This window comes from Phalangium opilio, unplaced genomic scaffold (assembly GCF_054372755.1).
Source record: "Phalangium opilio isolate 3A_F unplaced genomic scaffold, DU_Popi_V2 ptg000013l_1, whole genome shotgun sequence".
Lineage (NCBI taxonomy): Eukaryota > Metazoa > Arthropoda > Arachnida > Opiliones > Phalangiidae > Phalangium > Phalangium opilio.
The window spans coordinates 10000059-10071999 of NW_028324148.1; the positions used below are offsets into that span (position 1 = coordinate 10000059).

The window sequence follows — 71941 nt, forward strand, 5'->3', positions numbered from 1 at the left end:
TGTAAAGTGCTACGCTTGAAGTTAATTGAATTGGCCAAAAACGTTAGTAATCGCAATTATGAAATAAAATGAATGTTTGTTAAACTTACTTTGCTTGGGCAAAATTAATGCAAAGTTAAGACCATAACAAAACAAGTCATTATCGTCATTATTTACATTTGTGGGAGCTAAATTGACTCCAAGAGCCGCTCTTTACAAAGACTACCCTCCTCATCCTGCAATTAACAGCAAACGTTCACAGAAAAATGATCCTTCAAACAAATTAGCTATTAGAAAACTGTTAGTCTTTTATTAAAAAAAAAGACATTAAATTGCAAAAACGCAAGGGCAGGTATTTTCCAAGCAATTCATCATCGCTCGGTCTACCAATAATTTAAACCATTTTTCATAACGTCAGGATTAAAAATAATAAATGTAAATCCTTTATTGTTTAGTAATAAATAATGTGTACGTGGTAGGAAATATACATATAACACAAATATTCACCTTTTCATTATGATTTGAACTAACACCAATGATCTATAACTAAGCATTTTAAATTTCGCGCCAAAAAGTAGATTTATTCGCCATCTACGGGTTGCTGTTGGAAGTAAAACATCCAGTGGTTATCGCGCATGTCAATGGGCGGGGCTTTACATTTCCTCACTCGAACTACTTTCGGTGATGTAATTGCTTTGAAGCACGATTGGCTGCTCTAAACGGAGGGAAGTTCGAATACAACCAATCTGGTTTGACTTCATCTTTTACGCGTCGTCTGCTCAAGAGTTTTCTTTAAAACCACAGGAAAAGGCGCTACAGAATTAGATTTCTACACTTTCTGTACGTAGTAGCCTATTCACTTTTGGTTATTGTGATTACGCATTTTAGTGATTATCCCTCGAATTACCTTTAGCAATGCTAAAATGATCAAACGCATAACGCTCATTTAACACTATGTTAGCTCTATCTAAACCCACATTTGAATTAACCGCCAAAACGTTCCAGTCAAACATAACATAGATGACGATAGCTACCGAACGAGAACGAAACACATGAGGAGCGCGGTAGGAAACGGGGAAAATCGTTATCTATTTAATTAGCACATAAATAAAAAGAAAATAAATATAAAAACCCCAAACATACAAATTCAAAAGTATCCGACCCCACAGATAAAAATTCAAAAGTATCCGACCCCACAGATTAAGAGGTACCCCACCCCACATCACCCCGACATTTTAGAGATAAAAATAAATGATAAAAAACTCGGGGTTTCTATCAAGTATCTATGGTTCAGAGGTAGAATGTCTGTCTACTGCGCCAGCGACCCGGGTACGATTCCCGGGTCTGACCTGAAAAAATTTTAATTAAAATTAAATCTCTAACCGAGCCCAGTTACCCCTATGGGTGGGTTGTGGTAATATAAAGTTCCTTTTAAGCTAAAATCTGACGATAACGAAAGCGACAACCCCGGCCACTACTACTACTACTACTACGGCTCGGGTCAAACTAAGAGACGATATGGCTAAAAACTGAAATTACACAGAAATAAGAACAACTATAACTCTGCTCCGAAAATATAATATAAAAGAAAACGCTTTAATGAAAGGACCACCACTTTCTGATTTAATTTTATTTAAATACAAATTTAAAACCTAATCAGAACTGGAAAGATATTAGACTCAATTACGGTTTTTAAACACTGTGACGCGATTTAGCGATTTATTCGGCATCGTCGTTTTGCCATCACGTGACAGTCTAACTCATTAATGTAATATTTTCTTGATAGATAACTGACGCTGTTGTATATACATATTACGCTGCTCCGGGAGATTTTCCATTGTATCACGTATCATCCCCAGCTGGAATTACAGGCTTTTGTATAATGACAACCGTGAATGCTGATAAGAACCTCGATGTTGCTCGCTTAATGGTACAAGGCTTCGATACAACTGTTTGGCTCTTTGCAATCGCTTCTATCGTCGCAGTGGCATACGCCGCCTTTCTTGAAGAGAACGTCAAAACAAGAGTCCGTTCCCAATTGAAACTCTTCTACGAAAATCTCTGGGAGTTCACGTCTTGCTTCTTCGAAAACTGTTAAGTCAATTATTCAGCACTGTTTTCTCTTTACTTACAAAAAAGTGGTGATTCGGCTAAAAAAGTCAAAATTATAACTATCCGGCCAACTTGGAAAGTTTACAAAAGTCAATTCCTATGAGATTTAAGCATTTTGTATTTGCGATTGTACCGTTCTAATTTGCCTTATCTACCGCCTCTCAGTCTCTTAGTGGGGGAAATTTATTTTATTCATAGAAATAGGGAGTAACGCAATCAAATTAGAATTTTATACATTGGGGTAATAATATTATATTATACCAAATAATGTAATTACACAAAAATGAGTTTGGCTTCGCAGTCCTTCAAAACTGCATTTATGATCAATCCTTGGGAAATCAAGGACCCTGTTTTGAACCGGCAAAGGGCCTAAAATTTAAAATGCAGATCTAGTTCAAACCCATTTTTGGTCTAATTGCAATGGACTATAGAGAGTTCCTAAGCTAAAATCTTTACAGATTTTCCTTAAATTGATGTAGTTCAAAGCCATTTTTGGTCTCATTGCACCTGGCTATAAAGGATTACTAAGTTTAAATTTTTACAGATTCAAAGAAATTCGAAAAGCGATCCATCTTTTTGCGTTGTGGTTGGCTATTCCTTTCGTTCGTTTTTTTAAAATGCTACTCTTCGTTACTCAAGAGCGAAATGGTAATCGTAAATTCGAAATACATCGACAATATCGATGACCTTTTGAAACAACGTCAAATGAAGCCAATGACCCGAAAACACGAAAAATTGGACCTTTCAATTAAAGTGCGTTTTTTGTTAAAACCTATTAGGCCCTAAAGTTATGAATATATTGTATGCAAGAAATTTTGCTCAGGGAGATAGGTTGCAATATATCGACGTTGAAACCAAAAGGTCTTTATTTTTGAGTATCCACGGCAAGTGCGTATCTCTATAGTCTCTTACTCTTTCTGCTAAAGTAGTATGAGACATAATCTGGGCACATTGATCCTTAAAGGGTTCTTCGTAGGAAAATACAAGGGCGAAGATACACGCCGCGCTTTAGCTTCTGCTATAGACCTGCAGTTCGATGTAACTATGAGGCAAAAACACGGGAGCAGAAATTTCCCTTCCACCTCGCTTTTTTTTTTGGCGACGGCGCTGTAGTCATTTTGTATCACGAGTGTGTAGGGACTGCAATGTATCAACCCTCTTAAATTTTCTCATACTGAGGGTTGCCGACCCCTATTTTTAAGTAGAAAACGTCTACTCTTCTTTTCTTGACCTAACCCTAACCCGTTAGAGACCAATCATAAGGTATTATAGGGGGAGGGGCTAAAGACCTAATGATGGACTCTTAAGGTGGATGATTCTTTTATGCTTTGAATAAAGTGTTTTTTTTCGTTCCATCACTTGCACTTTAAACCCCTTTCTCTTGTTTTTTATGGGTCATACCAATTTATTTTATTTTTCAAGAATTCTACGCACTCATATGGTTCTGTATTGAATGTGTTCAAGACGTTTCTGAACCTACCTTACACTTTTAGCACATTAACTTCTACAAAAAAATTGTTATTTGTTCATTTAAGGAAAAGAGTAATACGGAATATATACGGCTTTCAAATCGATTGAAACAAAACGGAATTAACTTCGATGAGTATACCAGTGACATTGTCGATATCTTCTTCAAAGGACATGGAGCGTTGTTTATGCAAAGGAAAGGCAGTCTTTTCATTCTGCTGCAGAACAATGTCGAAAATAAAGTCAATAAACTAAATCGAAAAGTATACTATGGTAAAGAGATTTATGAAAGCACATGGATACATTTTTATTTTAACAAACGACTTCCACGCAACGTTCTTGAACAAGTGGATTACTTGTGAGTAGAATCAAAAACGGATTTATCCGTTTTTGGTAGAATAAAAACCTGCACACTACCCTTTACGCTGGGTGTTTTTGAATGGTCTAAGAAATTATGGGGCGGGGGCGTCTTTTGGCTCTTTTGGGTCGAAAAAGATCTATTTGTGGTACCGTAAAAAGTAAAGATTGGAGTTTTTTTACTGCTGACCCCTCAAATTTAAATAAGAGACTGAAAGACATAAATTTCAGGGATCATTCGTAAGGTACTCCAATCATATCTTATTTATTTATTTATTTATACAAGACAAATGCCCACAGAGCCAGCTGAGTGGCTTAAGCGTGAGCAGCGATAAGAACATGCGTTTCCTATGAGAGATAACAGAATATATATATACATTTTTAAAGAGAACAATTAAGTTAAGATACAATTGGAATGGAGGGGTCTGCTATAGGGGGAGGCAAGTATGGCGAACTAAGCTAAGGTAAAGACTTAAAATACTCGGATAATTTACGGCGAAATTGGGACTTATTGGTAATAGTAACGAGATCAGGGGGTAAAGAGTTCCAGTCATCAATGACGGCAGTAGTAAAATGAGTTTGACGATAGGTAGTAAGAGCCCTAGGCTTAAATAATTTGTGAGAGTGACCACGGGTGCGAGTGCTTGAATTACGGGTAAAATAGTCGGAGAAGGCGGAGGCAAGGTGACCATGAATAAAGTCGTGAACGAGGCAGAGATTATTAATTTTGAGGCGGGTGGGGACAGGGTCAAGGTGTAGTAATGAGAGCCTGAACGGGGCTGGACGATTGCAGATTTGATTGGGGAGCTTCGAGTACGCATTTTGAGCCAATTGTAGTGTGTGAAGGTCAGTGGAGAGGTGGGGTGACCAAATTGGGGAGCAAAAGTCAAATATAGGGAGAACAAGGGAAGAATAAAGCGTTTGTATTTGGGGTAAGGAGCGGAAATGAAGATTGCGTCGTATCATGCCCGTGATGCTCCGCACCCGTTTAGCTACCTTTGAGCAGTGGGCTGACATTTTAAGTAGGGGGTCTATAAGGACGCCCAGATCACGTTCGCAGGTGGACATAGATAGAGCCTCATTATTTATCGTGTAATCAAATAGTGGATTTTACGGCCAAGGTGGAGAATCTTGCATTTCGCAATATTAAATGTTAGCCCGTGAACCCTACCCCAATGGACAACCGCGTCGAGGTCGCGTTGGAGGGCTGCGCTGTCTGCTGAATTATCGATGAGATGGTAGAGTTTGGCATCGTCAGCAAATAGGACTAAGGAAGAGCTAGCAACAACTGAGGGCATTGAGTTAATAAGCACATTGAAAAGTAGTGGTCCTAAAATGGAGCCCTGTGGGACCCCTTTTTCAATGCACTGCCAATCAGTCGTGAATCCGTGGAGAACTACGCGCTGCTTGCGGCCAGTGAGGTATTGGGAAAGCCACTCGAGAGCACCGCCCACGACACCAGCATCGTAGAGGGCCGATAGGAGGGCGCTATGGGGAATATAATCGAAGGCTTTACTGAAGTCTAAGTAAAGAACGTCGACTGAGTGGCCCGCATCGAGCCATTGCGTCCAGTCGTTAGTGGCGTGGAGCAGGTTCGTTAAGCACGAGCGATGAGGAAGGGAACCATGCTGGGCGTGTGAGAAGAAATTTTTTCCAACGAGGTAGGAACGGAGCTGTTCGTGGACGAGAAAAAATGTCATGGAACATTTTCGACTCGAAATTTCCCAAAGAGCGCCTCATTATTTCCTACAGACATTACAGAAACACTCTGTATAAAAACTCTCGCCTCTTGTTTGAAGAATATAAACAGAAAAAGCCCGAAATAATCAAACACGTCGAAACTATTTTTATGTAATTTTTTTACATTCTGAGGAATAGGAAACAAATCACTCAAATAAAATTATAGTTTATATAAAACGAAATTCTACAATTATCTCAAGCAAAAAATTATTCTCTTTTCTAAAACACGAACATTTACCTTTGTGTGCATATTTCCTTCACTACTTTTGAAAAATTTATTTCGTTCAGTTTTTAGTGTTTAATCTTTTAAAATATTTCAAAGCGCGAGTCACAAAATCTAAATCACGAAAGGCAATAATCTTGATTGAGCTTAAGAACCCTACATTCCCCATCCTTGCTGATTGGAATCTCTGTCCCATTTTCCAAAACTGAACTGATATCATATCACAATATTTTTACCCCTCGAAATAACGATGACGTCACGGAGAGGTATTACACTGGAGGTAGGTGTGTGTCTGTCGCCGCGTTTGCAGTTGGCAAATGGGAGCAAACGTGTTCGCAGAAAGCAATTTTTGGCTTCTACCCCCATCGTTAGGATTAAGAAGTACGCGGCGATCGACTAGGGCTATTAAACGTCTAGCCTTCCAATGGCAGGGCTTCCACCAAAGGTTCACGCAATTGCGGGTTCTCTTACCACTTGTTGTAAATCAATCGCCTTATATACCCTAAATTTCCAAAAAATTGTTAAAGAGGCACACGCTTGAATTCAAATTTCAAAAATAGCTATGTTTAAATTGATTTTTGGAACAAAGTTTCTTAAAACGATTTAACTAGAATCAAGGTAAATTAATGACGATTAAAATAATTAATACTATTTACATTTATTAAATTATTTAAGATAAACCTCTTAATTGCGTTCGACTCGGAGAGGTTATTTTGGTTTCCCAACTTGTTTCTATTATTTCAGAACTTTAAAGTTTGCGGAGACCGGTCTGTTCCAACCAAGGGATCGACTTGAAGCTGTTTATAGCAAGTTGTTTACGGTTACCGAAACGTCTCACGTTCAGGAGATTGGACCATTGTCGGTTGGATTTCTATCTAGAGTTTTTCTGATCTTGGTATGCGGACTATCATTATCATCAATCATGGCTTTTTTTGAAGTGATCATCAACTTTGTCTGATCGTCGAAGCTGAATTAGATCACAGGACGCATTTTCACTCGTTGACTAAACGTACACCCGTGTTTTGTTCCGGACTTCAAAGGGACTCTTCAAGTGATTTGAAAATAAATCGAGTACTCCGGAGCGATTGATTATACTTCATGTTGAATTTTCTCATGTCGCTTAGTATTTCGGTAATTTCTATCATGAACTTTCAATTTGAACATTCTCACACTATAATTGCAATTTAAATGTTTATCTATGTAAATATTTTATGTATATTTGACTATACTAATTGCAAGTTACACACAGTTCACTTTAGTCAATGCTATTTGTGTCGAAGGTGAAAAAGGATCAACAAACGTGATTTCGATAATTGATAACATTTTGAGTTACGTTTTTCACGAAATTCACTGAGTGATTTCTCAATTAATGGAGTTTCCTGTGGAAAACTCGAGCATTCATTTTTCAATCTGGAGTTTATATTTCAAATAATGTTTTACAATTCTTGAGTGATTTCTTTAAAAGTTTTCGCAATATCTCTTGCGAACCTGAAGTTTGAATATTCTCTCTCTCTCTGTCTATAGAGTTATGCTTCACGGTAGTTATTGCATCAGATTTTATCATAACTAACACTACAAGTTATTATTGAGGAAAATTTCATTTTGACGGTTGTTTTAAAGAACATGAATGGCTAGTGCGATTTGCCAAGTTAACATGGTCGAGGAAAATACAAATTTGGCTTCAATTTCTGGCAAAACTTGTTACATTCATACGACTGTAAATTTTAAGGTTGTTATTGCTTGGTTACGGTAATTTTTTAAAGTGTATTGTAACAACAGTTACTTTAATTTAATCGCCGGTGTACTGCGCATCTTAAATGTAATTTACAAGACAACGTCTCAAATTGAAATGGAGATAATTGTCCAAGATGATTCCTTTTACCTATGGTTAGGGTATCAAGATATTTTTTTTTTCATAATGGAATGTAATGGGGCGAATCGAATGTATCAGAGAGACCCTGTTTAGATAACGTGGTAGAGTAGCTTGTTGTAAAAAATACTTCAAAAATAATAGATAATTACTATTGAAATAGGCCTTGTAAGAAAGATCCAGCTACCCTGGGGACAAATAAGTCCTAAAGGTTAAGTGTACACAATTCAATTTCTCTCTGGCAGATAAATAAGAAATAGGCTTCGGTTATTGCTGCCTTAAAAACTAGTCGTTGCTTAGAATTAAGAAAAAGGAGTTGGAAAAGATGTAGCTTTGATAGCCACGTGATCTATCGGATCGCGTTAGATTTGTCACGTGACCGTAAATTCAGCTGGATCGTTATTCAAGACGTGTCGGCTCGATTGACATGATCGCTTTCATACCCTTTCTAAATTTTCTCTGCTTAAGCGGAACTTAAGAAATAGATTTTAGTCTATTTATCCGAAGACAAAAAATACTTACTAACGTCGTGCCAGCTTCTGTGACTGTGAGCGTGATTTATAATAAAATATAATCTAAAACTTTTTTCGTCTAAGCCATAAAATAATTGACTTCGAAAGGATAAAATGAATTTTAATAGGTTCTTGCGTAAAAGGTCTTTTTAGAAATATCATATTTTTTTTTTTCGTAAAATGTTGCTTAATTCACTATCAGGGCAAGTGAGTTTATTGCAAAATCGTATAGGATAAGAAACGTCTGCATTTAATAGTGACAATTGAAGCTATCACGCGAAGAACTAATTGAATGACTTGTGAGTTGTGACTTTTACATTTTCCGCTCGGGGTACGGATATTGGTGTTTTTTTTGTTTTATTTTTATTTGTTTTTCATTTAAAAAGTCATATTTTAAGAGTAAAATATTAATTTTGTGATAAAATCTTCACAAAAATCACAATGGAATTCAGGATTCTGCATTGTGAAGTAATTAAGTACACAACGTGTTGTATTTTACATATAGTTATGTGGCACTTAATTTCACTGATTTTGGTAATGTACTATGAGCTTGGCCGCTAGCTCTTAAAAAAGTTGAATAAAATGTTTGGCTTGGCTCAGGCTCGTGAGTTTTTCAATTCAACCTCAAGATCACCAAAATGAGGTGACCGCGGACAACTATGCTGCTAGTTGACGATAGTCTTGTTAAGAAGTGTAAAATGATACAAAATATTTTTCGGAAAATAGGTTAAAGGGTTCTCAATTAATTTAGGTTGCTCTGTTCCCTTAAACTTTTATCAAATCAATGTCGTAGAATCAGAATGGGTTTTTTTCTCTTAGAATTGCTGTTGAATGAACGTTTCGTTTCTTATAAAAAGATTGTATCGGTAACTAAGTAATGTATTTCTATTGTTCATTGTCCCATTATCCTAATGTGAATCAAAGTTAAGTATCTAGATATAACCGTAAGTAACATAAAAGCAATCAATATAACGCTCTGCATTCATATTTGTTAATGAAAGTGCAATTATGAATAAAACATTGTTTGCGCCGCCCAATTTGTTATTTGTGATTTGTGAAAACGTTCATTGAGGCAGAGTTGATCGCTATATAGGTTTAGAGTTTGTATGAACTTCTTTGCAGTGAGAGTTATTGAGTAGGGCTTCGAGTGTAACGAAAAGTCACTAGTGATCGCTTAAACAAATTACTTTAATTTAAACTAAGTCAATTACTAAACTTAAAAATTTATGTTTTTTATTTATAACTATTATTTAAAATAACTGTTTGTTTAACTAATGTGAAATTTTCTACAGAAAAATGGAAGTCAAGTTTACGCTTGTACCAGTAAGTAACATTTAAAATCAAATAAACAGTTTATTGTTGTGCATCTTTGTATCTTTACTATAAGATAACTTGTTATTGTTAAGAACAGTTAGTTTGTCCCATCCAGGTGTTGCTGTTTGTGTTTTCGTCTTAACTATGCTTTTTAAAATATTTTTAATTCAGGTCCTAACTAGAAAATTAAATCTTTTTATTTTCTTTTATTCAAAGTATCGGCGTAGGCTATTTGAAATGAGGTTTAAATGAATAATTGAATCATTACAATGCTATCTGAAAGAACAAATCTGGGAACAAATCCTTCTGCGTAGAGTTTGCAAGTTCTCTCCCCACTTGTTAAAAGGAGTTTTCCTCCGCGGTCTAACCCGGTTTCTCCTTTCCATCAAAACTTGCTGAGGTTAACGGTAATAGTTAGTATAGGGCGCTGTAGGTTAGCTGTGGCATAGGGGCTAGCCACCACCCCTCTATGCAATATAAAGGGACCCACCTGTAAATAAGTCGCGAGTTGACTTAGTGTGGACATCCCTTCCTAGACCAAGCTTAGATTATTATTATTATTATTTATTAACATTATTTATTCAGAATATACATTTGTATAATGCATTCCAATTTTAAAAATTTCACTTTCAAGTACGCGAACCTTTACTAACTATACAATCAGTTAAATTTTGCTGTCGCCTATTGACGTCGTGATCGAGATCGTGAGCACGAGGCTAACTCAGACATAATTTTAAAATCATGATACGGAACTTAGGGCTTGCAATGATCATTGCCACTGACGTTTTCATTTAAATAAAACTTGTTCAGGAATATCCCTCTACCTACCTTTATTTTCTTATTCCTTATACGCTCTAGAATTCAGTACACTAAAAAATCATTTGTAACAATTATGTTTTTATTGAATAGGTCGATGAGCTTTACTTACCGGTTATTATAAACGGAAACATTTCCCAGTATGGTCATAACGTTTTTGTTATATCTTCGTACGTTTTTAGCAGCCTTAAAAACGTCACGTAAGTTCCACATCAATATCAAATATCATTAAAGGAATAGTTCAGGTAACATAACATTATACTTTAAAAGAACGGTCTTTTTCTAAATATAAAAGGAAAAAGTAAATAAATGATCTCTTATAACAAAATAATTAGCATTTAATTGGTCTTATTGTGCTGACATTGTTTTAGTGTCGTCTGTTAAACCGAACCTATAACCAGGGCCGGAAATAAGCACAGGACACAGAGCATTGTCCAATAAAATTTTAAAATGTCCCATAATTTTTTTAAGAACTAAGGGGGTCAATGGATATTTTGAGCAATAAATTTTACGAAGTTTTGATAGCTCGACTACGGAGAAGCGACACCATTTTTGCACACTCCAGTGGACAATTTCCTATAAATTTTCCAGTCAAACAGGGGTTACATTGGACACATGTCCTATAACAAATTTTTCTTATTTCCGACCCTGCCTATAACCCTTTGCCTCTCTCAGCTTGTGAGAATTCAACCAATCCCACATGAGTATGAGGTTAAGTAAACGTCACTAAACAAATGGCGGCGCGGTACGGCGCGCTAGTCCTCGTTTTTAAAACTAATTCTAGAAAACAAGATATGTTATGTTAAAATGATAAAGTGAAATCAAACCGGTTTATAATATTTATCTGTGAATTATTGTTGTGCAAACTAGGTTTTGGAAATTATGAAATTCGGTGCGGATTTCATCCCTGATAATTGTATGCCAATTTATTATATTTGCAGCTTAAAACTAATGAAATATGGAGATGCGAGATCAATTTTACAAACGAAATATGGGCGAAATCCAATATATCCGGGCCACGTTCTTGCCCGAGCGTTACAATATGGGGTAATTGATTTATCTTTATTTTGATTATTCCAGGAACAAGCTGTAGTTTAGGATTTGTCGTACACTAATGTAGGAGTGTGCTGTGGTTTCACATTATTTTATTTGATTTTTACGGTAAATTTTAATTAGGAAGTGAAAACTAACAGCTCACTCTTTTGTAACAATCTAAAACCTATAATTTAAGATAAATTAATAGAAATTGATGAATATTTTTAATCTTTCCGATAAAGTGTTTTATTTTATTAAGTCTCAATTTTGCCCATTTAAATTAATTCAAATTACGATGGTAAATTAACCGGACATATTAGAAATCCCCCCGCTTGTGAAAAGACAAACTATTCTTCCAAACCTTTTAAAGTAAATGTTTATTCACATTCTCCTCAGAAGATTCTGTTCTCTTTGAAAGTATCTTCCTACAATTGCTCTTCGTTTTGTGCCATTCATAAAATCAGATGTGAGATGAGACTAGAAGTGAAGGGCTCTAGCATTGGCATAAGGACATTATATCTCTCTAAGGACCCAAGATTCTATGTTACGGTTGAAATGTATGTATGTCCGATTTGGTCAGCCATCCGTCTCATCTCAAGTGGTATAATAATTGTATGGCCTAAACAGAGGCCGAGCGCATTCGCTGCAGAGTAACCCGGCATTGAACATTTTTCCCTCCTTCAAAGATTTATATTATACTTTAAAAAATTAAAGACGAATTATTATTATTATTTTTTCGCTACGATTTTCGTATATTTTACGGGTAGTCGCAAAGATTTTTGAACCAACTTGGTCCTTTCCTTAAAGTAATGGCAAATGGTTTGAATGAAAATTATCTTATAAGTCGTTTACTTTGTTTAAAAACTGTCTTAATATAATTCAACAAAGTGAAGAACAATGTTTTCCATTTACACGATTCTAGGTTATTTCGCTTTAGATTGTTGTAACCTTCTTAAAAGAACTATAAGTGAGCACTAACATCATAAGCCTATTAAGCTTGGTTTGCTACCACTTATCGGTCCCGAATAGTGCTTCTGTTTAATGTAACAAATGATGAAATAATTTTTCTTGATAGATAACTGACGCTGTCGTATATACATATCACGCTGCTCCGAGAGACTTTCCATTGTATCACATATCATCTCCATCTGGACTTGTAGATCATTGTTTACTGACGACAGTGAATGCCGTCAGGAACCTCGATGTTACTCGCTTAATGATACAAGGCTTTGATACAACTGTTTGGCTCTTAGCAATCGCTTCTATCGTCGCAGTAGCGTTCGCCTCCTTTCTTGAAGAGAACGTCAAAACAACAGTGCGTTCAAAATTGCGACTCTTCTACGAGAAACTGTGGGAGTTCACGTCTTGCTTCTTCGAAAACTGTTAAGTCCATTGTTCAGCACTGTTTACTCTTTACTTACGAATTTGTTACCCGAAAAAGGTGGTGTTTCGACTGAAATATTCAAAACCATCACTACCCGCTAGGGAAGTTTAGAAAAATTCGATGCTTTGGGATTTTAGCATATTCTATTTGCGATTGCACAGTTAAAAGTTGCCAAGAGCTCGGAATTTTCTATCCATTATCCATAAAATAATGGATAACCGATTATTTATAACGAAGATGTGGATATAATACGATTTAGCATGCAAGTTCTGTGCATAATTTTGGAGTATGTATAGAGATATAATGACGTGGGCAATGGATAGATAATGCCAAACTCTAAAGGTGCCTTATCTACCGCCTCTCAGTGGTACTGTTAATAAATCTCATAGTGGGGGAAATTTAAATGCTTCATAAGTTAACTGAAAAATAAGTCGCAATCAAATTAGAATTGTTATACTTTAGGGTAATAATATTGGTCAACACTTCATTTTAACTGTACAAAAACGAGTTTTGCTTCGCAGTCTTTCCAAACTACATTTATGCTCAATCCCTTGCAAGACAAGAACTCTCTTTCAAAACCGCAAAGGGGCAAAAACATTTATGTAATTGCAATTGCAATTGGAAATTAGGTTTCATCTCTATCATCCATAGTACAGTTCTTGTTTTTGGTATATTTTCCACAAACGACAAACAAAAAACTACACTTTCAAAGCCACCTAGTTCTCAATCCTCCATTCTACGTCACACGTAGAAAAAAATCACTGAAGTCAAAACTACAAAATGGCAAATCAGTAAAATTGGTCTATCTTTCGCACGGTACTGATTCAAATTGCGTTAGGGTTTTTATTTATCCTGTCCATTTTATACTAGAGGGTTTTTATTTATCCTGTCCATTTTATACTAGAGGGTTTTTATTTATCCTGTCCATTAGAATAGAGTTGTAAATGTGAGCTAGGATTTTGGCGTTAAACCCCCAAAAAAACAGAACATTTCAAAATGACGGGCATTTTTGGTGGATTCTTTTTTCGCTTCGCAAAAATGACTAGGACTTTGTATTTCCGTTGTTATTTGATTCTCCTTAATCTGATCTAGTTCAAAGTCATTTTTTAGTTTTAATTGCAATGGGCTATAGAAAGCTTTTAAGTTCAAATCTTTACAGATTCAAAGAACTTTGGAAAGCGATCCATCTTTTTGCGTTGTGGTAGGTTATTCCTTTCGATCGTTTTTCTAAAATTTTATTCTTCAATGCTCAAGAACGAAATGGTGATTGTAAATTCGAAATACATCGACAATATCGATGACCTTTTGAGAGACCGTCAAATGAAGCCAATGATCCGAAAGCACAGTAAATTGGACCTTTCAATTAAAGTGGGTTATTTTTTATAACGTTTTAGGCCCTATACTTATGAATAAATTGTATTTAAGAAATTTTGCTCAGGGAGTATGTTGCAATACGTCGCCGTTAAAACCATAATGTCTTTATTTTTGAGCATCCAAGTGAAGTGCCTATCCTTTAAGTCTCCTATACTCTTTTGAGTATGGGCTCATGGATCCTTAAAGGGTGCTTCGTAGGAAAAGACTAAGCGCGAAGGAACACATCCGCGCTTTAGCTTCTACATAGTAGCTGACCAACGGAACGACCTATAGACCATTTCGATGTAACACGGGGGTATAACTTTGCATTCCACCTCGCTTTTTGGCGTCTGCGCTGTAGCTCTTTTGTATCATGAGAATGTGCAGAGACGGCAATAGGTGATTTCGCAAACTATGTCAGTACCCTCCAGCTTGTTTTAGCGTTTGTGTGACGTCACTACTACGTCATAGGTTTAGCATCATTCAGGATGAAAAAATCTATATTTTCAAGACAATAGGGTCACAGGATTAAGCTGTCTCCTTGTTCAAATATTACATTTGAGTTAGTGAGTATGAATTTATCAGCTAAACGGTTTGTTTCCTGTTTAATAATAATAACATTAATATTTATTTCTCAACCAAAGTAATGAAGCAAATAATAAACACGTTTGTAAGCCTTAACTAGCAGCATAGCCTAATTGTAGCAGACTACACATAGCAATCACCCTCTAGAAATACGGCCGACCAAACCTATTTTTTTTATAGCGGTAGGAATTTGTGTGACGTCTCAAGAAACAGTTGCAAGTGACCAGCCCGACTTTGCGAAATCACCTTCTTATCAACCCCCTTGATTGTCCCGATACTGAGGTTTCACTACCCCCTTTCATACGTAGAAAAAGTCCATTCCTCTTTCCCTTGCCTAAGCCGTTAGAATCCATTCCATAGGCTATTATAAATTATGGGATGTCAGCATATAAGTGGTTTGCGTATCCGATAATTAACCTTTTTACACTTTAATAAAAGTGTAATTTGTTCTTTTAAGGAAAAGAGTAACACGAAATATTCCCGGTTTTCAAATCGAATGAAACAGAACGGAATTTACTTGGATTATTATATCAATGGCTCTGTCGATATCTTCATCAAAGGACATGGAGCTTTTTTTATGGAAAGGAAAGCCATTCTTTTAGTTCTGCAGCAGCACAATGTCGAACTTAAAGTCGATAAACTAAATCGAAAAGTATATTTTGGTAAAGAGATTTATGAGAGCGCGTGGATACATTTTTATTTCAACAAACGACTTCCTCGACGCGTTCTCGAACAAGTGGATTACTTGTGAGTAGAATAAAAGAGAGAAGAGGGTGTTTCTGAGAGGTTAGTAAGAAACTACAAGGTTTCTTTTGGGTCGAAAATGCTCCATAGCGTTTTGTCGCCGGGCGGCCGGGGAAAAGTTTACAAGCAAAGATTGGAGTCTTTACTGGTAATCCCTCAAATTGAAATTAAAAACTGAAAGAAAATTCTAAATAAATTTCAGGGATCATCCGAAAAGTTCTAAAATCATAACTTTAATCGGACGGAAAAATCGCATGGAAATTTTTGTACTCGAAATTGCCCAAAAAACACCCCTTAATTTCTTACTGATTGTTCAGAAACACTCTGTATAAAAACTCTGGTCTCTTTATATTAACAGTAAAAGCCCTAAATGACCAAACGCTCCAGAAATATTTTTATGAAATTTTTCTCGTTGTGAGGGAAAAGGAACATATTTTAATGGTTCAATCACTCAAAGAAAATTATAGCTCATATCAAAAACGGATTTATGTACTAAGAACGTCGGATCGTAGCTTTAGCCTCTAGTACCATCCTCGCATACTTTATTGAGAAACTTCGTCTGCTTATAGTTTGACTCCACCCACAAATTCGATCTCTAGAAGTAGCTATATACAGAATTTGTGGGTGGAGTCAAAATATAAGCAGACGAAGTTTCTCAATAAAGTATGCGAGGATGGGTAGTGAATTTGCTACGTTCAACGTTCTTCTTACATAAATCCGTTTTTGCTCATATTTAAAATTATATTAAATAATTATCTCAAATACGAAATTATTCTCTATTCTATAATTTTAACATTCCTCTTTTGCGTGGAGGAAATATTGTGCCTATTGCTTTCTTTCATCGGATTTTTAGTGCTTAATTTGTAAAAAATATTTAAATGAACTTTACTAAAAGCACAAGTCTCAAAATCCATATCACGAAGGACATTTTTATTCTGTTGATTGAACTTAAGAACCCAACCATCAAATTTACAATATCTTTATTGACTTGAATCTCAGGCCTATTTTCCAAAACAGGCGTGATGTCACATCAAATGTTTTACCTATTATTTCAGAATTTTAAAGTTTGCAGAGAGCGGTCTGTTCGAACCAAGGGCTCGACTTGAAGCTTATTTTTACAGGACACTTATGGTTACCGAAACGTCTCAAGTTCAGGAGATTGGACCATTGTCGGTTGGATTTCTATCTAGAGTTTTTCTGATCTTGGCATGCGGTCTCTCGCTATCATCGGTTGTGGCATTTTTCGAAGTCATCACAGACTTCATTTGATCGTCAAAGCCGAAACAGAGCACTGGACGCATTTTCGCTCGTTGACCCATGTTTTTTGTTCCAGAATTTCTAAGGAACTATTCAGATGATTTGACATTAAATGGAGTTTTCTCACGCTTGATCGGAGAGAATTTACGCCTCGTTGGATTTTCTTATTACCTCTCCGAGTGACGTATGTCACGGAGAGGTTCTAATTTCGACGTGTCTGTCTGTCATTGTGTCTGTGTGTGTGTCAGTCTGTTGTTATTGACTTACACCCCAGGGGACCGCGTTCGCAATTTTCAAATCGGAGCAAACGTTTTCCCAAATTCCGGACCGCATTTACAGTTCCCGGAAATTTGGAAAATTGTATTCCACTTACAATGGCTATTATCCATCGCCTATCTAACACCACTATCCTCAGGACATTTGTCCATCTTACTGACTTCTATAATCCACCTTCATCTGCTCTTTGTCCATCCCACATGGACACCAGTCTGTACACACTGGCTTCTACACACCACCATTTTCTGGTCTTTGTCCATCCCACTAGGACACCAGTCTGTACACACTGGCTTCTACACACCACCATCTTCTAGTCTTCGTCCATCCCACATGGAACACCAGTCTGTAAACACTGGCTTCAAATCCCCACCATCTTCTAGTCTTTGTCCATCCCACATGGACACTAGTCTGTACACACTGGTTTGTACACACTGGTTTCTACACACCACCATCTTCTGGTCATTGATTTTGTCCATCCCACATGGACACCAGTCTGCACACCTGGCTTCTACTCCATCATCATGCTTAAGGTTAAGACATACGCGGCGATCGGCCAGGGTTACGAGAAACGTCCGGCCTCCCTAAGGTGGGGCTTCCACCAAAGGTTCACGCAATTGCGCTGTTCTTATCCATAGCTGCGATTCGAAACCCTTATATACTACCTATTTTAGTAAGGCGAAGCAACCGGCGTATGCTTCATTTCAAACGCCAATATTAGTCAAGTCTCTCAAGAATGTTTAATTGTTCTTTTTTAAAGCGATGCAACGTTCAATAAGGCGAATAACTAACGAAGAAAATATTAAATATTAATTATAATTATTTTAATATTTAAGATAATCTTGTTTCTCAATTCAAAATTAATACGGAAAGAGTTAAAAAGCAGTCTATGTTATTGTCTGTGTGTGTCTGTCCGTTATTACACTAGTGCCGCAGTGCGCTGCGTTAGAAGTTCGTTTTGTTTTGATGTGTAAAGAAATCCTACAGAACCATAATATTCCCTTTATCCTTAATATAAAGTGAATATGATGAAATATTTTTCGTAATTATGATGCATTTAGTGCTTTTGTAGCTTTAAAGTTCTGTTTCATTTTGATATTTTTTTTAATATTATTATTGAAATGGCTATTTATATATTACTTAAGCTATACTACATCTGTATATAGAATAATCCTTGGTTTAGTAATTTCATGAAAAGAGCTAAGATCTAAACTCCGGCGGGTATATCTAGTATTACTTGCAATACGCTTAGTGAAATATAGAGTAAATAATTGAGGCCTGAGGTGAAGTAAACTTTGGGTTTTGATTTTCGTGTCTGAAATGAAGAGACATCAACGGTTCAGAGTGAGCCGAAAGTTAAATACACTCTTAAATAATCAGGTTAAGATTTTATAATAGAAGAAAAGATCATGGTGGCAGTTAGATTAGTAGGGCTAAGCTACAGAGTTTTTATTCTCTTTATGGTGCGCATTGACTATCAGTGCGTCTAGCTACAATTTAGCTTTGGTATTATTTACTGTTAACACTCATGTTGGCAAACTAAGAATATTGTTGAGGTGAGACGAGACGATAGTGTTTACACTGCTAACCAGTTGTGAATGTAGCTATCAGAATATAGGGTAAACAGCTGAAGCGTAGACTTCATTTCCTGTTCTTTTAGCCATTAACTAATTTCCATGTGTCCAAGATTTATCCTTATTGGATGTAAAATGTCGTCTGCTTTACTGTATATTCGCTATGCTTGGAATACTGCTTCAATATTTCGTAAATTTTTACTTCAAAAAAGAGAAATAATTCCATATCTAGGTAAATAACTTTGTAGTATTTACCTCTTGACTCGGAGAGGTAATATTTTGGTTTTCCCAACTTGTTTTTGATTACGTTTTCAGCAAATTCTATCATGAACTTTCACTTTGAGAATTTTCTCACACAAATATTTATCTATGTAAATATTTAATAGTACATTCCACTACTATATTTCACAAGAAAAATTGTAGTTTACATACAACTAACTTTAGTTAATGCTATTTGTGTGGAAGGTGAGATGGATCACCGAAATATGCATCGATCACTGATAATATTTATTACATTGCATGTATTTACGGAACTCGCTTTATCTGGAGTGTATCTTTCAATCACCTATACCTTACTTTAAATTTTATTTACAATTCACTACGAGTCTGAAGAACTACCTTTATAATTTATTTTATTGCTAGTAGAGCAATAAATTGGGTATTTGACTAATTTTTATTAATTAATAATAAAACTATAATTTACGATTTGTTTCACATTCCCTTTAACGTTATTAAACCGCTCTAGCCTTATGGACGAAAGACTGACTTACTTTATACTCCCTTTAAGGTTACGAAGCCTTGGCCTTAAAAAATAATTTCAATTGACCTTCCCAACTTATTTGAATTTTTAACCAGTTACTGAGTTAGCCTTATCATAGTTAAATTCCTTAAAGTCCCTACTAATGCTGCGAAATTGAAATTCCGAAAGCACTTCTCCAATTAGCCTTAGCAAAGATAAACAAAAATCTAAAGGTAAAGTCTCAGAAAGCGAATTGCGAAAATCGGGACGCGATTAGTTATAATAATTTTACATTTTTTCTACAACCACATCACTAGGCAAAATATTATTAACTCCGTGTTTTTGAAATGAGACGGGGAAAAGCAGAGATAGAAGGCATTTCTCCCTTCCGCGTCTATTCGCAAGCCCCTGATGGTTAGAACTTGATAATATCCCCAATTATAAGCGACTTTTCCATTTTCATTTTATCAAAAGTTAACTTTTATCTTCAAATATCACAGCGATTGCGTGTTATAAGAGGAATTTTTTATTTTTACCTCTCCGAGTGACGTATGTCTCGGAGAGGTTCTAATTTCGACGTGTCTGTGTGTGTGTGTGTGTGTGTGTCTGTCTGTTGTTACACCCACGTGACCGCGTTCGCAGTTTGCAAATCGGAGCAAACGTGTTCTCAATTTCCGGAAATTTCGAAAATTGTATTACACTTACAGGCTATTACTCCATTGCCTGTCTAACATCACCAGCCTCTGGTCTTTGTCCATCCCACATGGACACCAGTCTGTACACACTGGCTTCTAATCACAATCATCTGCTGCTCTTTGTCCATCCCACATGGACACCAGTCTGTACACACTGGCTTCTAATCCCCACCCTCTTGTGATCTTTGTCCATCCCACATGGACACCAGTGTGTCACACTGGCTTCTAATCACCACCGTCATCTGCTCTTTGTCCATCCCACATGGACACCAGTCTGTACACACTGGTTTCTACACACCACCATCTTCTGGTCATTGTTTTTGTCCATCCCACATGGACACCAGTCTGCACACCTGGCTTCTACTCCATCATCATCGTTAAGGTTAAGACATACGCGGCGATCGGCCAGGGTTACGAGAAACGTCCGGCCTCCCTAAGGTGGGGCTTCCACCAAAGGTTCACGCAATTGCGCTGTTCTTATCCATGGCTGCGATTCGAAACCCTTATATACTACCTATTTTAGTAAGGCGAAGCAACCGGCGTATGCTTCATTTCAAACGACAATATTAGTCAAGTCTCTCAAGAATGTTTAATTGTTCTTTTTTAAAACGATGTAACGTTCAATAAGGCGAATAACTAACGAAGAAAATATTAAATATTAATTATATTTATTTTAATATTTAAGATAATCTTGTTTCTCAATTCAAAATTAATACGGAAAGAGTTAAAAGCAGTCTATGTTTTTGTCTGTATGTGTCCGTCCGTTGTTACAGTAGTGCGCTGCGTTAGAAGTTCGTTTTGTTTTGATGTGTAAAGAAATCCAACACAACCATAATATTCCCTTTATCCTTAATATAAACTGAATATGTGGAAATATTTTTCGTAATTATGATGCATTTAGTACTTTTGTAGCTTTAAAGCTCTATTTCATTTTGATATTCCAAAGATTTTTTTTAATATTATTATTTAAAATGGATGTTTATATATTACTTAAGCTATACTACATCTGTTTATAGCATAATCCTTTCTAAAATTATAGTGAATACAAACACAACGCTGCTATGTTGGTCAAATGAACTCTTATTTGTCAATAGGCCTAGTGAACCAAAAAGTAAAAGTTTGGGTTTGGTTTTCGTTTCTGTATGCAGAGACATTAACGGTTCAGAGTGAGCCGAAAGTTAAATACACTTTTAAATAATTAGGCTTAGATTTATAATCATGGTGGAAATCTGGGTCGCGTTCAGCAGAGCCTCGCGTTGCTGAACGCGGCCCAGGGATTTTGTTTTTGAATTTTGACGTCACGGTGCTTAGCGCTGAGCTAGCGCGGTCTTCAAAGAAAATAGTCTGCTTTTTTGATAACGTGACGTAAAATGCGTAGTTCTCAGCTTGGCGAAAAAACCATGGAGGAATTAATACAAATAGCTCTATGGGACTATAGCTATTTAATTGGCGTGAAACCAGTTGATCACGCGAGAATTTTAAGAGATATGTTAGTTTCTAATTTTAATTATAAAAGTTGTTATCTATCACTATAAATATGTTATCCTACAATTTTTGTTAAGCCTTGGTACCTTGCACGCTTTATTGCGCTAGCGTCATTTATAAAACGCCAATGACCCGTTTTTCCCCCATCGGATGATTTTAATGTGTACAAGTATATCATTATTGGATGTAAAATGTCGTCTGATTTACAGTAAATTTGCTATGCTTTGTATACTGCGTTAATATTTCATAAATTTTAACTTAAGAAACATTTCCATATCTGGGTAAATAAGTTTGTAAGTAGTCGTCTTGACTCGGAGAGGTAATATTTTGGATTTCCCAACTTGTATTACCTCTCCGAGTGACGATGACGTCACAGAGAGGTATTGCACTGGACATGTGTGTGTTTGTGTCTGTCTGTCACACCCCACGTGACCGCGTTCGCAGTTTGCGTATCGGAGCAAACGTGTTCCCAATTTCCGGACTGCATTGACAGTTCACGGAAATTTGGAAAATTGTGTTTGTCTCCGCTGGTTATTTACTCCACATGGACACTAGTCTGTACTTGCTGGTTTCCAAGCACCATCATCTTCTGTTCTTCGTCAATTTCACCCTGACACCAGCTTCTATGCGCCACCCCCTTCAGGTCTTTGTCCATTCCACTTGGACGCCAGTCAGTACATTCTGGCTTCTTTACCTTCGTCATCGTTTGGTTTCAAGATATACGCGGCGATCGGCTAGGGTTACGAGAAACGTCTAGCCTCCTAATGGCAGGGCTTCCACCATCGGTTCACGCGAATGCGTTTTTACCTCTCCGTGTGACGTAGTCCAGGAGAGGTTCTGTAACGGCCGTGTCTGTCTGTCTGTGTGTCTGTCCGTTGTTACACCCACGTGACCGCGTTCGCAGTTTGCGTATCGGAGCAAACGTGTTCGCCATTTCCGAACTGCTTTCACAGTCACGGAAATGGCTCCTCTACTTGAGTTCTCACACCACCAACTTCTGGTCTTTGTCCATCCCACACGAACACCAGTTTGTACTTACTGGCTTCTAATCACCCCACCATCTTCTGGTCTTCGTCCATTCCACTTGGACACCAGTCTGTACATACTGGCTTCTAATCACCACCATCTTCTGCTGGTCTTTGTCCATCCCACTTGGACACCAGTCTGTACATACTGGCTACTAAACACCACCATCCACTGGTCTTCCGTCTACTCCACATAGACACCAATCTGTATCATTGGCTTCTAACACCACCATCCACTGGTCTTCCGTCTATTCCACATAGACACCAATCTGTATCATTGGCTTCTACTCCATTATCATCGTTTGGTTTTAGGATATACGCGGCGATCAGCTAGGGTTACGAGAAACGTCTAGCCTCCCTAAGGTGGGATCGCCACCAAAGGTTTTCGCAATTGCGCTTTTTCCTTACTATTATAATGGAAACGAATCGTATATATACCCCAAAATCTGAAGAAAGCGGGCAAGAGGGGTACCCTTCCCTTTAAACGTCAATATTAGCAAAGTTTGAGATGATAATAGGTATAACTTTATTTTAAACGATTTAACTATTATTAACGTTAATTATTGAAGATTAAAATAATTAAAAATAATTATATTTATTTAATTATTAAAGATAAACCTCTCGTGCAAAGAGAGAGATTATCATTGCCTCCTATATCTACCAAGGCCCGTGCATGCGATATATTTCCTTCATTGCCTCCTATATCTTTCAAGGCCCGTGCATTGTGATATATTTCATTCATTGCCTCCTATATCTATCAAGGCCCGTGCATTGTGATATATTTCATTCATTGCCTCCTTTATCTATCAAGGCCCGTGCATTGCGATATATTTTTCAAAACAACAACAAAAATGGGAAGCTCCTCTCAGAAACATAATAATTTCTTTTCTCTGTATATGAAATGAAAATATGGATAATATTGCTCTCCTTCTTTAACGGTATGAATCCTTGCCTGTCTATTAATATTTTACGTAGGAGTAATACGTTTTTAGCGAAGTCTAGAGAGGATAAACATAAGCGAAATTGTTTCGAAAAAAAATACTGCTTCCACTAATGGGTTTATACTCCTTGTTACTGTTGTATAGAGTAATCATGATAAAAGCTTAAAAAATACGAGAGGACAGACCTTTTTTATCCTCTTGTTTTATTCTTAATAAGAATATAAAAAATTTATTTTTTGATGCTAAGATTGCTTTAAAAAAATCCAAACGGTTAGGCATTGGTAAAAAAGACAAATGATATTTTTCAAATCTAATGAGATAACGCCCACCTAGTTGAAAATTGGCCTTTTTTATCCGCGGGAGTATTCTTAATGAGAATTTCGATGCTAGTAGGTTGTCAATTAAACTACCGGTATATTATTGTTGTTGGAAATTGGATATTAAGTCAAATTAAGTGGTTGTAAAGAGCCAGCACGTTTTTGCCACTTCTTTTTGTGAGTATTTCATTTTTGTATGTAAAATGGAGGAAGATAATGTTGAGAGTAAGGATGAAATGCGGAAGCGCAAAGCGCGGGAAAGGATGAGGGCAAAAAGGTCGACGTTTTCATTGGATACTTAAGTTTATATAATCATCTCGACACGGAGAGGTAATATTTTGGTTTTCCCAACTTGTATTTATATAACATCATTTAATGATAAACTTAACCACATAATTCATCTTAAATGTCTTGCAAAAATGTTGTTGAAAAGCGTCGAAAGCGAGAAGCCCGGAATTTTATTTTTGATGCGGAATACTCGCGTTTACCAAGGTCTGCAGTACAGAGGATTGTACTTTCTACCTCTACGCACATTCACCGTTTATTCCAAAAGGTTGAAAACATCATCAACTAAAATGCTTCGAAAACGGAGAATTATAAAAACTTACTTCTGAAATTAATTAATCTCTTTGAAATAAACCATATTCGATGATCTATATATTCTTCACAGCTTTAACATGGTTTTCATCGTTGTAAATTGATATTTAGTTTTATCGTATTTTTCGTCAAATTGAAATGAATTCTTCTATTCATTTAGGGCTTTGACTATCTTTACAAGGATAAATTTTTAAAATAAAGTATACTCCTCAAGTTCAGCAAATATATAGTCTATAATCCGCGATCCGAAGATTATCATATAATCTTTCCAAAAATAAGGACATAATGTACAGTTCATAAAAGAACGATTTATCGCCTGAAGTCTGTTATTTTGTTATTTAGCTTCAATGTAGACGAATTTGATCTGAAATCCACTTGTGTTATACTAGTGAGACTCGATCAAGGTCTTTTAATGTACTGATTCAAAACTTCACCATAACAGTTTATCGGAAAACGTTGGAAGAATTAGTTTGTCGCTCTATAACATCACAGCGACTGGCTGTTAAATAAATTGCTCAAATTAGTTTATTTTTTGTAAAGATTTTGGTGTTTACCAAATTAAAATGGGTTCCTTCGTTTTGGATGATTTTTGTGAATCTCCACTTTGGGTATGTTTTTATTTTTATTTTTTGTCAACAGTTACAATAAATCGCTAAGCTTCAGGCCTACCGAACTAAGCGCAGCTTCTAGTATGGTTGTACTAATAATAATAATACAGTGGTATAGCACTCTCGACTATATCAATGATTTTGAGCCCAGAGGAATACATTTATAATAAATATATCATAAGTTTATAAGATATGTTCCATAAGTGTGTCACTCGTTACTGAGAGCTTGTCATGAAGTGACGTAGGTGAAGCGTCATAGATTCTCGTAAAGCGACGCCTAATGAGGCCCTGTCAAAGGCTTAGTACAGACTAAAGGGGAGGATGGACTGCAAAACCGAGTGTAGTCAATTCTCACGTCGTTCTTGAACTAGCTCTCATTAAGCCTCTAACATTACGAAGTATGGGTAGTGACATACTTATGGAACATATCTTATAAACTTATGATATATCAAAATAGTATCGAAAGCCACTTAAAACATGTTAAGTTAAATGTGTCACTAATGTTACCTACTGCTATCATGACAGAAGTCACAAATACTTAGGCCTAATGATATAATCAGTTCTTATCTCTATAATTCTTATTAGTTGTATTACTTTACCAAGGCAATAATTATATTAAATGATAGCGTTTGCGTTTTCTTATGAAGTATTTTATTATTTATTATGTTATTATTATTAATAGGACCTAAATTTAACATGGTACACGGATGATCCAGACTTCACTCCTTGTTTTCAAAAGACCATTCTGGTCTGGGTGCCATGCGCGATACTCTGGTTCTTCCTCCCTTTAGAAATAAGGCTGATTGCGAAGTCGGAGTGGCGAGGTGTCCGTTGTTCTCATCTTTCCGTTACGAAAAGTGTAAGTCCTTATTGAGAGGTGATCATCTTTGTACGACAGGAAAATCCGCTTTTCGACACTGATCATTCCTCATCTTAGGAAATTATTTTAAAACCAAATGTCCAAAAAGTCCCTATAACTTAAACACTAGTTTTGCTTTGTGTTTTCAGCTCTCTGTTTTGTTACTGGCCGCAATTAGCGTCTTGAAATTTGTCAAACAAATAAACTCCGGCGATTTTCAAGTCGTTGACAATTTGGCGGTCGTCCTTCAATTTGGAACTTACGTAAGACAATTTAAGTAAGACCATAACATTTTGATGAAATAATTTGAACTCGTGTGTTTCAGATTTTGGCGTTATTCCTCATAATTTACGGCAGAAGGGGTGGCACGGTGTTGTCCGGAATCCTGACAATATTTTGGTTCCTTTTAACATTAGCGCAAACCATCACGCTGAGATCCACCATCATGAAATACTATTTACAAGTAAGCCCAGGTTTCTTTTACATTTTAAAATTATATTACCTACAGCAAAATTAAAACGTGTAATTTTTCAGAACGACAAAGATGACTATTTCGGGCTGGTAATTGAATCGGTAATTTACCCTTTAGTTGTAATTACCCTCGTATTACACACACTGAGTGACACCTCTCCACACTACGAAAAACATACTTGCGCAATCGAAGTCAAAATGGTAACAATTCATTCATTTTGTTGAGCTCGGCATTATCTATCCATTATCCACAATTTGGTGGATAACCGATTATTTATAAACAATGTTGTGGATTATGATTACGATTTAACTTGTAAGTTCTGTGGATAATTTTCGAGTATGGATTATGAAATAACGTGGATAATGGATAGATAATGCCGAGCTCGAATTATAAGTTCGCACCATAAGAATATATTATTTTCTTATGTTCGCACTGGTTACTAGAAGCTCTAGCCTTTTCACTAGTAGTTCTGGATTTAGTGCATAAGGTTTTAGTTTCATACTTATGCCACATATAAACTTATTTTTTTCTCTATTAAAAATCCTTAACAAAAAGCTAATTATTTTCAAACATTAAGAAATCAACGGAAGATGATTCATCGTTTTGTTCACGCATGGTTCATTCATGGCTTACCTGGTAAAATTTTTCTTGTTCTTGAATTCTTACATATTACCCATTTCCCCTTAATTGAAGAAGTAATAGTATTTTAATTCTAGCTTCCAAGTTTTCTTTTAATGTTTTAACGTTTTGTAGCGTCCTGTGGAAAGGTTGGAAGAAAAGCCTGGAGCCATCAGATGTGTACGACTTGAATGACGCGGAGCGAGCGTTGACTGTCTCGCGCCTTTTCGAAAAATACTGGATATCCCAAGATGAGACCAGAAATGATAAATTTGATGAAATGGAAATGAAAAGATTTTCGAAAGAAAGAAAGAAAACCAAATATCAAAGAGAGTCAATCACTTGGCCCTTGTTGAGGACAATCGGATCTTGCCTGATTGCTGGAATGGTGCTACAAGTTCTGTGCGACGTAGTGTCTATCGGTCCAGCCCTTTTGACAGGGTAAACAGTTTCACTTTTTCAGCCACATAAGAAACGTCATAGCACCATAAGTGATTAATTATGGGTAATCAGGAATATGAGATTAAATTGAAACAAAAGGAACGGGACCGTGAAATTAGGTCCTTTGTTAATGTGAGTTGGTTATTTGTTCATACTGAAGCGTAGAGAAAGGTTCAATCACATTAGCAATAACATTTCTTTCTGTGAGTCAGCTGTCTCAATGTTTTCATTCCTCTGAATATTCTTTAAGACAAGTTCTAAAGAGGTTGAAACGATGCAACCAATTTAGTAAAGTTTGGAACCGAGTTAACCAGTTTATTCACTTACGTTTTCAGTTCCATTATTGACTACTCGACGAGTGAAGATCCTTTTTGGAAGGGGATTTTCTACTCTTGCCTTTACGGTTTGGCCTGTCTCGCGCAATCTTTGTTGCAAGAAGGCAGCGCTGTTTTTCACACCAAACTAGGACTGAGGCTCAGATCCGCCACCATGCACGTTCTGTACAAAAAAGTATGTTAGGCTAATCTTGATAGTGGGACACTAGTTCATTATTGAGATTCGTCGAAGCAGACATTTCGCTTGACGAGCTGCGATCGCCGTGACCTGACAATGGGGGAAATACTAAACACGATGTACGTGGACACGAACAGATTCCAAATTCTGTCGCCACAACTGGGCCTCATGTGGTCGATTCCAGTACAATTAGCCCTGTGCTTCGCATTCATGTATCAGGAACTGGGCTATTCAGCCTTTGCTGGCATCGTACCTATTGTCTTTCTTCTTCCACTGAACTATCTCAGCACCAAGAGAAGCAAAACATTGCAGGTAAATGTTATTCAACTGAAACATCACTGGACCGTAATCGGAAGTTCGGAAACACACGCATAAATTACATCAATCTGTTGTATAAGCCTTTTCAAAAAAATAGAATTCCAGGAAATATGTTGCCCCGGGGGGTAGCAAAGATGGAAGGCATTCTTCCCCCTCGTATCTGCGCACGTTTCTCTAGTGGAAGTAATTAATAAAATCGCCTATTATATTCAGAGCTAGAAAATCACGAAGATTCTTCAAGATATTTGTGATACGAGTACTCGAAAAACATTGTCTGTTCCAGATGGTTCTCATATTACCTACAGTTTAGTGAAAGAAAACTATGTTAGTAGTGCCAGCGAGGAATAGAAAAGGAGTCGTATTGTGGGTTGAACTTGCATGCTACACCGCAAGCATAAACTGGGAGAAATGGGGTTGGCGGGAGGTTAATTTGGTTCCTTCATGTCACGTGGCTTACTACTACAATATTTTGGTTACTACTTTGCACTCTTTCTCCAACACAAAATGTGCTAATTTCAAAATAAATCTTTTCCTGAGTGCGCAACTAAAGCCAACGGACTGTTTTTTACTTTTTGTGCGCCATCTGGAGACAAAAAGTTATGCATTTATACCGAAGATTTACTACCCCCCACTTTTACCCCTTTTTTAGTGCCTTTCCCCCCTATATTACCCCCTTTTTCCCCCCATTATAGCCTTAACCCTGCCCTATCCCCGCCCATTTTCGCGTGCAATCCCCGCCCATTTTCGCGTTAATTTATTTAAATTTATTCATATAATGCTCTAAAACGCGAACAGATGGACCTAGGGTAGCTAAACTTTATATGATTTTATTTCGAAAATTTCCAAGTCCCCGATGGGACTCGAACGTACCAACGTTAACGCTACGGTTCGGAAACCCGGCACGCTAGGTCTGCGCCACCGAATACTTGTATAGCCCATTGCTTTCATAAGATAAAAGCTGGGATAGACTAATCCATCGCGAGTCTAGGCGCGTTTCGCGCTAAGTGAGAGAAAATAAATAATCGCCCACTACCACGTTAATATGACGTTAAGTCGGCCTCAAAGCTTATGGCGTTTTCCTTTGGGCAGATTTTTTACTGCCGGAGGCGCTCGAAAAACCTTTGCGTATTCCAATGGTTTAAGCTCAGTAGTGATGAGACGCTGTGCATGCTCCATTGGTAAAATTAGCCTTGAACTCCCAGCGCCATGCCAGCACTACTGGCTTGCCAACACGGCAATAATAATTCGAAACATGGCGTCATCGGAATAAGTCTTTATTGAAAGAGTAATGAAAGTTTCTCCTCATGCTCTCTCAACACAGAAAACTCTAGATTAATCCTTAAAAATGTCTAGAATTGTTTTTGTAAAGTAAATGCTCTCTTAGACTGTTATTTATAGTTGAAATGTTTCTTATTTGTTTTGTTGCAACAAATACACGGGAAAACTTAATGTAGAGAGTTTTTTAATTATAAGCACTTAAAACGTGCTGTAAACATTCACACTTTCGGCCTAAAAGGCCAGGGAAAACCTGGAAAAGTCAGGGAATTTGGTTCTGAAAATTCCGTGGCAACCCTGAAGGAGCTACCATTACGTAGGGCCTAAATTCATGCACCTAGATTAAAGTTTACGCAGATGTGAGAAGTGATAATAGGATAATATAGTTAAAACAATACCCGAGTCAAAATATTCAATAATTTGTTGAGAAGTCCTATTTATTTCGATACCTCGCATAACAGCTGTCTCGTTTTCTCGCTTTCCCGCCCAATAAGTAGTGGTAGCTACCGCCCTCTTACCGCTAAATTGATAAATTTACTAATGGCGCGAAATTTGAGTCTTTTTTGGGTCAATGATGTATTTTAAAGTTAATATTATCCGAACGTAGATTCCTTACACCACTTTTACTTTTTATTTTATAGTAAAATAGCTTAAAAAGGATTCTAATTAACCTTGAAACATTTGCAATTTTTACTTGGTTTTTTCCAACTCTATTTATAAAATCGAATTCCGAATCGAAACCACAGATATTAATATCAATTTTCTAGCGAAAAACGTGATCTATCTAACGATTAAAGGTTTGTTATCGTGGGATTATTGTAACTCTTGCTAAAGCTTATTCCCCGATGGTATTGTATTAAGCAACACCTAAAATTGGCATCAACTTAAGTTGATTAGTCCGAGCTAGGAGGATATAGGGGTGAAGGAGTCTTTGACTGCCCGATTTCCCATTGAAACGCGCTTACAGATTATCGGCCGTGGTTTCCCCCCCGTTCTCTCTCGTTCTGGGAGATTCATAGCCGCGCAACTAGTTCCGCGCACATCGTCATCGGGCGTCGTCTTTTCTTTTGATTTCATTTTTGGTAAAGGCTGCATTTTTTAGTGCTTTAACGGAACATTTATCATTATTTCATTTTTTAATAATTGTAAATTATTTGTTCTTTGAAAAAACTGTTGTAGAGGGTAGGCTTTTTTACTCTATCCCTAAACCAAAAACTTAAGTAAAAATGTGTTTAAGATGGATTAAAGCCTGTGGGAGAGTAGAGTTAACACCCGATAACATTAAAAAATATCATTCTTTCCCCAAATCTCTTACTTTTTACAACGCCGCCTACATATAGGCGTTGTTGCTTCTAAGGCCCAAGCTAGCATGAAAAACCCGCTCTTTTTTGAATTGGGATTTGCGTGGTCACGTGATGCGCGTAACCAAGATCACTAGGTGCGCGTGAACGTATCTCCCATGGGAGAGGCCGAAACCTGAGCTCTAAGAACGGGCAGTCAAAGACTCCTTCACCCCTATATCCTCCTAGGTCCGAGTTGGTGTGTATATAGGTTCGTATCTTTCATCCACGAATTCCTACAATATTTGGACCATTTTTATCGTAATTCTCGATATTCAATCTACAAGTAGAGCCCTTTTAAAAGGAATTTAAGCCGCCCAAAAATTAGCTGCAAAATTTTAAAGAAAAAATAGAATCGTTCACATTTACCGTACCAACCCTAGTTTAATAAATATTATTCTGTAATTTAATTAAGATAAAGTTCTGTAGGTTAAGTTTAAAATGAACCTAATGAGTAAGTTACTGTAGTTTATTACTAGATTTATTTTATTCATAATAGGAATGCTATTTTATAAACAATAAAAAAAAACCCGAAATTCTAAATTAGCTGGGGTCATCTTATAATGAATATAGTAATAGAGTTGTATCGGTAGAGAGGGGAGTAGACGGTGTATCCCTCCCTCTAGGCGCGCTTTTGTAAGAGGGGATACTGTACGCGCCAGGTAGGGGATGACAATGATCTTAGAGATAGAAGGGTATGACGTTTGCATACGTAGAACTGACATTACTCTATACTAATTCTTGTCAATAGACGTCGCACAAAAAGTATATGGCCGGAGCCATCTTGTTCAGTACATAAGATCTAATGCCGCTTGCCACGTGATAAGCTATTACCAAGTTTTACAAAACTACCTTCTCTCCTGTCAGTCTAATAAAATTAATAAGAGCGAACTTTTCCTCTCCTTTTCCTGGACCGGGAGCGTTAGCGCGCTTTCATGCTAGTATCTATAATTACAAAGAGCAGATAGTACGCAGCAAGGTTTCTTGTAATTACTTAGGTTCTTCGAACTCGCGTAATTTAGCTCAAATTAACTTAACTACAATAACACCAGAGGCGGTGTTTCTGTAATTGGTTTGTTTAATTATCTCTTCTACTAGATTGAGCTGATGAAGCTGAAGGACAAGAGAATAAAAATGATGAGCGAAATATTGAACGGAATCCGCGTCTTGAAGTTGTACGCCTGGGAGAGATCATTCCACAGAATCGTGCTTGAAATCAGGAAGAAAGAAATTGCACTCATGAAGAGACAAGGCCTCTTCCAAGCAATAAACTTACTTATAAGTAATCTCATACCGGTTTTGGTACGAACGTAAAAAAATTACATGAAGTGGAATATTATTATGATAAAGAGGGGAAACGTAGAGATGTAGAGATTTCAGCTCCGTATTAGTTTGTTCGCCAAGCGTTCTCACTCGACGAAAAAGGCAGATGGAACTGAAATCTCTATGCTTTCACCAGGCCCAAGAAGGCCACATTTCAGCGGTGAAATAATAACCTTGGTTGAAGTTGGTTTACTGTTGTTTTCATCTATTAATTAATTTACTTTACTTTCTCTTCCGCCTCCATATTGATTTGAAGTTCCTACAGATATTGTTTCCAAATTTTCAGATTACTTACCCATGTTTCGCCATGTACGTATTAATTGACGACGATAACGTTCTCACCTCGAGGAAAGCCTTCGTCTCCTTTCAGTTGGTGCGATTATTAACGACGTCAGTGTTTGCGTTACCGGATTTAATAAATACCCTCGTTTTGGTAAGAATGGGGTCAGGGAGTTTCAAAAGATAAATCTAGAATATGCTTCTTATACTAAATATATTCACTGTTTTCCGATAATCAAAGATTTGACGTTTTCTGAATTTTTTAAAACATAAATAGTCTGTAATGAAGTCGGTGGACCGTTGGATTTTTTTTGAAAAAGTCGTTATTGTCGTCACCCCCCCCCCCCGGGGGTAAGCAAAACGATAGTCCTTCCTTCCTGGGAAAATAATGTGGAAACAGTTTCGTATTATTGTGTTATTCAGCCTTATCCAGCAGGTGATACAAATGCAGCGGTAGTTTCCGACTCACGTTAGTGAATGGGAACTGGAGAAACGCTGGAGCGAAGCGGGTCACAACCAATCACAAGAGAGATTAACCGGATGTGTGGAATCACTTTACAACCACGAAATAATTCCACTTTGACGCGTTTTACATAAATTGATGGCGTCAATTGGGGGGGGGGGTGACTTTTTCAAAAAAAAAAAAGAAATTAAACAGTCCGCCGTAACTATTGTGTAAACAATAACTTCTATTTAAAGGGTATGAGAAGCTTCGTTTGAAAAACCTCTGATTTATAAAGCAAAAGATAGAATTAATTACTGTGAATTCAAAAATATCAAGCTTTTAATTCTCCGATTTCTAGTTATTTGGCAATATGCATTTGAAAATGCTTCATATGAAATTATTTAAAATCCACTTTTTAAAGTTTTTAAGAAAGGCTACAACGTTTTCTTGTTTTTGACGTCACACTCGCGAGATGGTGCCACTCTCAAAGCATGGATGGATGGACAGAGCTCGAGACGCGTATAGTAGGTTTCCCGCGCTTTTTTCCTCAACGTCATAGTGATGTCATAAACCAACCGAACAAGCTGACAAGACAAAAGATTTATATATCGAAACTGAGTTTTCGTGATTTTCCAATGGATTTTATAAATAGAAACTTTGGTTCAATTATATTAAAAACTTTATATTTTAAAAGTAGAGACTTGAAAGTGTAATATAATACCACTTTCGAAACGAAATTGTAAATTCCCATACCCTTTAAAAACCAACTAAAATATTTAAAGAAGTGATTATTAGATTTAAAACATCTTATGTCGTTTTCCATAGGCTGCTAGCTATCTGCCATCATGAAACAATATTAAATTAGACATAGATACATTTAATGCAATTTTAAATGGAATTTCGTTCTCAATCGAAAATGCATTCTCCACTGAAAATGCCAATGTAATTACTTATTAGACTGGTTTTTTTTTCACTGGCTATTTGCCCTAAATACAAGAAATCGCAGGTATAGTATGCCTATATGGGAGAAGTATTATTTTTAGAAAAAGAATAGTAGAGAATTGTCACGTTGGCCTTCCCTTTTGTTAAAACACCTCAAAATGACTCAAATGCAAGTAATTCTTTACAGACACACGTCTCGGTAAGAAGAATTGCAAACTTCTTGAGTCGTGGGGAAACCGAGCGGTACGTGGAGCAGATGTCTTGCGACGAAAAATATGGTATGTCAGTTAAACAGGGACTTGAAAAACAGGAGATGAGTCGCTTCTTATTTCCGGTACACACGCAGATGAATTTAAACTCTAAATTAAGTACCATAAACATGTAGAAGCCAGAATTTTAGCGCGGTGAAAGAGACAATTGAGGGAACTTCTTCAGAACTTAATGCACCAATCCGGGCCATTGGTATAAACAGGAAATGTCCTCCTATAATAATCAGATTTATTCCCATAGTAACCTTAACCCACGGGTAAAAATGAATAATAATGCACGATAATCAATTTTAGAAGGAACCGCGTAATTACTCAACTCTCTCCTCTAAAATAAGTCAATCAACATGTCGTTGTCAAAGACGATTTAGAGACCTATTAGATTGTTCACAGTTATTTTTCAACTCACAATTGTTCAATTTTGACCAATGTTAACAATAATTTATTTCTATGAAAATTTCAGCTATTGAGATTGAGAACGGAACCTTTCATTGGAACCTGGAAGACGAAGCAGCGGCGTCTCTTCGGGACATCAATTTGAAAGTGACCCGCGGCTCTTTGGTAGCCGTGGTGGGTCCGGTGGGTTGCGGCAAGTCTTCCCTCTTGTCCACTCTTGTTTCCGAGATACAGAAGGTCGAGGGGCAGGTGAAAGTGGCCGGAAGAGTGGGATACGTCACTCAACAACCTTGGATCCAGAACGCCTCACTCCGACAGAATATACTCTTCGTTGACGACATGGACCGGGAAAGATACAACAACGTCATACGCGCATGCGCCCTACAACCAGACCTCGACCAGCTTCCTGCTGACGACGAAACGGAGATCGGAGAAAGAGTATGTATAATCTTCTTTAAGCGTCCATCATTAGGGCTTTGATGGAACCTCTCCAGACCCTTACCTTTACGTTTGTGCCAAAGTGAAATCGGTCACCAAAAATAAAAGAGAGATTTTTATTTCCCAAATGGCACTGCCAAGCCACGAACAGCGTATGTGAGAGTGGCCTGACTCTCATGGGTGGAATTTTTAGTTTAGGGTCACTCTTTTTTCCTCCCGCTCTCTCAAACGTGTGCTTTTTACATGCCTCGTCTCGTGCGGTACATTGCCACCCCTTACGCTACTGTTGTTTTAACGAGAAGTGTCAAGTTCACGCTCACTCAGGGTTGGCAAAAATCCGGATTTTTCTTGAAAAAGCCACTGGTATGGTTTTTTGCTGGTTTAAACCGGATTTTATTGGATTTATCTGGCTTTTTTTAAACTACTCTCTAGTGCTTAATTTTAGCACTTCTTTTTTACATTTAGTGCGCTAGATGTCTTCTGCTAGGCCGAATCATTTATATTGTACATAAAAGTTGATAAAACTATAGAAATTTCCCTTAGAGATGAATAGGGACCTTGATTTAATCGGGATTTTTCAGTCCAACCCGACCCATATCGGGTCGGAAAATCCTAGGTCGGGTTGGGTGAGAAAATTACTTAAAATTTTTTGCTGGTCGGGTCGGGTAGGGTTATCATACAGTCTACCCGGGTAGACATTTTTATTATCTTCAATAGGGCAGATTTGGGCCCGGGTAGGCTTTTTTGTGATCTTCAATAGGGCAGGGTCGGGCCCTGGTAGGCTTTTTTGTGATCTTCAATAGGGCAGGGTCGGGCCCGGGTAGGCTTTTTTGTGATCTTCAATAGGGCAGGGTCGGGCCCGGGTAGGCTTTTTTGTGATCTTCAATAGGGCAGGGTCGGGCCCGGGTAGGCTTTTTTGTGATCTTCAATAGGGCAGGGTCTGATAAAGATTTTTCTAAACGCGCGGTCCGACCCAACAATTTAGCGTTGCGAAAAATTCAACTCAGTCTCACGAGTTTCGGGTGGGGCAGTGGGAGGAGGGCGCGTCAAACTAACCCACAATGTATGAGAATCGACCATTTCGATGAAATAAAGAGGTAAAGACATGTGGGTCAAACGTTTCCTTCCATCTCACTTTATGGTGCTTGCGCTGTACTCTATTATTATATTTTTTGAAAAATCCACTGGATTTTTCATCGCGGTTTAAACCGGTTTAATCCAGGTGCAGGGGCGGACTGGCCACGGGGGCTGGTGGGCAATATCCCACGGGGCCGGAGGCAAAATAAGGGTTTGGGGCCGGTCAGTCAATTAAAATTAAATTGTCAATTTAAATTAAATTGTTAATTACTGTCAATTTAAATTGTTAATTACTGTCAATTTAAATTGTTAATTACTGTCAATTTAAATTGTTAGTTACTGTCAATTTAAATTGTTAGTTACTGTCAATTTAAATTGTTAATTACTGTCAATTTAAATTGTTAATTACTGTCAATTTAAATTGTTAATTACTGTCAATTTAAATTGTTAATTACTGTCAATTTAAATTGTTAATTACTGTCAATTTAAATTGTTAATTACTGTCAATTTAAATTGTTAATTACTGTCAATTTAAATTGTTAATTACTGTCAATTTAAATTGTTAATTACTGTCAATTTAAATTGTTAATTACTGTCAATTTAAATTGTTAATTACTGTCAATTTAAATTGTTAATTACTGTCAATTTAAATTGTTAATTACTGTCAATTTAAATTGTTAATTACTGTCAATTTAAATTGTTAATTACTGTCAATTTAAATTGTTAATTACTGTCAATTTAAATTGTTAATTACTGTCAATTTAAATTGTTAATTACTGTCAATTTAAATTGTTAATTACTGTCAATTTAAATTGTTAATTACTGTCAATTTAAATTGTTAATTACTGTCAATTTAAATGGTTAATTACTGTCAATTTAAAATGTAAACTACTGTCAATTTAAATTGTTAATTACTGTCAATTTAAATTGTTAATTACTGTCAATTTAAATTGTAAATTACTGTCAATTTAAATTGTAAATTACTGTCAATTTAAATTGTTAATTACTGTCAATTTAAATTGCTAATTAGTCACATTTAAATGTTATTTAGTCACATTTAAATGTTATTTAGTCACATTTATATTGATAATTAGTCACATTTAAATTGTTATTTAGTCACATTTAAATTGATAATTAGTCACATTTAAATTGTTAATTAGTCACAAATGTTTAGCCGTTTTACAGGATTTTATGGTTAATTCACCTCATAATGTAAAAGTAAAACGTGGCTTTAGAACGGTTTTGGTCCTTTTGGGAAATTTTAGGGGCCGCGACCCTTCAATGCCCACCTCATGAAAACGCCGCCAGTCCGCCCCTGTCCAGGTGGATAAAACCGGACTGGATACCAGCACGGAGCTTCTATTAACAGGGAGAGGAAACTTCCTTCCCCTCAAGTACTGTAAAGGCCCGTAGGAAACGTAGACACTATTTGTCCATAAAAAGGGGCACATTTTTAATCCCCCCCTCGGTTTTCACTGGTAAAAAATTGGAGCCTATGTAAACAACAAAGATGGCCGCCTTCACTCGTTCGTCGAAAGACATAATCCTCGGACTTTTTAATGTTTAATTGCTATAATAATTGGTACAATTTTAAAAATTAAAATGGATTGCGATTACAATCAGTTAGTTTGTAAAAAGGGGAAGAGGAAGAAATGTGTTTACGGAAGCTGTAGAAGCGATTCACGATATAAATCGTCCTTTTATGGCCAGGAATTAAAGTTTATAGTCCGTACCTTTTTAGTCTTAGCAGGGAGAGAGGCTTTTGTCTCCATTTGTATAGTCACAAAACCTTTATTTTCAACATAATCACGGAGCTTAATATAATCTGGATTTGTTCAGAGCACAACGGAGCTACACGACCACGTTCAACGTCTTCAAACTTTCAACGGCGGTCGCGTAAGCCTTGTCTACAAGCAGGCGTCGCGTTCCTCCAACTTCCTTACGACAAGAAAATGACGTCAGACTTTGTTTACTTCGGCTCCGGGTGCACGCGAGGAATGAAAACGGTGCGCAGAACCGAGGTACGCTAAGAGCGAGGGGGAAGAGACCGAGTTTCCTCTCCCTGTAATAGAAGCTCCGTGATACCAGCGTGCCAACCCTGCGCTCACTCACTTAACAGAGGGCAGTGAATGCTATCCAAAACATGCCAAATGAACGCCTTCTATGTAAGGTCTGTTTCCCGGGAAGCAAGGGAAATGGACTGAAAAACATAATGCGCTGTACTCGAAAAACCTGGCGTAGCGACGTGTCAATCATAGTTCCATAGATGCCTGCTTTCGTTAGTAACGCGTTCATTTACTAATTTTACATGATAGGGCATCAACTTGAGTGGTGGTCAGAAGCAAAGGGTCAACGTGGCCAGAGCAATTTATCGCAATGACGATGTTTATCTCTTTGATGACCCGTTGGGGGCGGTTGACTCGCACGTGGCCAAACATCTCTTCAACGAAGTCATCGGACCAAAAGGATTTCTTCGAAAGAAAGTAATTGTCACTACTCTTATATTTTCTACGAAAGCGCTTAGCATCCATTAATCTAAATGAAGTTTCGCAGATTAAAGCATTAGTAAACAGATTGTTTGAGAAAAGCTAGTACGCGTATTTTAAATATTATAAAACTCTGACCATCAGTAATTTAATTATACTGAACAGAAAACGAAATAAAAAGTTCCCAACATTTTGCTGCTTAAATACATGGTTTTTTATGGGTAGACGTGCATGATTGAAGTCAACGCTAATAACACTAGGAGAAAACTCCTACTTCTTTGTCATTTTATTAGTAATTTAGCGGCGGAATTCGTAATTACTATAATACTGTCAGAAAGATAATTGTAGGAAATCTACTAATAAGACCCTAAGCTAGACCAGGGAGTAGACCCTGCTAAAACGTTATACAAGAGACAGGAATTTGAACTTTGCCAGCTATATTTTTTAATAAATTTTAAATACTTGTTTCTGACGTCGAATTCCTTGAAAAATGTCACTTCAGGGAAAACATTTTATAGGGAATTTGTTAAAGGGAATGAGAAGCTTCGTTTGAAAAACCTCTGATTTATATAACAAAAGATAGAATTAATTTCTGTGAAATTTTAATTCTCCGATTTCTGGTTATTTGGCAATATGCATTTGAAATCCACTTTTTATGAAAGGCTAAAACCAGGAGTTCATAATAGCCCGAAGTACGAAACTGGTTAAAAAGCCCGTAACAACTAAGTTTCGCCGTAAAGCTCAGCGGATTCATACACCGCTTAACTCCCAAAGAAATAGTTACCCCATTTTTAGCGCCCGCGCGCATTAACTTACACACTTCCGGGTTAGCACTATTTTTATCTTGTGATTTTGAGAGCGAAAATGGTTCACGTCTGCTTATGTCGGGACGGTGTAAATTAAGCCTTGGCTAAGAAGTTGGCTTTTAGTCGGGGTTTCTAGTTTTCTACAAAACATTTAAACGATCGTCAATGATGTTTCGTTGTGATATGTGTGAGTGAGAATTCCGTGGTTAAATTAAAACGGTTTGGACAAATTTATTCCCAGTATCTTTAACATAAGAATTGCAACGTGTTTCTACGTCCACCATATCGCCATTTTTCTTTTCGACGGAGGTCCCACCCAACGGAAGTTTTGGAACGAAAACCAAGGAGCATAAATACCACTACGATATACTGTAAGGTTGTATGTCCACAAACAGGCTAATCCATTCTATGCGCAACGACAGAATCTTGTTGTTCGCGATTTTTACCATTAGCTCTATGGCCAGTTTCATACTTCCCCCCCGAAGGGGGGTTATTATGAACTCCTGCTAAAACGTTTCCCGTAGGCCGACGTCACAGATATATTTTTCACGTGAGATGGTGCCACTCAGACTGGCGAAGAGCTCGAGAGTGGTATAGGAATCCCGTGCTTTTTTTCTTCACGTCATAGTGATGTCATCAAACGGGCGAACAAGCTCGACAAGACAAAATTATTGATATATCGAAACTGAGTTCAATTATATTAAAAACTTGATATTTTGAAAGTAGAGACTTGAAAACATAATACCACTTTTGTGCTAAAATATGATTTGAAATTTTAAATTCGTATTCTCTTTAACCAAGTCAAAAATATTTAGTGACACTTTAAAAGATAGTAGTTGAATATGGCGGCTTGGAAAGTAATTCGTGTCTTTACATTGAAAAAAGCTGCAGCTCATGTAGACATATTAAGTATCGTAGATTTTGATTTAAATCCGTGCAACTTCAGTAATAGCGGCTCTAAATGCCATGAAAATATATTGACACTGTAAGGGACTATAGCTATCGCAAACAAACCCTTTTCAGTCGCTCGCTTTTGAAAACTGCTTCTGTTTGGTAGTTCATCGCTCGCTCGAGAAATAGCAATTCAATCTCTTACAGACGAGAGTTTTGGTGACGCACAACTTAAGCTTCATCCGAGAAGTCGACGAGATCTTCTTCATGAACAACGGACGAATCATCGAGAGGGGAACCTATGAAGAAATCATGAGTCGTCAGGGGATGGCCAGAGATTATTTCAGACAACACACGAGTGTCATGAGCGACGAAAATAAAGAAGAATCGTCGTGAGTAAAATTTGTATATCTATGCTTTCTGGGGCTAGTGTGAAGTAGAAAAGCAAAAATACTGTGAGTGAATTTCTTTGTGGACAACCGTCATGTGGCATGTGCTGTTTGTAGAGATTGCCCTTATTTTAAAATGATTCTATCAACTTTTAAAAGGTTTGATAATTTATGAATTTTGGTAACACAATTTTTGTAGTACGTTAAATATCAAAGTTGAGCGATCTCATCTTGCATGCGAAGGAAAAGTCTCGGATGGCGGTGAAGCAAAAATCATAACTAAAGAGACGCTAAAAGAAGGAAACGTATGTGTTCTCTAATATAAGTGGGAAGTTTGAATTCTATTTGGCTTCTTGAGAGCTAAAACTCTCTACACACATTTAGGACTGTTCACGAGCTCGAGCCAGCTCGGGCTCGTGACGAGCGAGCCGAGTTCGAGCCGAGCCGAGCCGCCACTTTTGCGGCTCGATTAATTAACGAGCGAGCTTTTTTATGGTCGAGCCGAGCCGAGCCGATAGGCATCGAGCCGAGCCGACTCGCGAGCCGGCTCGCGAGCTTAGTCATTGATATAGTGCTTTCCTTTTAGTCTTTATTCTCTCCACCAATAGCGTTCCGTTGTATCTTTACATGAAATAAAGCGTGGGAAAAATCTCTCGTCTCTAACCTTGAGCATATTTTAAAGAGCGGGTTTTACTGAACCACTACATTCCTAAACATGGGATGGCATTTATAGTCATTCTCAAGTTTGACGTTAGTAGTAGCAATTTTTTTTAATCATGTATATGTTAATCGAGCCAGCTCGGCTCGGCTCGATCATTTTCGAGCCGAGCCGAGCTAGAGCCGAGCCAAGACCCAGCTCGGCTCGAGTCGAGCCGAGCCGCCGTTTTTTTGACTCGAGCCGAGCCGAGCTTTTAAAAAGCTCGCTCAGCTCGGCTCGTGAACAGTCCTACACACATTTTTCCTCGTGTTAATGTTGTTGCGCATTTGCAGATATCCGTATCACAATACAAACAATATTTTAAAGCCTACGGTATAATATGGTGTGCTATCGTCACAGTGATGACCACCTGTTTTGTAGTCATTACTTTCGCGTCGATGTACTGGCTGTCTCTGTGGTGCGCGGACTCCAAGGAAGATTTTCAGGCGAACCCCGTCTTGAAGGCAACCCGTATAGCGGTCTTATTCGCTTTTGGTCTAAGCCAAAGTATTCTAATATTTCTAAAAGTTACCATCAACGTCTTTCGCTGTCTACGATCGGCAAACTGTCTACATGGAAAAATGCTCCACGGCGTATCTCGCTCTCCCATGTCCTTCTTCGACACGACTCCCATTGGAAGGATACTCAATCGTTTCTCCCAAGACATCGACGCCCTCGACCAGCAATTACCTACTGTGTTATATTTCACCATTAGAGGATTGATATGTTTAGTGGTTTTCCCGTTAGGAATTGCTGCGTTTTTACCATTATTCATTATTCCTTGCATTGTGGTTGTCGTTGCATACATTGTACTTCAGGTAGGAACTCGATTTCAGTCTCCTGTCATAATTAATTATTCAGTCTCCTGTCATAAGTAATTATTCAGTCTCCTGTCATAAGTAATTATTCAGTCTCCTGTCATAAGTAATTATTCAGTCTCCTGTCATAAGTAATTATTCAGTCTCCTGTCATAAGTAATTATTCAGTCTCCTGTCATAAGTAATTATTCAGTCTCCTGTCATAAGTAATAATTCAGTCTCCTGTCATAAGTAATTATTCAGTCTCCTGTCATAAGTAATTATTCAGTCTCCTTTTCAATTCTTAAATGTCGTGGTTAAACAAGGAATTAGCATTGAGGGAGGGAAGCCGCTTTAGATCGTAAATAATCTTGGAGTCGGTTGCATTTACACTGTAAAAAATGAGCGTGCTTTTGGCATTCAAAAATGGTAGCGACCGTTCAATTTTGAACAAGCCTCTATTGACGCATCCAGATTTAACCAGAGATAATCAATTTTGAACGAGGAGTGTTTTACGCGTTCAAAACTAACCATTAGCATTCGTTTTTGAACAAACTACCGTCATATTGATTAGAAATTAACTATAGCATTCATTTTTGAATAACTTATGTATTACCATTCAAAAATTAATCTTTATCCCATTCAATTTTGAATAACCACCTTGCGCTAATGAAGCGTTCAGTTATGGTAGTTATGGCGTTCTATAGGTTATATAAGTATTAAAAGAAGAGCGTTTTAGACGTTCAAATAACAAATTTTTGCGCATTCAGACGAGGATGTTTATGGCGTTCCAACGAGATTGTTTTTGACGCTCAAATGAGAGCGTTATGGGCGTTCAAACGAGTGTGATATAGGCGTTCAAACGAGAGCGTTATGGGCGTTCAAACGAGTGTGATATAGGCGTTCAAACGAGAGCGTTATGGGCGTTCAAACGAGTGTGATATAGGCGTTCAAACGAGAGCGTTATGGGCGTTCACACGAGAGTGTTTTTGGGGTTTAAACGAGTGTTTTTGGCTTGAAAACAACACTATAAGAAAAACAGCGTTCATTGGGTATTCAAAATTAGGATTGTTCACGAGCTCGAGCCAGCTCGGGCTCGTGACGAGCGAGCCGAGTTCGAGCCGAGCCGCCACTTTGGCGGCTCGTTTAATTAACGAGCGAGCTTTTTTATGGTCGAGCCGAGCCGAGCCGACAGGCATCGAGCCACTACGACTCGCGAGCCGGCTCGCGAGCTTAGTCACTGATATAGTGCTTTCCTTTTAGTCTTTATTCTCTCCACCAATAGCTTTCCGATGTATTTTTACACGAAATATAGCGTGGAAAAAATCTCTCGTCTCTAACCTCGAGCATATTTTAAAGAGCGGGTTTTACTGAACCTCTACATTCCTAAACATGAGATGGCATTTATAGTCGTTCTCAAGTTTGACGTTGGTAGTAGCAATTTTTTTAAAAATGTATATATTAATCGAGCCAGCTTGGCTCGGCTCGATCATTTTCGAGCCGAGCCGAGCTAGAGCCGAGCCAAGACCCAGCTCGACTCGAGTCGAGCCGAGCCGCCGGTTTTTTGACTCAAGCCGAGCCGAGCCGCCGGTTTTTTGACTCAAGCCGAGCCGAACTTTTAAAAAGCTTGCTCAGCTCGGCTCGTGAACAGTCCTATTCAAAAGTGAGCGCAGTTGTTCATTATTGAACAGTTTGGAATGTCAGGCGTTCAGTCAGGAAAAGTGTGCAGTATCATCCAAGATCTTGGGTATCAAAACAAAACTTTCAATAATAATCCAATAATATCTCAACAATTTACTGTGACTTGCTTATTTACCCTGAATTAAATATATATTTGTCTGTATAAACATCATTATATAATAATATCAAAGTAAAGGTTACGGATTATGGTGTATTTCACCAATCCCTTATATTTACATAGGCCTTCAAATCGGTTGATAACGTAAAACATACTCCTTTATAATTGAGGGGAACTTGATAATGGACACGTCCCTTAAAAGTGGAGTCTCTCTTCATAAAATTGAATTATTATTCAACACAACGATTAATGTATATGTGTTTCAAGTCCACCCGCCCTGAGAAGATGTACTAGGTTTAAACACATTAGATTTCTTCCTTATAAGTGCCTACATTTAATATAGTTTGGCCTACCACAAGGAATTCAATAATGAAATTTGAAATCGAACTTCTCTATTCAAAATTGAACGCTACAACTGTTAAGTTTCGATGCTTCATCAAACGCTTGTCCACCATGTATTGTTAAATGGTGAACTGCTCAATTTTGAACGTAAGCAATTGAATATGAATGCTCGATGAAACTCTCCGATGTTGCTCAATAATGATTGCAAAAACATACATTATTAAACGTTTAATTTTCAATTTAAATTTGAACGGTTTCGTGCTTAAATTTACACGATATACTAACCTTTTACGCACCGTTCAAATTTGAATGCGTGAGCGTTTAATTTTGAACAATAGTGATCTGTTCAAATTTGAACGCAAAGAAACTATTCAAATTTGAACGTTAAAGCGTACCACCACAGTGTTGGGGCTATGCACGTCTAAGCATTCAAAGATGAATCTCACTTTTTTACAGTGTAAGAGCTTCGAGCACTTCAATTGAGAATATAGAAAAATAGAAAACATACAAATAAACATTTATCATAGTCAATATTATTATCGACATTTCCCAAACATAACAGTAATTTTAAAAGATTTTTTTAAAGTTAAATTAAGCGTTTAAAAGTCCTTAAAGCGAAGGGAAAGAGGCCCTGGCGCCACGACTGTATTAACTGGGACTTCTTCACCAACAACTTTTCCCCGCGAAATTAAAAGAACTACAAACCTTTGAAATATTGAATCTCTTGAAGTGTTTTGGCACGAGTATAATTTATTACAAACATTCTACCAGCTTGCGCGTCACACCCTCAGCGTGTACGCACCCACTCGTGGGAGGTTTGCTTCTAAAAAGGACGATTTATTCCATATCTTTTGCAGCGATTCTTGATGTCGAGCAATCGTCAATTCAAGCGGATAGCTAGCTTGAGAAATTCGTTCTTGTTTTCGCACGTGGGAGGATCAGTTGCAGGCAGCACTGTCATCAAGGCGTGTGACGCCGGACACAACTTCGAAGGACACTTCCTGAAACTGATCGACGAATGCACTGCCGCTAACTATACAATGAACATGGCTCAAAGGTAATTTTGTAATTGCGTCACTAAAGCCTGTATTCAATGGCTATTTTTGTTTTGGAGCCACACACTGTAAAAAAGTGAGATTCATCTTTGAATGCTTAGACGTGCATAGCCCCAACACTGTGGTGGTACGCTTTAACGTTCAAATTTGAATAGTTTCTTTGCGTTCAAATTTGAACAGATCACTATTGTTCAAAATTAAACGCTCACGCATTCAAATTTGAACGGTGCGTAAAAGGTTAGTATATCGTGTAAATTTAAGCACGAAACCGTTCAAATTTAAATTGAAAATTAAACGTTTAATAATGTATGTTTTTGCAATCATTATTGAGCAACATCGGAGAGTTTCATCGAGCATTCATATTCAATTGCTTACGTTCAAAATTGAGCAGTTCACCATTTAACAATACATGGTGGACAAGCGTTTGATGAAGCATCGAAACTTAACAGTTGTAGCGTTCAATTTTGAATAGAGAAGTTCGATTTCAAATTTCATTATTGAATTCCTTGTGGTAGGCCAAACTATATTAAATGTAGGCACTTATAAGGAAGAAATCTAATGTGTTTAAACCTAGTACATCTTCTCAGGGCGGGTGGACTTGAAACACATATACATTAATCGTTGTGTTGAATAATAATTCAATTTTATGAAGAGAGACTCCACTTTTAAGGGACGTGTCCATTATCAAGTTCCCCTCAATTATAAAGGAGTATGTTTTACGTTATCAACCGATTTGAAGGCCTATGTAAATATAAGGGATTGGTGAAATACACCATAATCCGTAACCTTTACTTTGATATTATTATATAATGATGTTTATACAGACAAATATATATTTAATTCAGGGTAAATAAGCAAGTCACAGTAAATTGTTGAGATATTATTGGATTATTATTGAAAGTTTTGTTTTGATACCCAAGATCTTGGATGATACTGCACACTTTTCCTGACTGAACGCCTGACATTCCAAACTGTTCAATAATGAACAACTGCGCTCACTTTTGAATAGGACTGTTCACGAGCCGAGCTGAGCAAGCTTTTTAAAAGTTCGGCTCGGCTTGAGTCAAAAAACCGGCGGCTCGGCTCGGCTTGAGTCAAAAAACCGGCGGCTCGGCTCGACTCGAGTCGAGCTGGGTCTTGGCTCGGCTCTAGCTCGGCTCGGCTCGAAAATGATCGAGCCGAGCCAAGCTGGCTCGATTAATATATACATTTTTAAAAAAATTGCTACTACCAACGTCAAACTTGAGAACGACTATAAATGCCATCTCATGTTTAGGAATGTAGAGGTTCAGTAAAACCCGCTCTTTAAAATATGCTCGAGGTTAGAGACGAGAGATTTTTTCCACGCTATATTTCGTGTAAAAATACATCGGAAAGCTATTGGTGGAGAGAATAAAGACTAAAAGGAAAGCACTATATCAGTGACTAAGCTCGCGAGCCGGCTCGCGAGTCGTAGTGGCTCGATGCCTGTCGGCTCGGCTCGGCTCGACCATAAAAAAGCTCGCTCGTTAATTAAACGAGCCGCCAAAGTGGCGGCTCGGCTCGAACTCGGCTCGCTCGTCACGAGCCCGAGCTGGCTCGAGCTCGTGAACAATCCTAATTTTGAATACCCAATGAACGCTGTTTTTCTTATAGTGTTGTTTTCAAGCCAAAAACACTCGTTTAAACCCCAAAAACACTCTCGTGTGAACGCCCATAACGCTCTCGTTTGAACGCCTATATCACACTCGTTTGAACGCCCATAACGCTCTCGTTTGAACGCCTATATCACACTCGTTTGAACGCCCATAACGCTCTCGTTTGAACGCCTATATCACACTCGTTTGAACGCCCATAACGCTCTCATTTGAGCGTCAAAAACAATCTCGTTGGAACGCCATAAACATCCTCGTCTGAATGCGCAAAAATTTGTTATTTGAACGTCTAAAACGCTCTTCTTTTAATACTTATATAACCTATAGAACGCCATAACTACCATAACTGAACGCTTCATTAGCGCAAGGTGGTTATTCAAAATTGAATGGGATAAAGATTAATTTTTGAATGGTAATACATAAGTTATTCAAAAATGAATGCTATAGTTAATTTCTAATCAATATGACGGTAGTTTGTTCAAAAACGAATGCTAATGGTTAGTTTTGAACGCGTAAAACACTCCTCGTTCAAAATTGATTATCTCTGGTTAAATCTGGATGCGTCAATAGAGGCTTGTTCAAAATTGAACGGTCGCTACCATTTTTGAATGCCAAAAGCACGCTCATTTTTTACAGTGCAGCCTTTTCTACACTTAATTTTTACCTGTGGATTGAAACCGCTCTCTGGATTAATCGAGCATTCCAAGTCGATACTCGTTTCTCCAATTCAATAAAAAGCAATTTCTTTCCAGATGGCTGACAGTTCGCTACAATATCTTGGGCAGTTGCTTGATGTTTTGCAGCGCAATTTTCATAGTTTTGAGCAAAGAGACTCTGTCAGCTAGTTTTGTAGGATTGATCTTGGCGAATGCCGATCGGGTAAGCGCTACCAATAGAAACGAAGCTAATAAACCAAAATCTTTCCCACACTTAAAGCAAATCGCGGGTCCAGTGGATCCCCTACAAGTTGAATTCGCGAAGAAAACTCCAGTTTTTGCTAGGCGAAGACAGGAGGCATTTGTAGGCGGTATTTATAAGTGCACTTATAAATCCTGCCTACTAGCCTTCGCCAAGGTTAACCGGAGTTCAAGAGGAAAGTCACCTTGTGGGGAATCCACTGGACCCGCGCTTTGCTTTAAGCTAAAATCCCTGCTTGGTTTTCGTTTCACTCTTGACACTAGAGTGATATTGAAACGTCGCTATATTGGGCGAAATTAGAGCTCGGCATTTTCGATCAATTATCCACAAATTGGTGGATAACCGATTATTTATAAACAAATTTGTGGATTATAATACGATTTAACATGTAAGTTCCGCGGATAATTTTCGGGTATGGATAAAGATAAAATAAAGTGGATAATTGATCGAAAATGCCGAGCTCTAGACGAAATAAATAGTAACTGAATTAACATGGAATATCTAGAGATGGAATTGTATGCAGGGGCGAAAACGAAGGCAAATATCACTGTAATCGGGTTAAGTGACGACGTAGTTTTAGACCTACTCATTCATGTATGTTTCTTTTTTCTTATTCTTATTTAAATTTTATATTTTGAAATCACAGCTCCTGCAACTTCTGAAACTCTTTGTCGCTAGTGCTACGAGTTTGGAATCAAATGTCGTCTCCATAGAAAGAGTCGACGATACTGTCGTTTGGAGTCGGAGGCCGAGTGGGATGAAGGTGAATGTCAACCCCCAACTGACTGGCCTCAACGTGGGCAAATCATATTCCAGGACTACAGCACCAGATACCGAGAAGGATTGGATTTGGTCTTGAAGGACATAGAAATCAGGATCGAAGCTGGAGAGAAGGTGGGCGTTGTGGGGCGGACAGGCGCGGGAAAGTCATCGCTGACGCTGGCACTCTTCCGTCTCATCGAGGGGGTGCGTGGTCAGATCGTCATAGACGGAGTGGAAGTGGAGAGACTGGGCTTGTCCGATTTGCGTTCGAGACTGACCATCATCCCCCAAGAGCCTGTCCTCTTCTCAGGCACGCTCAGACTCAACTTGGATCCCTTCGATCAACATGACGACCAGCGACTATGGGCAGCCCTAGAACACTCGCATCTGAAATCCTTCGTGGCGTCACTCGAGCAGGGACTGGATCATCCTGTGGCCGAAGGAGGTAACAACCTGAGCGTTGGTCAGCGTCAGTTGGTCTGTTTGGCTCGTGCCTTGTTGAGGAACACCAAGATCCTGATCTTGGACGAAGCGACGGCCTCGGTTGACATGGACACCGACGATCTCATTCAAGAGACCGTTAGAAAGGAATTCGCCAACTCTACCATCATCACAATCGCGCACAGAATAAACACCATCTTGGACTACGACAAGTTAGTTTACCTACCTATTAAATCGGCTTAAAATGATCGAGTAATTTGAAATCTCTTAACTCTTCATAGGGTGATGGTTCTCGATCAGGGCCGAATTACGGAATTTGACTCTCCACATGTCCTCTTGAAGAATGAACATTCCATGTTCTACGATTTGGCTAAAGATGCCAAAATAATCTAGATCACCTTTAAATTAAGGAGCTTTTCCTTGCGTTTAATGTTATGTACAGTTCGTTGAGAGTCTAACGAACAACCTTTACCATTTATTATATTACTAATAGGGCAATGTCACTTAGTGTTGTTTACTTAGTATAAATCGGAGCCTTCGAAATGATGTAGGCCCGTGCGTATCGGTTTTTATGTGGGGACATATCCAGTTTCATAGAGGAAATATTTTCACCCTATACGTGTACTAGGTGGCACTTTTATTACGGTTGTGACAGGGGTCTTCCATAAATTTTCGTTCATATTTTAGGGGCCAGTTATATACATTTTATGAAAGAGAAAGGTTTCACCCTTAAATTAACGTTTTTTTTTGTTGAATCTTTTGGTTAGGTTGTGTGGACAACAAAATTAATTATGAGAATTTAACATTGTTGTCTTTTAGTAAAAAAAAACTTCTTGACGTTGCTAAATCACAGTTTTATAATAGTTTGAGAGAATTTTTTTACCCGTTCATAACCTTTCATTTTTTTAACCTTAGATTTTTATCCTTTACTTCTTTGGCATGATTGTTAAATAAAGGTCTTCCGAAATTTTCTAAAAGGTTTTCTTACTATCCGCGACCTCGACTTTACCGCTTTACGTCTATGCCTTTCCCTAACCGACGGGGTCACGAGGCTGAACTTATTTTTATTTTCGGTACTAAAAGTGCCACCAAGCGGTGAACTAAATTAGTTAAAAAATATACTCGCTTCGCGATAGGCACGGGCCTAGATCATTTCGGAGGCTCCGTAGAAATATTCGTCATTATTAGTTTCCCAATTTTTGAAACAACGTTTATTCATAGAAAAAATACTGAAAAGGCACGGATAAAATTATACACTTAATTATGGCGTTTACACGGAATTCAATAATGACAACAATAATTACATAAAATTTTATTTTAATCGATTTTCCTTTTTTGCACAGTGACTAAGTATTATATCGTTGCAAAGTGCTAGAATACTATATCTTTAAACCAATAGCTCGTAACTTAAGATAAATGTTTTGGTAGTACTATTTTTCTTTTAATCTGATTAACACTAGATTTATTTTGACTTAATTGTAATTAAATATCGCATTTTGTCAGAATGATTCTTTCAAAGATACGAGCATTCAGTTTTATAACGAATTAGTTTGCGATTGGACCACTGCCTCCTTTACTAAAGGCCCGAGTATAGAATTTTTCAAAACCTCGAAAAGTGACATTTTAGTTCGCCTCGTTAAGTCGCACCGTGGCGCTCGTTTCTATCCAAATTACGTCATTTTTCACGTGACTGTGACGTTTTTTTAACAGTTTTTAAGCAGTCGCACTTTCAAATTTTTCGAAGCCTTGGACGTGGTTAAGTAGGTGAGATTTGTTTTGAATTTTAAATGTGAAAACTTAAGAAATATTAAATACAGATTTTAACTTTCAAATGTTGCTATGATGTTGAAATATTATATACATATTTTAAATTTGGCTATAATGTTATATTAGATATGGATTTATATTTTTAAATTTGGCGATAGTGTTACATCAGATACAGATTTTAACTTTTAAAATTGCCTATAATTTATAATTTATATTTTATAGGTCTTTATTTCTAAAACCTGACTTTTAATATTTATTTAAGTTATCTATATTTGAATTTTAATTACTTAAATTACCTTGAATGCAATTTCAACAACTGAATAAGGCCTTTAACCCCAAATGGCCAATCGGCCAATGTTGACCCAAAAGCGGTGAATGCGAACTGGCCTCATTTTTCCGCAAACGAGCGCCAGCTTACGGGAAAAAAATGCAATCCTATACAGCTAATGTACCCCCCTGGAGAGACATCATACACGGGCCTTTAGTAAAGGAGGCAGTGATTGGACTGATTCTGTGACACTCGACGTAACGTTATGGTTGAAGAATTTTACTTTAATATTCAGAAGAATTAATTTATATTCAGGAGTATGTTTCGTAATGTTATAATAATTGAAACAATTGCTGCCCTAATGGTCAACTTTACTCGTGCGTGTAATTAAGAAACCGACACTTGGAAGGAGGGGGTTTGCGCGCCATATTTATGCGCTCTCAAAAGATCCAAGGCAACCGTACTATATCAACACTCCATGGTGGTTTTGTAAACGAAATATGAAGCATATTTTAAGCTTTCTCACGGTTTTCGCAAACGTGTATGTGTTAGCTATGCCATAGATAATGTGCAAACAAGTGTTGCCGGTCATTTGTGAGGTTAATTATCAAGGTAGGCCTAATTGTTGTTAGAGGGATCTAGGATAGGTCGTGCTATATGGTTCTAAGGGTTCGCCTCCGTTCCAACCTTTAGAAGTAATCAAACCGGCCGAAGCAGAAAACACAGGGGCGTAAGAACTATAGGGGCACTAGGCCCAAGGGGCATTGCCCCTGTAATAATTTCGGTTTGCTCTCTCCAATGTCGAACTTTCACAAAACAATAAGGATTGTCAAAAGTTCAAGGCTGCTAAAATATTCCCATTTTATAAAGACAAATACAAAAATATTTGCTTCGGAGCACTAGCGGACAAAGCCACATTGTACCGTTTAAGCCGTTATCAAGAAGCGATATCAAGTTTATTAGGTAGAAGGAATATATTCGCCACATTTCCAGCTTTAACTCCAGTCCAAACGTTGGTCCGGAGTTAATCCCCGCCTCTAAATTACAACTAGCATCTCATTGGTTCTTGAAAACCCACGTCAGCGCGACGCGAATGACGAAAATTCCGTATTTTCCCACTGAAGAGAGGAGAAATAGCCCAGCCTAATTTTACGTCCCCCTTGTATTTTGAAAGGGGGACTGGGACTACGGCGCGCGAATACTTAGGCCTCTTATACCTTCTCCCTAGTAAACTAGATATCGGTTCTTGCCGTTATGAGAAATGGAAGAAACCAAAAATCAATTCATTCACTTATCAAATAGCTAAATTAAGTTTCAGTTACACTGTTAGAAAAATGAATCCAATCATTGTCCAAATTTGCACAAAGTAGCCCAAATTTGGATGGAAAGTAAGGTAAGGGTCCTAACCTTACTAGTACAATTAAGTATATACAATAATATATGGTGAATACTGGTAACAAAAACCATTTATCAAATTCAAGTCTAACCAAAAATCTACTTAATTAATGGAAAGATCTTAATAAAACTTAATTGGGATTTGCATAAGCGACAATTGATATTGTTTGGTGAGTGGCAAGAGTTTTAAAGTTAAGTGCTTAAAACACGCGTCACGAAAGACTGCTGTGTAGTATTTTTCGATGTCCATTATATAATTCTCGTATAGTAAATTAGGTAGTGAAATATAGTGTTTTATAGACGCAGATAATTGGGTTTGTTCTCAAGTTGAGGCGTATTATCGATGTGGTAACGGCGCAATATTTATTTGACATTGGTTGATTTTCTTTTGAATGGATCAATTCCTACATACGAACGCATACAAAGCAATTAGAAGGAAAACTATACGCGTTTTTGGTCTTAATTGCCGAGCTTTCGCATTAGAGCGTTACTTTAATTTGTGGCATGAGTGAGTCAAAAACAGTTTTACCACAGTTCCGAAGAAGTTAAGCGTAAACAATTTATATAGTTTTAACTCTTTCTTTTTTCTCGGAACGAACCATTTTTCCTTACGAATTACAACAAATAAAACCATGTTATAAAATACCTATTACAGGGAGAGTGAAGTAGAAAATCAAGTGAATTTTTGTCGATTCTTCTGCAAATTATAAGACCAGTCTGCATAGTGAAACATTCAGGAAATACTTCCGAATGATTTTAAAATTCAAATTAGGTCCAGATTAAAGGATAATTTGAAATAAGAACCTTCGACCAATCGCGTAACGCCCAGCCTTCTTATTAACAAAATTCTCGTGGCACCTTACGTGTCGAATGGAATTTATCACGAGATTTGATAAAATTTGAGAGCGACGTGGCAATCGTTGCACGAGACATGGAGCGTGCTACGAAAATTTTGTTAATAAAAAGGCAGGGCGTTACACGATTGATCGAAGGTCCTTATTTAAAATTATCCTTAAAATCTAAACCTAATGTGAATTTTAAAATCACTCTGGAGTATTCCCTGAATGTTTCACTATGCAGACTGGTCTTATAATTAGTAGAAGAATCGATAAAAAATCACTTGAATTTCCACTTCACCCTCCCTTTAATTTGTTAAGGGCGAGTCCGTCCAAGAATTTGGAACTTCAAATTTTAGTTGTGATTTGAAATGACAAATGTTGAAATCTCTTTCCAGAAAATTTCTAAGGCAAAAGGGGCTTTCAAAATGAATCTTCTTTGAATTAGTATTTCGAGTTGATTCCAATTTTTGTCTGTTACCACTTAATATGTACAGGTACACCATAGGCATAGCTACGTCTTGCGGAAATTACATGTCTCAAGGCATCACTCATTATTTGTTACAAAATGATAATTTTTCATTGTTGTGGCTATTAATTTACAATCAATACTCCTTCAATTAAAAACACTTGTATATCCTACATATTAGTCATTCGACAATCGTTCAAGGCTACAGCCATAAACTTTTGCATACAGTAGAAGTTAATTAACACTATTTGATTTTAAGTTCAACATAATGCTCACTAATGCGTCTAAACTTTCGCTGTTATGTGATGATCAACATGGAACTGTGAAAAGTGGTTTCTATTTTCGGTTACAACAACTATTTTTAACACAATTCGTACTTTATTGTACTTTTTAAACAAGATGAGCCCGGCATAATTATACTTTTGCACAATTTCTACCGAGGGAAATTGGCATTATTAAATAAGTAACAAGTACTTTCCTAAATAATTTTGAAATAAACTAATGAAATGCGGATATCGTCAGCTTTTCTTTCAAAGACATGGCAGATGTTTTAAGATGTGCACATGTTAACTTTCAACGTGTTCACGTATATTTCGAGAAAGAGAGTGACCAAGGAGGCGTAGAATCCCAGGATACAGACTCGAAAAATGGCCTTAAAAGCTTTCAAGTTGAGTACGACGAAAGCATCCGGTTCTTCCACTGTCTGACAAGGATGCGATTCCACTTTGTGAGATGGGTTCAAGTCCTCGTAGCAATCTCCCTCAGCCAGCTGGCGCAATCTGAGAAATAAGAAATTTAAATCTACCACAATTAACAAAGAAATTAAGAGGGGGAACTAACCTTCTGTTGATTGTCTCAATTAGGGTATGCGAAATGTTTCTGGTGAAATACACCACTCTGTAGGTTGTCATTAAAGGTTTACTTAATTTCATTTTACAAACACCTGTCTTCGCGTATCTGGCTTTGATTACATTCCACAGATAGTTGTCAGACGAGATCGTGAATTTCTGTCGACTTTCGATTCCCGTATGAATATTGCCATTTTTTATTATGTTGCTCATTATCTGGTAAAGAGTAAGTGGTTTCGCGTCAGCTCGCCTTGCTACTTCCGCAAAAGCGGAGCTACTCAATGCATTTTTCTGAAATTAAAATTAAAAGCCAAGTCTTAAAATCCTTGAAGGGTATTGAAGAAGACATCTTCACAAAAACTATTTTTCATGCAACCTTGAAGGAGAGAGTAATGGAGTGGAAACCCCCATACTTTAAGCGTTGCCTTTGTACCCCCACCTACGGCACCATAGTCCTCCCATCATCCCCAGCGGTTAGGTAGGGTCGTGCCGGAGGAAATTGTAAAGGACGCTCCCTCTATCTCAAAAATAGAAGCTAGTTCTCATTCAAATAAAATGGCGCTACGCGGCAGCACTTAGCAATCGCCTACGGAAGGGTAGGGGCGTGCGCGAGGTACACTGGGAGAGATATGGTGCCGCAGGTCGCCCATCATCATTTCCAATCCATCTGACTCCCTTATCCCTGATGCAACTAGGCCACTTCAGTAAAAGGTTCCCCTCTAAGACACGAACCTTATAATGTTCATAAACCCCATTCTAAGATTACTTGAATAAAACTGTAAGTTGCGTCGCTTTTCGTCAAAACAGGATCTACACCCGGGAAGCGAAATATATCGTCTATGTTGTCGAAAGGAAGGGCTTCCGATTTGTTCGAAAACTGCGATGTCATTTCCGAAGATACGAAGACCAATACTACGAAAGAAGCCAGACTCCAAACGACAGAAAGAAACCGAGTCACTCCCTCGCACTTCAAAGTTTGGGGACCTTAAGAGAAGACCCCGTTAAAATTTTAAAACGGACGAAAAGTTTCTTTCAAATGTTTTACTCGTTCCCTGAAAGCATTGCAACAAAAAAGTGGAAGGAAGTTGCGATTTCACTTTTCCGTATTTGGAGCTGAGTTTCCCTGCCATGTAAATCAACGTAGCAAGACCACATAGAACCACAACTATCTACATTAATCCAAAATTAATTAAGATTTCGATGCTTTTTAGTCCGGCCAAAAATTTCTATGTAAAATATTAAACTGTCTAATCTAGGAGTTATCTGGTTTTGAGCCTCTTTTACGATTTTATTTAGAAATATCAAATTTTGATTTAGCTTTTAAAACTCCTTTTACAGTTTTATTTAGATATTATTAAAGTTAATTTACCCATTTGTCAATAACCGAATAAATATCATTTGCGTTTGATTGGCTTGTTCCGAATAATATTTGCGTCTTCACAAACAAAAACGGGTGCGAAGTAGGAAAGGAATTGAAACGATCATTGGACAGGATGAATGGGTTTAAAGTAAAATCTCCTTCCTGTGCTAGGAAAGAGATCATTGCATCACTTTAGGAAAAAGGTGATCGAGTTTTTCGAATTACACAACGACTGACATTTCTTTGGAGCATACCAAGAACTCCATTCCACGAATTATCAACTTTCGCACCCCAAAGTTGTTCCGTACTCGGAATGATAGTAACGCTGCCAAAATATTTTGAGAAATGTGGTTATTGGATTGCAAAAAGAACTTTAAAACTGACTCCAAGTTTTATTACTTGATATTGTCAAGATGCTTTAGAACACGGAGGAATTCCTTCATATAGCCAGTTATCTCTCCTTGGTCATTTACAATAACATACGGTGAACCCTGGTAACAAAGATGTGCATTCGGGGTCAAAGTAAATTATAAATGGAAAACCAAAATCTAGTAAATTATTTCGGAGATCATAAAAATACTTAATTGGGATTGGCATAAACGAAAATTCATATTTTTCGAGGTGGCAAGAATTTTGATATTGAAGTTTTGAAACTCACTTCACGAAAGACTGCTGTGTAGTTCATTTTGATGTCCATTATACAATACTCGTGTCGACCTACTTTCAATTAACCAATGCAATCTTAACAGTATATTAAGGAGTCAAATCAAGTGTTTGATAGATATTGGTAATTGTGTTCGTACTAGAGCTCGGCATTATCTATCCATTATACACGTTATTTTATATTTATCCATACTCGAAAATTATTCACACACTTACATGTTAAATCGTATTATAATCCACAACTTTGTTCATAAATAATCGGTTATCCACCAATTTGTGGATAATGGATAGATAATGCCGAGCTCTAGTTCGTTCTCAAGTTGAGGCGTACTAACGATTTGGTAACGGCGCAATTTTTATTTCACATGAGTTGAAATTCTTTTGAAGGGATCTATCGAATAAGAATAAGGAACGCAAACAAAACTGTTAGGAGGACAATCTTTCTTTTGCTTAATTATCGAGCTTTTGCATTAGAGCGTTACTTTTTTAATTTGAGGCATGAGTGAATTTTGTAGCATGTCACAAGCTGTTTTTCCAAAAATGGGAACAATTGATTTTGTTCCAACATTTTTGCACAAAATAACCCTTTTTTGATAAAAAAAAAGTTACAGTAAAACTGTAAATCGAAGCGCGTTTCAAAATGAACCAAATGTTACGTCAACCGCGAGAATGTTCAGGATTTTAAATTTTAGTTGTGATTTGAAATGACAAATGTTGAAATCTCTTCAAGCATCATTTCTAAGACAAAAGGTGCTTTCAAAATGAATTTTCTTTGTTTTTGTTTTTAGAGTTACGTCGCTGTTTCTTCAAAATTTCTTGCTGTGCAATTTGATTCCTATTTTTGTGTGTTATTTGTTACAAAATGTTAATTTGCCTTTGATCCGTTTATTAATTTACTTTCAATACTCCTTTAATTAAACACATGTGTATGTACTAGGGCCTATATTAGTAATTCGATAATCGTTCAAGGCTTCAGCCATACACTTGTGTATACATTTAGAAGTTAATTAACACTATTTGATTTTAAGTTTAACATAATAGCGTCTAAACTTTCGCTATTATGTGATGTTCAACATGGAACTGTGAAAAGTAGTTTCTATTTTCGGTTGCAATAACTATTTTTAACTCTATTCTATGTATTCTATATTGTAATTTTTAAACAAGAAGAGCCCGGGAAATTTATACTTTTGCACAATTTCTACCGAGGGAAATCAGTATTATTAAAAAAATAACAAGTACTTTCCAGGAGAATTCTTAAATAAGCTAACTTAAGCGGACATAATCAGCTTTTCTTTCAAAGACTTGATAGAAATATTAAGGTGTGCACATGTGAACTTTCAACGCGTTCACGTATATTTCGAAAAAGAGAGTGACGAAGGAGGCGGAGAAGCCCAGGATACAGACGCGAAAAATGGCCTTAAAAGCTTTCAAGTTGATTACGACGAAAGAATCTGGTGTTTCGGTTCTCTGACAAGGATGCGATTCCACTTTGAGAGATGGGTTCAAGTCCTCGTAGCAATCACCCTCAGTCAGCTGGCGCAATCTGACAAATATGAAATTAAACTGCAGCATAATTAACGTGGAACTTTAAAGTAGAAACTAACCTTCTGTTGACTGTCTTAATCAGGGTTTGCGAAATGTTTCTACTGAAATAGATCGCCCTGTAGGTTGTCATTAATGCTTTGCTGAATTTCATTTTACACTTTCCCGTCTTTTCGTATCTGGCTTTGATTACATTCCACAGAACGGTCCTAGGAAAAATGCTGAATTTCTCTCGATTTTCGATTGCCGCATGCATATTTTCATTTTGTAATAAGTTGCTTATTTTCTGGTAACAAGTTTGTGGGTTCGCGTCAGCTCGCTTTATTACTTCAGCAAATGCGGGGCTAGTCAATGCATTTTTCTAAAACGAAAATTTAAATATTGTTGTATCCTTCTCAAATTCCTTGAAAAGCATTGAAGGAGACATGCCTTCACAAAAATAATTTTTCAAAACTACCAAATTCAGTTCCTAGCAATATCTAGCAGCGTTCCCTACTACAAGTTTTACTACGGTGTTTTACGTTCTAAACCAAACTCTAGTATAAAGATGAGTCCACCAAGATAAGTAGAGCAACTCTAACCTGTTAATTTGTAGGCCTAATTGTAAGTATTGTACAAGCTTAGAGGCTAACCGAGACGCGAGATTTTCTTTCCCAATCGATAATTAGGCCACTTCAGTAAAAGGTTCCATCCACTAAGACACTAGCCGTGTAATGTTCACAAACAACATTGCTTTCCAAAATTACCCGAATGAAACTATAGATTGCTTCGTTTTTCATCAAATAAGGATCTGCATCCGGAAAGTGAAATATATCGTCAATGTTGTCGAAAGGGAGGACTTCCAATTTGTTCGAAAACTGCGATGTCATTTCCGAAGATACGAACACCAACACTACGAAAGAAGTCAGACTCCACACGACGGAAAGAAACCGAGTTACTCCCTTGCACTTCAAACCTTGTGGGCCTTAAGACAAGAGACGGTTAAAATTGTAAAACGGACGAAGGTTTTCTATTATGAGTTTTACTCGTTCCCAGAAGGCATTGCAACAGAAACGTGGCAGAAAGTTCTGATTTCACTTTTCCGTATTTGGAGCTCAGTTTCCCCGCCATGTAAATCAGCGCAGCCAGACCACAGAGAACCACAACTATCTACATTAATCAAAGGATCAGGTATGATTTTCGACGCTTTTTAGTATGGATACAAATTTCCAAAGCAAAATATTGAACTGTCTAATCTACGTCGGTTCGTGCCGTTATCAGCTTTAATATCTTCTTTCACGATATTATTTAGAAATGAATAAAGTTAACTTACCCATTTGTCAATAACAGAATAAATATCATTTCTGTTCGACTGATTTGTTCCGAATAATATTTGCGTCCTCGTAATGAAAAAAGGGTGCGAAGTAGGGAAGTCATTGAAACGATCCTTAGACAGCATCGCTGGGGTTAAAGAAAAATCACCTTCCTGTGTTATGCAAGGGTTCATTGTATTACTAGGTTTAAGGTGGTCGCGTATTTCGAATTACACAACGACTGACATTTCTCTGGAGCATACCGAGAATCCCATTCCACGAATTTCTAACTTTCCTCCCCCAACCTTTTTCCGTACTCGGAATGATAGTAACGCTGCCAAAATATTTTTAGAAATTTTTATTATTGGATTGAAAAATTAATCGGAAAACTGAGTACAATTTTTATTACTTGATATCGTCAAAACATTTTAGAACACGGAGGAATTTTATCATATATCCAGCTATCTCTCCTTGGTCATTCACAATAACATGGGGTGAAAACTGATAACAATTAAAGAGTGAATTTCAATCAGGGCATGGTCAAAGTAGATAATAAAATTTAGGAGTTTACCCAAAACCTAAAATAATTTCCAAGAACATAGGATTGGCATACCCAAAAATCAACATGGTTTGGACTTTGGAGAGTGGGAAGAATTTTAAAACTAAATGCTTGAAACTCACGTTACGAAAGACTGCTTTGTAGTATTTTGCTATTTCGGCGTTCATTATGTCTTTGTCTTCTTTAGATTAACTTAATATACTCTTTACTTGTGGGACTGCTTTCAATTGCTAGATGCGATGGCTGCAATCTAACCGAAGTAAATAGCAAAATCCCGAAAGGTACTTTATTTAGGAGTGTTTTCCACCTTTCGTTCGATTTTGCTGTGTATTGCGTTTGTGTGACCCATATACAATATTTATTTCCGTAACATGTATTTCATTTCATGTTTTCACACATTCCCTTAAAAGCTTTAATATGTACGTAGCTGAGTGAAGTTTTCTTTTGTATCAATAACCACTTGGTAGCAGGGCGCCGCTCCATGGAGGTAAAATGTACCAACAGTGTAGAGAAACAACATAGGAGAAACGTTGTTGCTTTGTTTTAAGTAGACGACAAAATATGTTATCCTTAATCTAATTTTTTGAATATCAGTCTTCAATACAGATTGCAAACGGATAAATCAACTGGTAGGGTTTCCAATCAATTAAACACACATATAAAAAAGTCGAATTATTGGAAGGTTTGACTGTAGCTTATTATTATTGTTATTTAATCTTTTCGCTCATACTCAAATAAAAAGAGTTGAAAATATTCGAAATTTCTCTCCATAAAAAAACATGTTTTAAACAAAAAGTTTAAAACGTTTTAAACAAATTTTTGTTTTTTTTTTTAATGGCTGTTTAAAACAAGTTTTAAACCAAATTAATCCCGCAAATTTACTGTAATTGCAGAGTTTTAATTAATAAAAGCAAATTTCAGTGCACCGTGTAAATTTTCAACACCATTGCTCCGATTTTCAAACCTAAAAAACCCGAACTTTTCTAAGTGACAACCTCTTGGATTGAGCTACATCGTATTTTGTATTACCAAAGGTACTAGCTTTTACACCCTTTTTAGCTTCGTTTTTCCAAAGCTCGGTTACGGATTACGGATAATGAAAAAGGCGAGGAGGGTTTTTAATTGAAAATAAAAATGGGAGACTTGTTCTTTATTACATGATTCTACTCTACAAACGGTTAGTAATGTACATCTCTTAATTCCCTAACTGTACGGCATCGCGGTACCCAACGGAGTGTCGCTTCCCTCTCTTCTTCATCGCTCCAGCGCCCCTTATCGATCCAGTCGATGCGCAGCGACATCTGTTTGCTGAATGTTGAAACGGTCGAGGCGCGAAAGTTAAACTAAGGCTTACGGTTCTAATATTCGGCCATCCTATACATGCAACTCCCATGTTGCCAAAAAAATATGAAATACACAAAACTAGAATTAAATTTAAAACTACCCAAAAGTTTAAATTACACAATACTAAAGATTGTTGCGGTAGGTCTTCTATTTGATACCTATCGTGATTGAATTTTTTCGATACCCTATAAGGTCCACGGTAAGCAGCTGCTGTTTTCCTCGGTAGTCCGGTGGCAATTGGTTCTTTCTTAACTACAACTAAATCTCCAGGCTCGAAATTTTCGGCTTCGGCACGTCTAGCGTTGTGCCTTCGCTGCTGCTTTTCTTGATCGGTTCGAATCCTCTCGGTGATTCTGTTTAGACCACGATAGTCTATACATATTCTTTCGTCACCAGTTTTTTTCTTTACTATAAGAATCGGACTGGCGTACGGCGATCTTGAATCGACAATGATACCAGCCTTCTTGAGGTCGTCGATTTTCTCTACAACTTTGGTTCGTTCAGATTGTGATAGACCGTACGGACGAAACGTAACCGGTTGGTTTGAATCGAGTTCTATCTCCATTGATGCTGCGTTCGTGCGGCCAAGTTCTGTGAGGTTTTCGGCAAAACAATCTCTATATTCGTTGAGGAGATCCAGAAGTTTTTTAGCATCTTCATTAGACGTGTTCGGTCCTATGTTAACCTGCTCGAGCTCAAAGGGTTGTCTCGTCTGTGTTTTCATAACTTCGAACGTTGAGACTTCGAATGTCGGTGGGAGTGCAATTGGATCGTGGAAACATATTTCTCCTCTGGCTATTTTCTGATTTGCTCCTATGATCATAGCCTTACTGAACAAGTTAGCCACTGGCATTACGGTTCCTCCAGTTTCGTCGATTGAGATTACGCTTCTAGGAATGCAGTTTTCTTTTCCAGGGTGAGAACGAATCGGGGTCTCAACCATTAACTCCTGCAGTCATCCTCGTCTTCATTCTCGTGGTTCTCCATGAATAATCGGATATCATTCTTACGGCGTATGACGGTTATATGGGGTTGTTCGGTGAACGGTTGTCCTATCAACATTGGAATTGCTTGCGCATTATCAGGTACTATGTGGATGTCTGCTGTAGCAACGGCCTCGTCGACTTTGATTTCAGCATTGGCTCTCCCAATAATCCTGGTGACGCCAGAGCCATATCCCCCAATCACACAGTCACTAGGGACTGATTGGTAATTAAGTCCCAGTGTGTCAGCGCAGCTTTGACGTAAAGCTATACATTTACTTCCAAAATCGACGTATGACCTGATTTCCTTCCCATTAATCAGTGCGTCTTTGAAATATTTTAAATTTCGGTCGGTAGTATCTCGCTCATCTTCAACATGATGTGTGTCGTATGATGTTGAACTTTGGTTACTAGTCGTATTCGGTTGACTGGACTTCTTCGGACAATCTCTTGTCTCATGCGTTGTTCTTTGGCACGTTTTGCATCGGTCTCGGCGTTGTGGTTCACTGCAAGCGGTAGCCATGTGTCCGTACTCGTTACAATTGTAACAACGAGCTTCTCCTTTCGCATTGAAACGTGGTCTGTTCTTGAAACGGTTATCAGGATGTTTCTCGAAATGTTTAGGGTTTTCAGCATGACCATTCTTAAAGTCTCTTTGCTCTCGGCGTTCTGGTTCATAGTGTCCCTTTGACGGATACGATTTCATTTTCACTCTATTCCCACTCCCATTAGCCAGCTTCAGACGTTCTTCCAGTTGCTTTATGTTTCTGAGCAGTTCGGGAGGTGTCTTTGGATCTCGGGCGCTGACGGAAGCGATGAGTTGTTCGTCAGCCAGACCCGTGATGATGTATTCAATCATGGATACGTCACCCAGGCCACATGCTCTTGCCATGGCTACCTTTTCATGGTAGTAAACTTCAATTGGTTCATTGGGGCGTCGTACCCTCTTCTCCATGTCACGGTACAGTTGCTGGGTTCCACAAACAGATGGAAACCATTCAATTAGTTTCGTTTTCCATTCATCCCAGGTTAAACGGATGGATGATAAACCTTCATACCAGGTTTTAGCGGTACCCTGTAATTTCGGTAAGGCATGATGAACTATGACTAAATCGGTCCATTTGTAGGTTAAAGCTACATCGTCTACTTTCTGAATCCACATTTCGATGGTCTAGTGCGGAACGGCAACTGGATCGAAAACAGGAATAAGTTTTCCGGCATCACCCCAGTGGTGATGATCGGTGGCGGTAGCTTGACCATTTTGATTATTCTGCCCCGTATTTGGATTCATATTGGCATTTGAAGTTTGGTTATTCTGAGCAGATGCGGCATTTATGGCGGCCATAGCGGTAATGGCTTGCCCTACGGCAGCGGCCACTGCGTTTTTGATTAGATCTTGAAATTTATCTTCATCAATGGTAAGGGGGCTTGGTGCAGCCGCATTACTTCTATCGGTAGGCATGTTTGGGCTCTTAGATGAGTTATCTTGATATTCGGAAGAATCGGTGTCGGAATCTTGATATTCGGAAGGAACGGTATCGGAAGCTTGATTTACGGAAGAATCGGTGGCGGAGGCTTGATTTTCGGAATGATTTACGGAAGAATCGGTGGCGGAAGCTTGATTTACGGAAGAATCGGTGGCGGATGCTTGATTTACGGAAGAATCGGTGGTGGCGGAGGCTTGATTTACGGAAGAATCGGTGGCGGAAGCTTGATTTACGGAAGAATCGGTGGCGGATGCTTGATTTACGGAAGAATCGGTGGCGGATGCTTGATTTACGGAAGAATCGGTGGTGGCGGAGGCTTGATTTACGGAAGAAGCGGTGGCGGAGGCTTGATTTACGGAAGAAGCGGTGGCGGAGGCTTGATTTACGGAAGAAACGGTGGCGGATGCTTGATTTACGGAAGAAGCGGTGGCGGAGGCTTGATTTACGGAAGAAGCGGTGGCGGAGGCTTGATTTACGGAAGAAACGGTGGCGGATGCTTGATTTACGGAAGAAGCGGTGGCGGAGGCTTGATTTACGGAAGAAGCGGTGGCGGAGGCTTGATTTACGGAAGAAGCGGTGTCGGATGCTTGATTTACGGAAGAACCGGTGGCGGAGGCTTGATTTACGGAAGAAGCGGTGGCGGATGCTTGATTTACGGAAGAAGCGGTGGCGGATGCTTGATTTACGGAAGAAGCGGTGGCGGAGGCTTGATTTACGGAAGAAGCGGTGGCGGATGCTTGATTTACGGAAGAAGCGGTGGCGGATGCTTGATTTACGGAAGAAGCGGTGGCGGAGGCTTGAGTTACGGAAGCATCGGTGTTGGAAACTTGATATTTGGCAAAAACTTTGGTACTTTTTACGAGCTTTTGTTTTTGTCGTGTAATTAACTTCTGTTTCAATAGTTCGCTTTTAATTTTAGTACTCTCCCGGAATTCCATTCATCATGTATCGGAGATGCTGTAGAACTTACGAACTTTCTTTTTGGGCAAGATGGCGGCTCCTCGTTGCGTCTTTGTTGTCAGGCCTTTTTTGTTCGAAACGGGCCTTTGCGTAGGTCAATTGAATGAGTTGAATCCCACTTCTGATATTTTAGCTTCGTTTTTCCAAAGCTCGGTTACGGATTACGGATAATGAAAAAGGCGAGGAGGGTTTTTAATTGAAAATAAAAATGGGAGACTTGTTCTTTATTACATGATTCTACTCTACAAACGGTTAGTAATGTACATCTCTTAATTCCCTAACTGTACGGCATCGCGGTACCCAACGGAGTGTCGCTTCCCTCTCTTCTTCATCGCTCCAGCGCCCCTTATCGATCCAGTCGATGCGCAGCGACATCTGTTTGCTGAATGTTGAAACGGTCGAGGCGCGAAAGTTAAACTAAGGCTTACGGTTCTAATACCCTATCTTGGTTCTCTGCTTCAATGAACCTTAAGAAATCGTTCTTTATTCAAAGACAAATAACCTTTACCAATGTCGTACCAGCTTCAGTGACTGTAAGTTTGACTAATAATAAAATATTACCTAAAACTTTTTTCGTCTCAAAAATTCATAAAATAATTGACTTCGAAAAGATTAAAAGGAATTTTTAAGGTTTTAGCGTAAAAGGTCTGTTTTGGAAATGCCATTTTTTTCGTATAATGTTACTTCATTCACTGTTTTATTGCAAAATCGTATATAATTAGAAAACCTGCACTTAATGACAATGGAAGCGAGAAATAACTTTAATTGCTGGTGGTTTTTTTACATTTTCCGCTAGGCCTTCGGATATTGACTCTTTTACCCATCCAAAGTCGCATATTTGTGATAAAATCATGACGAAAATCACAATGGAATTCAGGATTCTACTTCGTAATATATTATGAGCTCTTAAAAAAAGTATCATAAAATTTTTGCCTTGGCTCAAGCTCGTAAGCTTTTCAATTCGAGCTCAACCTCACCAAAATTAGTTGAGTGCGGAGAACTATGTTGCTATTTGACGAACAGATTGTTAAAAGATGTAGTAGAATGTTATATGAAGCCATACTAGGTTTAGGTTTATTGGTTCTCAATTAGTTAAGGTTGCTCTATTCCTCTCGTTGTAATGGAATTAGAATGTTTTGTTTTTCTTAAGTGTTGTTATGGAAATTATGTTTGTTTCTTTCGAAAGGGTTTTAACGGTAACAAAGTAATGCACGTAAGAAATCCTATTTTTATTCTTCAGTGACCCATTATCATATTGTGAAAAAAAGTAAAGTATCTAGATATAACCGTAAGAAACATAAAAACAATAAATATAACGAACAGTCCGATTCGTTAATAAAAGTGTGTTTATGGTTAAAACATGGTATACGCCGCCCAATATGTTATGTGTGTTTTAGAGTTGCCAGGAACTTCCCCACCCAGTTTTCAAGCAAGGGTATATGTAACGAGAGATCACACCTTTCCTAAGAAATTTGCATTACGAATATCATACTTACTGTTATTAAGTTTCTTATGTTTTAGCTTAGAAAAACCTCTTTAAGTGCGATTTTAATGGACTGTACTAGATTTGGAAGGTAGTTGATAATAGTCGCTGGAAGAAATAAATCCGCATACGACTTGCACCAGCTCTTTGCGTAACTTTCAACTTAACATTCGAAAATGTATTAGGAATCGGCAAAATCATGTGAAATCAAACAACAACACTGGATTTTTAACGATATAACTGTAACGGCAAGTACTCGTTTTCGCAATATTCTTGTATATAAAAGGATAGATACATCAAAGCAAAGCGATAACTAAAGACTAAAGTTGGGATCTAAACAAGGGTCGGAATGATGAAATGTTGGCATATTTTATAAAAATGACCGTTTGTTTTAGTAACGAAATTGGTGAAAAGCCCCTTTTTTGGCTTTAGGAGCGAAAATCCTTTTCGAGTTTCAAATCTGAAAGTCTTCACCAGCTACTGATCTAAAAACCTCTAAGGTTCTTTAGATGATAATATTACCGTTTCCCGTGTTTTAAGCGACTGGAAACCGAGTTTCCTGTCTATTTATAGACAAATCACTAAATAGTCTTTGGGTTCACTCGTATAACCTATTTGCACTATGTTCATTTTTTATGAACAGAAATATCTTAACTTTGCAATTCTATTAAAAAAAATGCAAATTAATTAGGGGTTATTCATAAAGCTAAAATGTTAAGGGTCTAGGATTGGACCTTATTTACAGGCTTAATGGCTAGCAGATTGCGGACGCAACCTTGCGGAACTCAACTAAATCACTGCTAAAACCTTTCCCTAAAATTTCTAATATCGTTAATGAAGTTCGATGAAATTCGAATTAGAGAATCTTAATGAAGAAAGAGGAGCTGACAATTTTTTTACTGAATTATCGTAATTTGAATTTATACATTTTTCAGTTTCTTTTGTAAAATAGCAAAGCATTACCAGAAAAATAGTGTAGTGTTTTTCCCTTCACCAAGCTGCATGGTTCATTAACATCAGGAGAAGGTTTTAGAATTGGTTTGGTTAGGGGTTTGGGTTTTCAAGGTTGGGTTCGTAATGGCCTAGCTATTAAGCCTGTAAAGAAGGTTTTATTTTAGCCCCGAAACAGTTTATCTTTATGAGTAACCCCTAATTAAACGTCCACGAATGCTGGATCGCCTTCAACTGAACAAACTGAGGTTTCTCTAGCATAGCATCGGAGGAAGAGATGGAAATCAAGTTGTTGGTTTTACCAGTAAGTAAAAACTAAAATCAAGTTCATAAGTTATAATAAAGGTAGAAAGAAGTACAAGAATAAGAAAACTTCTTGTCGGTAAGAACTATTGCTTTGCTCCATAGAAGTGTTGCTGTTGGTATTTTCGCCTTAACTAAGCTTTTCTAATTGGTCTAATGGGAGGTGTTCAATAGAAAATTAATTCTTTTTATTTTCCTCTATTCTAAGTATCGACGTAGGTTATTTGAAATGAGGCTTAAAGGGTTAGATTCTGTAAAAATCAAGAATTTTAAAACTGAAACACTACACAGCTATCTGAAAGAATATTTTAATATAGTATTGGTCCATTTGAGTGTGCAGAGTTCTCAAGAATCTCGCGGTGTTTACCGCAGCAAAAATATGATCATGTGATCGGCTGCCATTTATGTAGAGCGTGAGGCATATTTTTGTCATAGCTATCTCGATCCCGTCCGTAAGCAGGTGAACCGTGATTGTTGTTGCTGATTATCGTCTGCTTCATAACTGAGAGAACTACAGGGCACAATTATAAAAATGGCAGCGTCTATGCCGTATTCTTTAAAGATTTGCCAAACTTTCTTCCACGATCATAAATTGAGGGGTCCAATTAATTAAATATTTTATAATAATAATAATAATAATAATAATAATTTAGGCTTTGTCTATGAAGGGATTTCCACACTAAGTCTAAGGCTTGTTTACAGGGGGGTCCCTTTACAATGCATAGAGGGGTGGTGGCTAGCCCCTATGCCACAGCTAACCTACAGCGCCCTATACTAACTATTACCGTTAACCTCTGCAAGTTTTGATGGAAAGGAGAAACCGGGTTAGACCGCGGAGGAAAACTCCTTTTAACAAGCGGGAGAGAACTTGCAAACTCTACGCAGAAGGATTTGTTCCCAGATTTTCACCCGGTGCAATTAAAAGTTTGCCATAAATAAAAATTAACCTTTACGGATGTTCTGTGTCTGAAAACGGAATGAATAGCAGTAATCAATGCCACTGGCTCTCTTAAATATAAAACTTGTTCAGGAACATCATTCTACCTACCCTGAATTTCTTCATTTTGTATACGCTGTAGAATGTACATACTTAATTTAAGGATCATTGTGTTCTTGTTGAATAGGACGATGAGCCTCACTTACCGTTTGTTATAAACGGAACCATTTCCCAGTATAAACATAATGTTTATATGCTATCTTCGTACGTTTTAAGCAACATTAAAAACGTCACGTAAGTTCCACATTTATATAAAAAAATATTGAATTTGTTACTTTTTTATTATGTAAATACGTAAAGTTCGTGTGGGTATATTGTAATTTCAAATTTACATATATAAGAGTCTGCTTTTTAATTAAACCAATTCAGCAATTCAAATCGGAAAAACGAGCGCAAGTCAGAATTAATTATTATAACATTCGTTTATTTATAGTTTATCTTGTCATAATTTCAATCCTTATCTGAATCATTAAAAGTCGGGACGAGGTAGAGTTTGGTGTTTGACCTTATTTTTATGTGGATGCAAACACGTTATGATAAATGTGTTATTGAATTAGCTTTCGCTCCTAATTTTTTTTTTTTGAGACAGTTCCGGATATAGCAGAGAAACAAGTTTGGGAAGACCAAAATTGTACCTCTCCGACTCAAGTGGGGTATTTTTCCATTTATATTTTCTCGAGCTCGTTTACAATCGAATCTAGGAGTGAGCTTTTTTTCTGCTTTTCTTGAAAATAATAAATTTTAAATATCTGAAATCCACTTTTTTTCGATTCTATTTCTGAGGATTTCTATGATTTACAACTGTCTTTTTTATTTAGTTCATGTTCAATGTTTTGGTCAAAACGTTTCGTATTGTCATTTAATTTTTTTTAGCATACACTAAGCTCAAATCCATGATAAACTACTTGTGAAAACAAACGAATCTCGCTGATTTTTTCATGTATACCCAATTAAATGGGTGTACAGTTTAAAGTAGAGTTATATTACGACAGTATTATCATGAATTTTTGCAAAAATAAGTTTTGATCTGATTTTTTCCTACTTTTTAATTTTATTAACTGAGACTTTTAATATTAAAATGACTTTAACAACTAAAAATAGCCCCCAATAAAGGTTTTAAATCTTATGTTGTGAAGTATTAGGTTCAAACTTGGTTTAGAATGTGCTGAAATTCGGTGCATTTTTTATCCCTTTAAATTTATGACACTTCATGAATTTTGCAGATTAAAACAATTGAAATATGGAGATGCGAGATCAATTTTACAAACGAAATATGGGCGAAATCCAACATATTCGGGCCACATTCTTGCCCGAGCTTTAGAATATGGGGTAATTGATTTATCTTTGTTCAGATAATTCTAGGAAGTATCTCTAGTTCAAGCGTTGCCGTACACTATGAGCTGTGGTTTCACATTTTATCTAATTTTTAAGATAAAAGTTTAGTAGGAAGTATAAACAAACAGATCATTACCGTTCAAAATTGAGATGTTTTGTAACTATCGCTATATTTTCTTCGCTAACAGCTATAATTTAAGATAAGTTGATACCTATCGTAGTGCATTACTTTTTGGCTTTCTTTGAAAAGATATTGGTTAAAAGTGAGGATTAGTATTATAAACCTGTTAGGATTAGTTTGATAACACTTATCGGTACCGACGAGTGATTCTGTCTAACTCATTAATTTAATTTTTTTTCTATGACAGATAACTGACGCTGTTGTTTATTTATATCACGTTGGTCCGGGAGATTTTCCATTGTTTCACGTAGCTTCCCCAGCTATAATTACAGATCATTGTATTGTGACAACCGTGAATGCTGATAAAGACCTAGATGTTGCTCGCTTAATGATACAAGGCTTCGATACAACTGTTTGGCTCTTTGCAATCGCTTCTATCGTTGCAGTGGCGTTCACCTCCTTTCTTGAAGAGAACGTCAAAACAAGAGTCCGTTCCCAATTGCAACTCTTCTACGAGAAACTCTGGGAGTTCACGTCTTACTTCTTCGAAAACTGTTAAGTCAATTGTTTGGCACTGTTTTCTCTTTACTTACGGACCTAGTTTTAAGAAGTACTTCATTACCTCCCCGAGTGACGCATGTCACGGAGAGATTCTGTTCTCGACGTACCTGTCTGGGTTTCTGTGAGTGTGTCTGTCTGTTGGAACATTCCAGGAGACCGCGTTCGCAATTTTCAAATCGAAGCAAACGTGTTCTCAATTTTCGAACCACATTTGCAGTTTACGGAAATATGGATAATTGTATACCACTTAAATTTGATGACGTTTACACGTTCCCTCCACTTTGGATATATTTTGGCGAATATTAGGGTTACTAACCGATTAATCACGAATAGTTAAGCATAGTATTCGCGAGAATTAGGGTTATTTATTCGCGAATACTTCAGTTAGTTATTCGCGATTAATCGGGTAGTAAAAAATTTACTAAGGCTAAATATTTACAGACTCAAAGAACTTCGAAAAGAGGTCCATCTTTTTGCAATGTGGTTGGCTATTCCTTTCGTTCGTTTTTTTAAAATGTTACTCTTCGTTACTAAAGAGTGAAATGGTAATTATAAATGCGAAATTTATCGACAACATCGATGACCTTTTGAGACAAAGTCAGCTGAAACCAATGACCCGAGAACACAGTAAATTGGACATTTCAATTAAAGTGGGTTGATATGTTAAAACTTGTTATTCTATACAGCTATGAAAAATCATAAGCGGGTAATAACAATAAGTTGGACAAAATGCATTATATCCCTTCAACATTCGTAATGAATGTCTGTTTTGAGACGGACTCTATACCTTGTTGTTAAGTCCTATCAATACTTGAAATTTATAAGCGTAATATATTGGTTCACGTAGCTCTATTTTCAACCAATGATATTGTCCCTTGTGGAAATAGTGCACCACTAATAGTAAGGCGTACCTTTGTTTTGTCGTATTTTGCGAGTTCTGTTAATAGATAGCCGAAGTCAAAGCCTACGATGAAAAGAGAGGCCCTAAACCAATAATTCCACCGACGAGCGGCGCTACCAGGGAAGGAAAAATCTCTACTGTATTCTTGGTGCCCGACTTCTCTTAGGTGGTGACTTAAAGGAGTAGGCAGGAGACGTTTCGCTAAAGACCTAATGATAAACACTTAAAAAAGATTGATTCACTTATAATTTGAATAATATGTTTTCTTTTGTTTGATCGGTTTGATACACTATCTAAACCCCTTAATCATGGGCCATAACACTTAATGAAGTCCATTTTTTTACAAAAATGTTACGTGTTTATATGGTTCCATACAGTGTGCCTGTACAATTTGGACTTACTTGCTTTTTTAGCACTTTAATTGCTACAATTAAATGTGTCCACTTGTTCTTTTAAGGCGAAGAGAAATACGGAATATTCCCGGCTTTTCAATCTA

General features: G+C 37.5%; 5 protein-coding genes across 5 annotated transcripts; 1 reads left to right on the top strand and 4 right to left on the bottom strand.

The window, feature by feature from the left end:
- Positions 1-24650: 24650 nt before the first annotated feature.
- On the top strand, positions 24651-48808 carry LOC149708952 (ATP-binding cassette sub-family C member 1-like). The gene is made up of 20 exons (XM_089864403.1): positions 24651-25002; positions 25685-25861; positions 26011-26124; positions 26187-26324; positions 26396-26533; positions 26911-26969; positions 27087-27392; positions 27728-27902; positions 27963-28217; positions 31937-32140; positions 32448-32594; positions 34015-34105; positions 34557-34927; positions 38320-38487; positions 40395-40579; positions 40776-40881; positions 41567-42091; positions 45068-45267; positions 47652-47778; positions 48464-48808. The coding sequence occupies exons 1-20, from the start codon at positions 24958-24960 to the stop codon at positions 48674-48676; spliced, it is 3744 nt and encodes a 1247-aa protein (XP_089720529.1). The 5' UTR covers positions 24651-24957; the 3' UTR covers positions 48677-48808.
- Positions 48809-53530: 4722 nt separating this feature from the next.
- LOC149708953 (uncharacterized) lies at positions 53531-54853 on the bottom strand. The gene is made up of 2 exons (XM_089863174.1): positions 54596-54853; positions 53531-54534 (listed from the first exon to the last, which is right to left on the bottom strand). The coding sequence occupies exons 1-2, from the start codon at positions 54814-54816 to the stop codon at positions 54306-54308; spliced, it is 450 nt and encodes a 149-aa protein (XP_089719300.1). The 5' UTR covers positions 54817-54853; the 3' UTR covers positions 53531-54305.
- A 911-nt stretch (positions 54854-55764) lies between these two features.
- Positions 55765-56743, bottom strand: LOC149708954 (glutamate receptor ionotropic, kainate glr-3-like). Its single transcript, XM_089863178.1, has 4 exons — positions 56622-56743; positions 56363-56454; positions 56201-56288; positions 55765-56125 (listed from the first exon to the last, which is right to left on the bottom strand). The coding sequence occupies exons 1-4, from the start codon at positions 56658-56660 to the stop codon at positions 55964-55966; spliced, it is 381 nt and encodes a 126-aa protein (XP_089719304.1). The 5' UTR covers positions 56661-56743; the 3' UTR covers positions 55765-55963.
- A 2406-nt stretch (positions 56744-59149) lies between these two features.
- Positions 59150-60010, bottom strand: LOC149708955 (uncharacterized). The gene is made up of 4 exons (XM_089863888.1): positions 59870-60010; positions 59707-59794; positions 59481-59633; positions 59150-59317 (listed from the first exon to the last, which is right to left on the bottom strand). Exons 1-4 carry the CDS (start codon positions 59911-59913, stop codon positions 59150-59152), a joined length of 453 nt encoding a protein of 150 aa, XP_089720014.1. The 5' UTR covers positions 59914-60010.
- Positions 60011-63517: 3507 nt separating this feature from the next.
- On the bottom strand, positions 63518-65227 carry LOC149708956 (uncharacterized). Its single transcript, XM_089864404.1, has one exon. It carries the CDS (start codon positions 64769-64771, stop codon positions 63518-63520), a length of 1254 nt encoding a protein of 417 aa, XP_089720530.1. The 5' UTR covers positions 64772-65227.
- Positions 65228-71941: the final 6714 nt, after the last annotated feature.

Excerpts from the sequence above, each read along its gene's own strand:
- LOC149708952 (XM_089864403.1), top strand. The coding sequence starts at position 24,958 with ATGGGTTCCTTCGTTTTGGATGATTTTTGTGAATCTCCACTTTGG. Across the intron at positions 26,970-27,086 it reads GTTCATTCATGGCTTACCTG|CGTCCTGTGGAAAGGTTGGA; the intron begins GTAAAATTTTTC and ends AACGTTTTGTAG. Across the intron at positions 42,092-45,067 it reads TTGCATACATTGTACTTCAG|CGATTCTTGATGTCGAGCAA; the intron begins GTAGGAACTCGA and ends TATCTTTTGCAG.
- LOC149708953 (XM_089863174.1), bottom strand. The coding sequence starts at position 54,816 with ATGAGCAACATAATAAAAAATGGCAATATTCATACGGGAATCGAAAGT. Across the intron at positions 54,535-54,595 it reads ATTGAGACAATCAACAGAAG|ATTGCGCCAGCTGGCTGAGG; the intron begins GTTAGTTCCCCC and ends CTTATTTCTCAG.
- LOC149708954 (XM_089863178.1), bottom strand. The coding sequence starts at position 56,660 with ATGGACATCAAAATGAACTACACAGCAGTCTTTCGTGAA. Across the intron at positions 56,455-56,621 it reads ACACAGCAGTCTTTCGTGAA|GGTTCACCGTATGTTATTGT; the intron begins GTGAGTTTCAAA and ends CTTTGTTACCAG. Across the intron at positions 56,289-56,362 it reads AAGCATCTTGACAATATCAA|CGTTACTATCATTCCGAGTA; the intron begins GTAATAAAACTT and ends ATATTTTGGCAG.
- LOC149708955 (XM_089863888.1), bottom strand. The coding sequence starts at position 59,913 with ATGATAAAATTCCTCCGTGTTCTAAAATGTTTTGACGATATCAA. Across the intron at positions 59,795-59,869 it reads AAATGTTTTGACGATATCAA|CGTTACTATCATTCCGAGTA; the intron begins GTAATAAAAATT and ends ATATTTTGGCAG. Across the intron at positions 59,318-59,480 it reads ATTCTGTTATTGACAAATGG|ATAGTTGTGGTTCTCTGTGG; the intron begins GTAAGTTAACTT and ends TGATTAATGTAG.
- LOC149708956 (XM_089864404.1), bottom strand. The coding sequence starts at position 64,771 with ATGGAATTCCGGGAGAGTACTAAAATTAAAAGCGAACTATTGAAACAG.